General features: G+C 45.2%; 1 long non-coding RNA gene across 4 annotated transcripts; it reads right to left on the reverse strand.

Annotated features, from left to right (window-relative positions):
* Positions 1–5,233: 5,233 nt before the first annotated feature.
* On the reverse strand, positions 5,234–55,457 carry LOC144754891 (uncharacterized). 4 transcript variants are annotated; one of them, XR_013594780.1, is made up of 6 exons: positions 55,373–55,444; positions 54,870–55,005; positions 54,456–54,602; positions 30,999–31,265; positions 23,014–23,114; positions 5,234–7,386 (listed from the first exon to the last, which is right to left on the reverse strand). It is a non-coding gene; the product is annotated as an uncharacterized LOC144754891 (long non-coding RNA). The 4 variants fall into 4 exon arrangements; XR_013594781.1 differs by having other exon boundaries at positions 54,870–54,936; positions 55,373–55,427; XR_013594783.1 differs by lacking the exon at positions 54,456–54,602.
* Positions 55,458–72,089: the final 16,632 nt, after the last annotated feature.

Below are 72,089 nucleotides of genomic sequence, written 5' to 3' on the forward strand. Positions count from 1 at the left end.
GAACATATATCAATGAAAGTAGTGTCAAACTCATATCAAATTGAATAAATGCACATTAAGGAGTGGATAGGCATAGAGACAAATGTTTCAGAGACAAAATACATTTGCAAAATATTATGCAAAGTACTGTTCATTTAGCTAATAATAACCGAAGGAAATGGAGGAATACCACCCCCTGGCCACAGAGGTCGTAAGGGGTCCCCTGAGTCAGATTCAGGGAACAAAGATTAGCTCAGGATACTGGATACAGGAGCAGGAACAGGAAACAGGTAGGCCTCTAACAGCAAACCGATGGACAGCGACAATCTACCTCTAATCTCGAGCAAACCCTACTCCCCACCCCTCTGGAGCACCCCAGTTCTACCCTAAAACATTCATGTCCAACCCACATTAGTTGAAACATTTATGAAAACTCAGTCTCTCATTGGCTGATTCGGGGGGTGTTCTATCACACCACCAGAGTCATGATCATGTTTTCTTAGTGTTCTTTGTTTAATACACTCTCCCATTACACTATCCACACATTTCCTCGAGAAGGGAACATGTTACAGTTTTCTACATTTTTATTATTCAGCATTGCCGCTTTCGTTGGAAGAAGTTTGTACACTTCCTTTCATTCCCATGGCTGTCTGTCCGTTACTTGGCAGACAGGCGAAGATTAACCACATTAGCCTCCACCACTTCTCTCCTCTCTCTGTCAGAGCTCGATTTACAGCATTTTATTTCATATTTCTTTGTTTAACTCTTAACATTCTTGCAGAAATATAGGCCCATACTTTTTTCTAAAATGAATGACAACACAGACTTTATTTTTCATGAAATGTACTTCTCACTGTTTACCTCCCACCATTGCACTAACCAAATGTTATGTTTTCCTAATGAGCATTAATGTGTAAAAGCAGCATTATTGTATTAATTTTAGAAGTAGAATGAAAATTCGGCCTTGTCTTTCATGCTTTAGTCTTAGCATTAGTGCACGCATTCGCAAAGCATTTTCCCAATCTGTTCATGTTGGTGCATATTATTTTCACAGCACACTATTAGTAAGTGTTTCTGGGGAGTTAATCTGAGCAGGTTTTATTTTATCAAAGCCCTGCTCCATCAACCCTGTGCGGCAAAACATAAAATCTTTAGTGCTCTTTAGGGAACGTAGGACAGTTTTACCTTGGTAAAACTGTCCTATTTGCATATACGCATTGTGTGTTGTAATTTAGCAGCGATTAGGTTAAGCATTAGCAGAAGACATCTTGTATTTAGAGACTATCTTGTCCGTTGTGTGGAATCCATTTTGTATTCCTGGCAGCCATTTTGTTTGCCATGTGCTCTGTCCTACCTTCCTGTCAACTGCTCTTGAAATCTGCCTAGAGACTAGATATATTCAGCCTCTTCTGCTTCACACATGCTCAGTTGAGCTTACAGCTGTCCCCAACTTGTAACTGTCAGGATGTGTCCACTAGAATTAGCTAACTGTCAGCCCCTCCCACTTGTTGCCAGCACACTCTCTGTATGACCTTATATGTATTTAAAACCAGCATTCTGTCATTTGAGCCCCTGTGTGGGTATAAAAGGTCCACGCTCCTTCCAGTCAGTGTGCTACTTCATACATTGCCGAATGGTGTTGTGTGAATGTAGTTCCACCTCATGAGGTTTAATAAACTCTGTCTTTTCTATTCCAGCTTCTGTGCCAACTTCTTTCTATTGGTCTGAGGACTCTGTGCAGAGAAGGGAGAACCCCTAACACTGGTAGCCCTTACTGAGGCTCACCACCACATGTGCATTAGGTGCATTGTGACAATGGAACCTAAGTTTCAACCACCGGTATGTACAGTGCAATGACTGTAATGCACTTGTCATATGGTGAACCGAACATCTACCACTTTCTAACAGTTAATGAAGGTGCCAAGCAGGTGAAAGGCCAATATGATTTTCTCAACTAGAAGAAACAATTCAAAGGGATGCTTGCCTGGTGATAGCCATGGGAAGAATTTAGCCATGCAAGGTATTCAATGGTAGGTACTAGGGCAGTTCCACTTCAGTCAGTTTCCCAATACTTCATTTTTGTGTGGAACAACAGAAAGCACGTTTCAAAACATAGGCAGGCAGGGATGGCCACTGTGGACAGTAACACAGTCTCCTGCCTCTTTCTTTGCTCAGGGTGGTCTCTACAATGATTACATGGTTAAGAATAAATAGCTGTTGCAGGAATGTGCCCAGCAAAGCACTGATCCTGCAGTCTTGCAACATCCTCCACAGAAGATGAAGTAGAGTATACTGCTTCTGCAGCAGTAAGACTTTCAATGATGGTCAACTGAATGTCAAGGATAGATATCAGTTTTCCTGTGGTGGTCTTATGGTAAACAACATACACATTATTTAATGCCAGTTGGATCAGGTGGGGAAACAATTTCTTATATCTTGTATGAGTTTTTACAACTTGATTTATAGGGCTGAAGTACATGGTTATAGTAGGAAAGTGGCATCCTTCTGGCATAGATACCCTCACTTTTTGCCTGGTGTCAGTGTGTTTTGACTGTAATACGCTGGGATCCTGCTAATCAGGACCCCTGTGCCTGTGCTCTCATTTATCTATTTACTGGTAAGTATTTTGTACACCCTGAAATTGGCATACTGGTGTATCCCTGTAAGTCCCTAGTATATGGTACTAAAGTACCGAGGGCATTGGTACACCAGGGGTCTCCAATGGGCTGCAGCATGTATTGTGCAACTTGAGCCCATGCAAATTGTGTCTGCCATTGCAGCCAGCGTGAAACAGTGCATGCACACTTCTCTTAAGATATAAGGCTTACGTTATATCCCGGTCACTGAACTTAAAATATATAAGCCACCCGTAAGGTAGGCCTTACAGCCCATAAGCAGGGTGCATGGTTCTAAGTGTGAGGGTGTCCCTGCATGCGCAGAGACACCCCACCAAGTCTGAAGTCCATTCTCTGGCTTTGTAAGTGCAGAGAAGCAATTTTAAGGTACATATTGGCTTCACCGAACCCGGTCATGTTTGGTATCAAACATGTTTGAATTGTGCAACTACACCGAAGCAATTTTAAGGTACATAATGGCTTCACTGAACCTGGGCATGTTTGGTATCAAACATGTTTGAATCATGTAACTACACCGATTCCAGTGTTAGTTGCATGAAACCATGTACTGGGGGACTCCTTAAACGACCCTCCCATATCTTCCTGTGTAGCCTTGAAGGGTCTTTGTGCAAGCTAGTGCTGCTGCCAACCTGCTGCAGATCTTAACACGGGCAGAGGAAGGTAGAAAAAAGATGTCCTGCAGAGGAGAGGTGTAGTAACCTATCCTTTAGAATTAGGTGTATTAGGCTAGGGTGGGGGTGCTCCTGAGCATATCCAGACTGCTTTGAATGGCACATTTGGTGCCCTCCATGCAATAATCAGATTTCAGGAGTCCTTGGCTCTTGCTCAGGCACAAAACTACACAAAGGACAGGGGTGAGCACCCCCTCCTGTCCAGCTCCTCCCCTGAAAGGTCCCCAGAGCTCCACCAGGTGGCCATCTTGAAACTTATATGGGCAGGGGCCCCTGGGAGCAGCTGACTGGTCAATTCACCAGAGTAGTGTCCCTGACCCCTCCTGATAGGCTGGTCACCGCAGAAGTAGTACTACTCCCTTGTTGGGTTACTTAAGGGCTCCCCTGAGAGTGAACCCTTTGCTGCGTCCGGACTCCGTCTTCAAGAACCGAATGGCTTCTTCAAGGTTTCGGGAGTAGCGGGAACGGCTGGTTGATCATGGCTCAAGGTTTGCAGGGGATGATCTGTGCTGAGTGAAACCATATTGGCATACACATGGGGCTCAGGGAAAGCTTGTGGTGGCTCACAGAGTGGGCCAGGCGGAGACGTCAAAGACAGACGCCGTTCCGCCAAGTCAATTTACCTACTGATTACCCCATGCACATGTTGCAGGAAGCCATCTAGGGTGGTACCTGGTGTGGTGTTCATAGGAGCAGCCTTCCGTTTTCCCATTAGGGGTCAAGAAAGTTGTGCTAGAAAAGCTTGATAGGCCAATAAAAGTGCAATAACTCATGGAGCCAGTAGCTCAATAGACTAGAAGTGGCAGCATAAAGTTTGGTACCTTTAATTAGCAGAATTAAGGGGATATGGCCCCACTCCGGCTCCTCCTAGCACTGACAGGCGCAGGAATGGCCTGTCCTTGGTCCTGGCTTTTCCCGGGCGCGACCCATGCGCGTCCTGCAATGCGGGAGCAATGTGCGCTCTTGAAGTGTCAGGCTGTGTTGGTAGCCCGTCCTCCTAGAGATCACAGCAGGTCATGACAGGCTGGGATGTTAAGTCCCATGGCAGCCGAATCCCTTGGATGTCCAGCATCAGTGGAGCAGTCCTGTGCTCTTGAAGCACAATGCAGCGTTGGTGGCCCCTCCTCCCAGAGGTCATGGAAGTCTGGAACAACAAGTCCCACAGCGGCTGAATCCCCTGGGCACCCCTCAAATACTCACATGTGGCGATTGGAAAGACCATGACCTACTCTGCGCCTGGCCTGACGGTCTGGGACTATCTCCTAAAGTATCCAAGGAAGTAAGAAGCCTTAGAATTACCATTGACTCAAAGCTATCAATGAATGCCCAAGTGGATAAGTTAGCAAGGTCAAGCTTCATTACTATGAAAACTCTGCAACGCATCTTCCCCCACCTAGGATTTTCACACAAGGTCCAAGCTATTATCTCTCTAGTACGGTCTAAACTTTATTATGCCAAGGGCCTCTACCCCGGATCATCTTTACTAACTATGAAAAAACTCCAACAAATTCAGAACTCTGCTGCCAGAGCAGTGGTGGCCGCTAGCTGTGGAAATCGTTGGGTCAGGGGATCTCAAAGAGCTTCCTCACAGGGGGCCTTACTGGAAAGTTAACTATATGAGCTGGGGTTAGCCAATGTTACCATGTTTTAATTATTAGAGCACATACACTAGGGATTAAAGAATAGTGACCCACAGTGAAGCATTGTAAAACAACAATACCAATCAGTACAAAATGGGGGTTTCCACATAAAAAGAGGCACTTTCTCACATAAAATGATATACAAATCATTGCTATACTTTCATCTGATGTGTGCTGGTTGAAATGGTATAACACTATGATAAAGAAAGTGGTCGCATGTTTAGAAGTCTAGTTGAAGAAATGTGTTTACAATTCCATGATACAGCAGAATAAAATTCACTTAAATGAATAAATATGGACCTAAAAAAATTTGTGAAACATATTTATTGCGGTAAAAAGATCATGGTACTAAATCTAGATTTGACATATTTCTAAAGTACACTACAAAAATATCTTCTATTACTACAATTAAGAGATTATCTATGTACGTAGATCTATATAAACCGGTAAGAACAATGATCAACAATTCTTCAACTACAGGAGTCTTTTCAGAAGGTTCTATGGCTTTGTAAGTGCAGGGAAGCCATTTTAAGGTACATAATGGCTTCACTGAACCCGGTCATATTTGGTATCAAACATGTTTGAATCATGCAACTACACTGATTCCAGTGTTAGTTGCATGAAATTATGTACTGGGGGGCTCCTTCGACGACCCTCCCATATCTTCCTGTGTAGCCTTGAATGGTCTTTGTGCAAAATAGGCATACATACGCCCTTTATTAAAGAAAACAAACCTGGACCCACATGATCTAAACAACTACAGACAGATTACAAATGGACCTTTCCTGGACAAACTGATAGAAAAAGCAGCATTCACCCAGATGTCACAATTAATTGAAGACAACTCCATATTTTCCAACTTTCAAACAGGATTCCATCCAGGAAAAGGCACTGAATCTGCCCTGATCACCATCTGGGATGACCCTAAAAACACAGCTGACCGGAACGGGGTCACTGCACTACTTTTCTTGGCTCTTTCAGCTGTCTTCAACACAGTTGATAATGACAGTCTAATCCAAAGTCTCTACGAAGTGGGCATAGAGGTAACTGCTCTTGACTGGATCCCTTCCTACCTTCAAAATAGAACACATGTCATCCATGCTCCCCCTTTCTCATCCAAACAGTACTTCACAAAAGCAGGGGCCCCTCAAGGTTCTATTGTCACCCATGCTTTTTAACATTAAGACATTGCCTGCAATGAATAATTAATTTCAGCTCACATGCTATAACTATTCAGATGACCCACAAATTCTTCTTAAACTGGAAAGCTCCAAAGACATGAGATACTCAAAAATCTTTAGTTGCCTCAGAGCCGTTTATCAGTGGATGACATGGAGCCATCTCAAATTGAACGTGTAATGCATATGTGTACATATTTATCAGTAAGCAAGGTGAAACAAACACACCTGTAGTAAAATATCCCCAAATAATGACTCAACATCTGTTTGTTGGTGTAAGTGTCTACTACTATGCTGAATGGCTGCACCTAAATTCAAATGGCCGTAACATACCATGTGACCAGTGTATGCATTTGACATAGAAGACTGTGAGAGGGACGGGCGGAAAAAGAAGCTAGGAGGTATTATGCGTGGATCTATTTTGGCGTATTTTTTCAAGACTTAGTGTACAACACAAAAGGCAAACATAAGTGAGGCTTCGTGGATGTGGATTCCAGGTGTTGCTTGAGAGTTCTGTCGGTGTTGTCCTCTCCAGGTGGGCGGTGATGACGTTCCCCGGGTACCGTAGGAGGAAAAAGAGACAAAGGCTGGTAAGTAAGGATGTCACGGGGTCTTATTGTTGGAAAAGAGCACCATCACCAAGTTGAAGAGAACACCAGGTGTACTCTGATGGAGGTAATACATGAAGTGGAGGGTGGGAGTAGGATGTGCTCAAATTAAGGGGAAAAACTGAGAGAAAGAAGCAAAACTTGTCCCTTACTTCAGGCTACGAGTTTAAGTATTGAGGTGAGCTCTCTACCCCAGGGTCACTATGGCGAGGAAGAGCAATGGTAAGTCAAGGCCGGTAGTGTTCGGGGGTGTGCCCGCTTCCCTCCCCGAAACACACAAAATAGACAAGTTAAATCCCCGTGCCCCGTGTCCCCAGCAATTATTCCTCCTCCCCCAACCCCCCTGCCCGTCCACATACCGCGGAAGCCATAACTCTCCCGAGTTACGGCGGTATACAGGCGTCCTCCGGGGGAGTCCACCAGTCTTCTGACCAAGCCTCCACCTCCGCGGGGACCTCCTCCTCGTCCTCTTCGGGCTTGGCGCTGTTCTCGTTTCGGTCCTCCTCAGGGCCAGCCGTCGTCCTTTGCAGAGTCTCCGGGCTCCTTCCGTCCGGTCTCTGTGCTCCGTCCTCCGTGCTGCTGGCGTCTTCCGGATACTCCCCCTCAACCGCCTGCTTCGTCTTTCTACTGTCCTGGGCATCCTCCAATTGGTTGTGGCACTTCTCGGGGCGTTCCTGCGGGGAAGAGCAGGTCGTGTTAATTAACCCTTGCCTATCGAGTGTATTTGGTGTGTCAGCCGGTAACACGTCCCAAGAGCCTCGGTGAGGATCGGCTACGGGGTGAAAGCGGGCTCCTCCTCACAAAGACATTTAAAAAGTATGTAGTAGTTCTTGCCATCATGCCAAAGAAAAATATTGCCTACACATTTTCCACTGAAACATTTCTAGGAATCAAACAAAGGCCAAGGAAAAATAAGGACATGACAAACTTGTTGAAAAGAAAAATTGTGATTTAGTCACAATGAGAAAACTCTCTCATCTTGTTTGAAACAAGGCAAATTCCAGTCCAAATGGTGTCCTGTGCACAGCTGTGCCTCAGCTTGCCTCCAGGTGCACTGCCAGGGGAACCTCCCTGGGGTGGGTGCATCTAGTAGGCAGAGCTAGCACCACAAAGATGTTACTTGAGACTGAGGGTCTGCGTTCGGGTTTGGGAGGGGTGGTCCTTGATTTGAGAGGGGTGATCCTGGGTTTGGGAGGGGTGGTCTTGGGTTTGGGAGGGGCGGTCTTGGGTTTGGGAGGGGCGTACTTGGGTTGATGAGAAGTGGACTTGGTTATGGGATGGGGCCTTTGCTTTTTTTAGGAGTAGCTTGGGGGTAGTAGGGGTGGTTTTAGTCTTTTGAGGGGTGTTTGTGTTGTGGAAGGGGCGGGTTGGGGTAGAAGGGGTACTTTTGTGAGAGGTGGGTGTGTCAGGTTTCAAGGCAATGGCAAACAGAAAAGTCTTACAGGGAAAATGGGTAGGATTGTCGTTAGGGAGTTGGGAGGTATAGGGAGTGGGCGTGTCTGTTGTGCATGTGTCTGTTGAGGGTGTAGGTGTCTGTGGGTCTGGTATATGTCGTGAACCTTTGGGTGTCCCTTGCTTTGTTGGTGTATGTTGTATGGGTGAGTGTGGGTGTTTCTGTTTTGTGGTTGGGTGTGCTGTGGAAGTGCTGGGTGTGTTCATGGTGTCTGCATATGTGGGGGGTGTGCTCTCAAGGTGCTAGGTGTGGTGGTAGAGTATGTGTATGGTGGCAGGTGTGTGTGCTGTATGTAGGAGAGTAGGGTCTGCTTCTTATGGTCACCCCCACTTTTTGCTCTGATTCACTGGTTTTTCGACTTTAGTGTGGCTGTGGGCCTGCTAATCAGACCCACAGCCCAGCTGTTCTCTCTCTAAATTCCAACCATGTACTTTAGGTACCTATCCAATTGGGTATTGGGTCACCTTTGTGAGCCCCTGTATAGTGTACCATAGGTACCCAGGGCATAGGTACATCCAAGGCCTACCATGGGCTGCAGCATGTATTATGCCACCCCTGGCTGGCCATCCAAACTGACACCACAGGCTGATCACTCAGCTTGGGCAAGGTCGTGTAATCACCCCTTGCTTAGATATAGTATACCTATATCTACCCTTATATATAGACACATATATACCTGTAAGTCACTCCTATGGCAGGCTTTAACAATCCTGGAGGCAGAGTGCTTGGTTTCATGTGAGATGGTGCTCTAGCATGAGCTGAGCCTGTCTGCAGCTTTCAGAACCATGTCCTTATAGCTGTTCTATGATATAGCCATACCATATACTCTTAAGTGCATTATAATCCTCGTGGTTAATGCTAACTTTGGTTTGGCTTTATCAAAACATGTCGTGTAAGGTGTCATATGCTTTGGAATACTACCCCCCCCCCCTCCTAGTTCTGGCAGCGGGGGTAGCATTCCACCCTTCTAGAGGGAGAAGACATGTTGTTCCTACTAATCCCGGTTAAAGTTAACCAGAGCCTCAGCATCACAAAATGGATGCTGCTGCCACAGACACGAGTCTGACCTCCTGCTGCTGGACGAAACTCCGGCAGGGGAGGCCTGGACAATAGGTGTCCTGCTTTGGGAGGTGCTAGCACCTCCCCAGACAAGCTTTAGTGTATTGGGGCAGGGTGAGTTGAAAGAAATGAGACACTGCCTGGGGCACACAAGGTGCTCCACACATAGCCCGGTTCAAACCAGTTGCTGGGGCACTCCAGACCCAGCTCTGGCACAAAACTGGACAAAGGGAAAGGGGTGTAACCACTCCCTTCCTAGGTTCCACCCACAGGAGGGACCTAGCAGGGAATCCAGCCCCTTAGTTTAGTATAAAGATAGGAGCTGAGTCTAGAGAATTTAGATTTATCCTGGAAAGAAACTCTGACACGAACTCTTGGACCTTCGACGTTCCATATCGACTGGAAGACTGAAGACATCTCCCTTGTGGTCAAGGAGTGACCACCCTGTGCAAACAGGCACCAACAGTAACTTGCCAGTTTGCTTTGTCGATGCTTCAGCCGGAGCCCGAAGACTTAGCGACCCAGGAACTGGATTCCCAGACGTCTCTGACTCTGACCCACAGCAAAGCGGAGACCCATGGCGGACACGAGCGACGTGGGACCGGACATCCTGAACTACCTGCTTTTTGCTACCTGTGCAGCTTCTGAGGTACCCTCGAAGTTGTGCATTGGGGTGTGAGAAGCCCCAGACCCAAGCAGCATTTGCACTGAAGCACAGCCCTCCACACTCCACGAGTGCCGTGTGGGGCCTGCGCCTGCATTTCAGCCCACCGCGTCTTCCCGGTTGCTAGCCCGTTGGCTAGTAAGCCCTACGAAGACCATCCTTTCAATTTATTAATGCTTGCCTGGTTGCTCCAGTCTTGCTCCAGCTTCCCTGTGAAAGAGAAGCGCCCCAGACCTTGCTGGTCTGAACAGAAGCCTGTCTTCACTTCCTGCATGGGTTGGGGTTACCAAGGCTTGTTGGGTCCAATCCGGATACCTATACCGCAGTCACTGAGAGCCTCCGTGGGACAGCTCGTGTCCAGCACCTGGTCATTGTCGACGCTTCCTGGTCCACGTGGCTGCAGAGACCAGCTTTACTTCTTTACCTGATTGCATCTCGACATTGCCTGGTTCCTTCCTGGTTCATTCCTGGTCACTGGCTAGTGACCCCGACTCTTTCCCCTCTGCTTTCAGGTTCTTCTCGACTCTGATCCACCCTTGGATCCATCCGGAAATTTTCTTCCTGGTCGCCTGTAGCACTTTCTTGCAGCTCTCCATAGGATTCAGCGACGAAACCCGACACAAAAGAACACCTATGCATCCGGCTTCCCTGTGTTAGGTAACTCGATTACTCCGGTGCTCACGTGGGTAACAACTATCCAAGTGTCCTAGTTTAACAGGGTTTTCCCGTAGTCCACCCAGAAGTGTCCGAAATCAACTACTTTGTAACTTTTACGTTCCCATTGAATCTCTATGGTAACTCGCGTGTGTGTTTAGACACTGCACACGCATCCTGTGGGTCTCCTACTTCCAATCCTCTGGTTGATCAGTGTAGCCCAAGCGATTTCCTAGGCCCTAGGCCTACTCCCCTTTCCTGAAGTGGTTCTTATACCACTTCTTTAGTATATGGTTTGTGAGGCCCCTAGGGCAGGATTGTATTTGTGCAACTTATAGTATGCTTATTGAGTAACTTGTGCTGTATCTCGAACTCTGACCTCATAAAGAGTGCAGAGGGGTTGTGTTAATAATAAATACATATATATTTAATAAATACCTTGTGTGGTGTCCTTTCATTTGGTAATCAAGGGATTATGATTGGTAAAACAATTGGCTTCACATGCTCTCTGAAGTGTTATCCTAATACTGCTTTGTCCATGCTACCACTAGGATAGCTGGTCTATAAGGTTGACTTTACAACCATCACCATAAGGGTTGTTTGGACTGGTGCAAGATGCTCACTAGAATAGTGAACATCATATACCAGGCCAACTTCTCACACTGTATAAGTGCTGGTTGTCACAGTGGGTTATTGTTCTGTTTAGGTGTTGGGTGGGTCATGGTGTGTGTGTGGTGGTGGGTGCAGTGATTGTAGTGGTGGACATGTGTTGGTGGTGGGTGCAGTGTCTGGGGTGTGATTGTGGTGATGGACGTGTCTGTGATGGTGGTTGCAGTACCTGTTGTAGTCCAGATTTCACCTGCTTCAAGGCTCTCAAACTTTGCTTCAACATTAACATAAGCTCATGCATGTACTCAACATTATCAGAAACCCTTTGGTAACAGTTATGTCTTACCCCATGATAGCTCCTACATTATTTATGATCTTATCACTTATCCATCATTATGTATCTCCAGGAACTGTGTCACACCTCTGAATGGTTGGCTGTTTCTAATCATCTGCATGTTATATTCTGCCCATACCAAATAAATGCTGTATGCGAGCACTGTGACTCGAGTGCTTCTTACCTTGGGGCAACTTGGAGCTGGAATCGAAATGCGGCAGCCCGGCCGCGAAGAGTGTACTATCTGCAGGGGGCCACATGGAAAGATAATTGTTGAGCCTGTTTGGGGGGGGGTCACAGTAATGGATTAAGGACGGATTTCCATGCGGAGGCTCATTCAGAGCTTTAAATTTTAACAGTTAAGACAGTGCATCCATTGAGGACAGAAATTGCTGAACACCAGTTCCCATAATGCAGTGGCATAGTTTCATCTGAACCGCCCATTGAAGGGCGTGCCATGAAGCACTATTTGAATCAGGGATGACGATAGGCACAGCACACTTGTTTCCGCAGCCTCTGAGGAAGAAGAATGTCTTTGAAACGCGTCAGGCATATGGAATTTCTGTTTCTAATCATCTGCATGTTATATCCCACCCATACCAAATAAATGCTGTTTGCAAGCACTGTGACTCGAGTGCTTCTTACCTTGGGGCAACTTGGAGCTGGAATATATAAATGTGTGTCAACAAATACTGCAATGTTGTGCCAATATCACCATAAACTGAAAGTAGATTACCCTTGTTTGGGCATTTCACAACGATAACACTTACTACAGGTCACTAAAGTATATGTCAATTGTCAGAACCTATACATGAATTCTGTACTGAAGTAGCTTTGCAATGTTTCGCATACTATCTCGATACCCACGCTGTTGAAGACAGTCCGAATCGAAGATTTGGGTGGATTGGTAAATTATTTATACTGCATAAGTAAATACATAGCCCTTGAAACCTTCATAATACACTTCAGTACAGAGCAAAACATATTAACTTTCCACTCCTAGATACCTATAGTTATTTGAAGTTTGTTGTGTCTTTGTGAAAGTGTTTTCAGTAAATATGCTGGTTTTCATCGAAGTGCAAAACTTTTTGTAGACATCACGGTAGTTCTTACATACACTAATTTCTATATAATACTTACTTCAGATATTCAAATATAAATCACAACATGCAACATTTTTTTTTGTAAACAGATTTTATTGTCATTTGCCAACAATAGAGCATCACAAGCAGTAATACACCATGCCGCTTTATTATCATATTATCCGGCTTTCAGGAATACTCATGTCCCTTGATAACATTCCTATCCCTCCCACCCCCGTACCCCCCCCCCCTGTCAGTGCGCCTGTGATCTATACATAAGGAAAACCTATTATGCATGGTTGACTTCCATATAACGTAAATCTGCCACACCCGGCAATGTAAAGGGGACTCCTCGGTGGGATATGCCCACCACATTAACCACCCATCTGTAGTCCGTCTTCGCCAGCAGAACCTATTGATGACCAGATCCTAATTCAAGTTCTCTTCCCCCTCGCTTGAGCTCTCAGCGGGGCTTTGGAGCGCTGTCACCATTGCCTCCCACTTCTAGGGATTTATCATTATCTAAGCGCCTGGCTTGCTGTAGTCGGGACATGCCATGACTCTAACAATAATGTATGTCTGCTGAGACTATGTACTTGGCATAGGTACCAACATTTGAATTATAAAGGGGTCTCCTGTGGGTTTATTGGAGGTTGTATCAATATGCTGAATAAGACAACACTGAGGTTTACAACTATAATTTATTAGTTGGTTTAATTTTGACAGACCAATGCGAAGCTATTTCCTGATTTGGGGATATCCTAGTGCTGTGTAGCTACCGAACATATGTCGCGTGAAGCCTGTTTCTTTTTAACTTAGAACCATTTCGGGTGGGGATTTAGTAACCTTATGGTATTTATGGCGTACATTTTGTTTTGCGCATGATGATAAAGATGAAATGTTGGATTTTAGCGATATGAACTGATACATGTATATATATCTTTTACTTTTTCCTACAGATATAATTATTTTATTACTCTTCTTGCATAACTCTGACCTGTGGAAACAGATTGAGGTAATCTATGTTCTATATGAATAAGAGTAGTTGGTTTAATTGTTTCGTTGATGAGATAACTCAATGGAAACTCGTATAATGATGATGATTATTATTGGTGAGATTTCTATGCTGTCCATTTTCCTTCTTTAGTAACTGAACTTATTGAAGAAGGATGTAAATCGCTGTATATGAAGAACTCTGAAATTTGAGTAGGTACCATGAGTTGTACGATTAGTTTGATTACAAACACTTACTTTGGACGTGCTCTTAATTTTGTTTTGTCTCTTATACTTTTTAGCTTCATACTGGTACATTTGAAATAGGTGACACTTGGAATGTGGTTGTTGTGTCTTTGAAAGGATAAATCCTTTATGGTGAGTAAATGTAGTGTCCCTTTGGATAGAGGGTGTACTTTAGATATTAGTCCTCTCCCTGCTTTTCATGTGACTCCTTGTCCGCTCTTACTCTTCGGAATGATTTTTGGTGGCCTTCGGTTGATCGTGAGGTGGAAGCTTTAGTTAATCATTGTTCCCAGTGTATATATAGTGACAAGCATTTGTCTACTTCTTCTGCACCTATCAAACCTACAATTGCTCCTGATAGGGTTTGGCAAAAGGTGGCTGTTGATTTTCTAGGGCCTTTTCATGTACTTCCTAACTGCATGAAGTATTTCATTGTTCTAATTGACCACTTATCAAGTTGGGTGGAAGTTAGAGGTGTTTCTGAACCCAATACTAAATCATTGATTCGTTTTCTTCAAGACGTTTTCAGTGGAGAGGGTACTCCGGAAACATTACTCACAGATAATGGAGTACAGTTTACTTCACAAAGTATGCAGGAATTCTTGATGAAAATGGGTATACAACATATACGCACTCCTTTGTATTTTCCACAAGCCAACGGCAAAGTTAAAAGAGTTAATAGGGTTTTGGTAGAATGCATCCAAAGTGCGTTAAAAGCTAAGGTAGACTGTGAATCTGCTATAAAGGATGTAGTATGGGCACACAGAACCACGCTCCACTCTATTTCATGGTGTGTTCCGTTTGAATTGATGAGAGGCAGGAAAGTTGTTTCTACTCTAAATCCGTTTTGGAAAGTGAATTCTTTGAATAATGATTGTAATGTAGCTGAAGAAACTGCCAAAGCAAAGAATCTCAGTGATGCTGCTAGTATTCGTAGATGTGAAAATAGTCTTTCTTCTGCAAAGAAACAAAGAATAGTTCATTTTAATGTTGGTGACAAGGTTTATGTTAAGGATCATTTGCTCTTGCAAAAAGGGAAATCCAAGTTCAGAGACCCTGCTAGTATTGTAAGTGTTAGAGGTAATGCTGTTAAGTTACACAATGGTCAGTGGTGGAACATGGGTCGCATAGCTAAGTTCAAAGTGTGTGATGATTTAAATGTCAATGATTCTAAAAAATGTGGTAATCCCAATGATAATTTACTTGATGTTAGCAAGGTTAGAAAAAGTGTTAGAGCAAGGAAGATTCCTAGTAGATATCTTCAATAATAAGTTTGATTCTTATTTTATTAAAAAGAGGGAGATATGTGGTATCTGTGCTTTAGTAAGTTAGTGCTCTTCTTTTATAGAGCATGGTTAATTTAGAATGTTCTTTTGCTGTGGTTCATGTATTCTATGTATTACTGCTGTTTGAGAATGTTGCTGTATGAATTCTGAATGCTCTGGTGGCAGTTGTTCCTGCTGACCTGAGCCCTTTATACTGCTTTACCTACTTGCTAAGTATTTTAATAAATACTTCATTTTATGAAGACTTCTGGCTTCTGTCATCGATCTACAGATTTACTACAAGGAAGACCACTTCAGGAACTGATTTAATTCCCAACACGGATACTCTAAGCTTATTGCCAGCTACATGTCCTTATGTTTTAATTCTAGCTGGGGACCCTGTTCTTAAAAGAGAACAGAAAGAGTCATGGTCCAACCTTAGAAATAAAACTGTTGATTGGCTAACTAAGTTTAACAAATTTAACCCAATAAACACTAATGATATTTTTATGGTCCGTAGGGTAGGGTGGGTAGGTGAATCCCCAAAGAATAAAAAGGGGGACTATAAGTTATAAACCAGACGGCCACATATGGTCCGAAGTCTATTAAACGCCGAAGAGGAAATGCCCGGCCAGAGCACTCGCATTTGCGCCCTTCCCTTGGGATATTTCTATAGACTACCAATCGGGAGTATTGTAAATGCAACCATTGGCCCCCTAACAACCTTGAACAGATACCAAGGACTATTGACCTTAAAAGCAGTTGATTGACAACAAAAAACAACATACTATGGAGTAAATACACATTTATTTATTTATTTATTTCGACTTATATAGCGCATTATCACCCCGGGGTCTCTAAGCGCTTTGTCGGGTACACACCAGAATTCATACAGCCATCATCAAATTACAACACGCCCCATGCTTGCTGGAAAAGCACTGTTTTTAATTTTTTACGAAAAGGCAACAAGTTGGATTCTTTGCGCAGTTCGATTGGTAAGCTATTCCAGACAGCTAGAAAGATATTAGAGAAAGCACGACCACCCAGGGTGGACAATCTGAAGCGGGGTTGGGTTAAGAGGGTGGCTTCTGAGGAACGCAACACCCTACCAGGCCTGTATGGGGCCAAGCGAGCTTTCATATAGCTTGGCGCCTTTCCAAACAAAGCTTTATGCGTGATGCAAAGCCCTTTAAACATTACCCTCTGTTTGACTGGCAGCCAATGAAGTTCGCGCAAGAGAGGGGAGTCATGCGTTCTCCTCGATTTTTTAAAAATCAATCTTGTTGAAATGAAGCTAAAATTCTATATGAGTAAGGAGTTCACCCAAAATAAAAAGGGATCAGAGGAATTGCAGAGCCTATCACATGATGTAGGGATCCAAGAATGAGGCATACATGAGCACAACAATCATGAGGATGAGGGAGTTACATTTGTCCCTCTACCCATTAGACTAGGGCCCATAGAGTTCGCCGCAAGTGAAAGTAACACCAGTAGAGTTATTTGTAATATGGTGGGTGGCCCGCTTACTGCTAGTGAGAGTGTAGAATCATCAAACGCACGCCTCACCTCGTGGAACATAGCAGGGATTAACAGGAACCTTAGAGATGCAGATTGGGATATGTATATTGAACAGAGCAATATCTGCTTGTTACAAGAGACCTGGGCCTTAGAAACACCACACAGAGTTGGATATAAGACATTCAGTGTGGATGCGATCCCTTCTATAAGGGGTAGGCCATGAGGGGGCCTAGTTATATGAATAAGAGTAACCCTTGAAATAGGAATAATGCAACTGAGTATACCATCCCAAGATATGGTTGGTGTTAAAATCACTAATCAGGATGGAAGGGTACTATACTTATTTAATATCTACAACAGACCGAGCCCAGCTACAAAAGAGTCACCTGTCATAGAACTTTTGGACTCTGTTCTAAACTCTTTAGAGACAGAGGGAATGGTAATAGTGGGTGGGGACCTAAACTGTGATTTCGAACCAGTGATAGTGTGATATCGCCAGGGATCAAGGCCACCCTCTCTAAAAATTGGGCACCCAACTGAGACTTCCAAAGAAACTCTAGGAAAAGACCCACAAGGAGATGTTTAAAGAAGGGAATATTTATTGCTATCACAAAAGAACTGTATATAGGAGTTGATGTGGAGTCCCTCTATTGTCCACGGGTTTGGATTCGTTGGGAAAATGGGAAATCCGGCTGATCGTTTGGGGCAGACAATAAAATAAAAAAATAAAAAATAGTCCACAGTCTCTGTTGCTGTTGTTTTTTGCACCGGGGTTGTCTCCTTCCTTGTGTGACTCTTCAGGCCTCTTCAGGTATCATAGGGGAGGGAGTTTCCTCAGGACTTAGCAGGAATAGAAAACAAGAAAATAAAGAACACAGGTTCAGCCTATCTGGCAGTTATAAAATGAAATAGGGAAAGTGCTCCCGTCACCTTCGTGCTCCTATGGTGGGGTGCCTAGGTGAAAGGGGGTTTCTTTGGTGGTTTCAGGGGATGTGACCCTTAATCCCCGCTCACCTACCCCTTAAAGAAAAGAACTCAGCCCCGGGCACTTGCCTGAACCCACGACCCTCCTGGGCCGTGGGAGTGGAAGTCACAGCCTCTCCTTCCACTGTGGGAGCGCTGGACTCGGTCGCTTTGCTCCCAGAGCGGTCGTCTGAATGCTGCAGTGTTTCTTCCTCCTCGCTCGTTTCCGCCTCTGTGCCTCTCGTCTTCTCCTCTCGATCCGCCTTCCTTGCCTCCACGTCTTCTGCTCCCTTCTCCTGGTTCTCGTTACTCTCCTCCGTGTTTTCTAAGCTCTCCTCCGCGTCTCTCTCCCCGATCCTCTTGGGTTCCGCCTTTTCCTCCCTCCGGGTCTCCCTCGGGCCCTCTCTGATTGGCTCCGGCGCCGTGACGTCACGGGCGCTGTCTTTATTTCCGCCCGACCACATCATGGCCGCCATGTTGGATTGGTCGGGTGGCGCGTCGGTTTGAGGAGGGGAACCCTCACATAACCTCCCCTCTAGGAATGGACTTGTGGGCCATTCAGTCTCCGGAAATCTGGAAAGGAAGTCGACGTTCGTTTGTAGTCTCCCCGGGGCATGCATGGTGTGGAATGAAAAGGGCTGTAAGGCAAGGAACCAAAGGAGGTATTTTAGGGTTGGAATCTTTGTTTTGTGACAGCCAAGTTAGAGGAGCATGATCGGTTAGTAAAATAAACTGACGTCCTAGCAAATAGTATTGGAGGGCTTCAAGGGCCCATTTAATCGCTAGACATTCTCACTCAATAGTAGCATAACGCGTCTCTCTAGGGAACAGCTTACAGCTCAAGTATGCAGGGATGTAGGAAGCAGGAGAGGCTTTTCGACCCCCTTGAAAAAGAGAACCACAAAAGACTCCTCAAAGAGTATAAAACCGCGGTGCTGGCGGCAAAGAAATCCCACTTCGCCAAAATCACCACCTCACTTAGCTCCCCTAGGGACCTTTTCAAAATTGTGGATTCCCTGTGTGCCCTTCAATCTCCTGACCCCATTGTTGCCTCTTAGGACCTTTGTGACCAAATTTCCACCTTTTTCCATGTAAAAATTATGGATATTCACTCAGGTCTAGAAGCCCTCAACCATGATCTAGGGCCCCCCTCTGACATGGTGGCACCCCCTGTAGAATTGATTTCTGTTAGACCTCAGGGTTGCTACCTTACCAATGTTCCCTTACTAACCCTAGAACAACTTAATTTGCACCTGGATGCTCTTAAGTCGGGATCGCCTCTTGACCCCTGCCCTCTTAAAACCCTCAAGGAGTCCAGAGACGTCCTACTCCCTCCCTTCCTGGAGGTTATCAATCGGGCAATCCACGAGGGGATCTACCCGGAGCTATGGAAATTAGCCATTGTCAAACCCCTTCTTAAGAAACCCATGCTAGACCCAGGGACCCTCAAGAATTTTCATCCTATCTCCTTGCTCCCTGCTCCTGCGAAAATGTTGGAAGCCCACTTAAACACCCACCTGAGCGCTTTCTTAGAACACACCAGCGTTCTTGATCCATCTCAACACGGTTTTCGGAAGGCGCACAGCACCGAGTCAGCCCTCACAGTTGTCACTAACAACATACGTGCTAAGGTTGACAGTGGCCAGACTACTCTGCTGGTCCTGCTCGACCTTACAGCCGCCTTTGACACCCTGTCCCCTTCCATCTTGGCCATGCGTCTTGGGGAGATAGGAGTGGAGGGACCCGCGCTTAGCCTGTTAACATCTTTCCTGGCTCAACGCGAACAGAGGGTTAAGCTGGGCAACTTTCTTTCCCCTATCAAGCCTGTGCAGTGTGGGGTCCCTCAGGGCTCGTCCCTGAGCCCCGCGCTCTTTAATATTTATGTAACACCTTTGGCCAAGCAGGTCAGATCCTTTGGTCTGGAGGTCGTATCCTACGCCGACGACACCCAGATCATGGTCTCTATTTCACAAACCACTGAAATCATTGCCCTTAATTTTAGAGCCTGCATGGAAGCAGTCGCGAATTGGATGGTGAGAAACTATCTTAAATTAAACGGGGAGAAAACGGAGGTGCTCGTTTTCGGAGGCAAGCAGGAGACCTGGTCTACTGATTGGTGGCCCTCTGCTCTAGGTGCCTGCCCCACGCCCTTTCAGTCTGCCCGGAATCTGGGAGTCATTTTTGACTCCTCACTTTCCCTTGATAAACAGGTCAGCCGGACTGCCTCAACCTGCTGCGGGGTTCTGCGAATTCTTAAGAAAATCGCTCACTATCTGTCAATGAAGCCCGTAAACAAGTCATGGTGGCCCTCATAACCTCAAGATTAGATTATTGCAACGTACTCTATCTTGGAATTAATAAGCTACTTGTCCAGCGTCTCCAGGTTATACAAAACGCGGCCGTAAGATTCGTTGTTGACGCTCTGAGGCGGTCATCAGGCTACTCCATCAGGAAAAATTTGCACTGGCTCCCCATGCAAGCAAGGATTGAATTTAAGGCCTTGTGCCTTACCCATCGTGCCCTGCATGGATTAGGGGCAGAAGACCTCAGTTCTCTTGTGTCCCATCATATCCCCAGCAGGGACCTTCGCTCAGCGAATAAAAATCTCCTTGCCGTTCCCAGAAGTGCTAAAACAAGGTGGGCCGGGAGGGCCTTTTCCTCCCTCGTTCCAAGGATCTGGAACTCCCTTCCAGTGGAGCTCAAGGCTCAATCCTCCTATCTCCTTTTCCGGAAAGCCCTGAAGACTTGGCTCTTCAGTGAATCCTATTTCTAGTCGGCACGCCTCCTTCCCCCCTCCACACAGATTATTCCATCCTCAGCGCCTTGACGCCTACGGGCTAAGTTGCGCTATATAAGGCTCTTATCATCATCATCATCATCAAGTATAGTATAGGGCAGAGACTGCCGTCCTGATCGGGTTGGGAGAGAACTGCTCCTAGCCACCTACCGGTTGCATCGGTCCGGAGTACAAAAGTCTTTTGTTCGTCAGGACACACTAGTACAGGCGCGTGACTTATAGCTTTCTTGAGTTGTGTAAAACTGTGTTCCTGTGTGGGCGACCAGTGAAGGGGTTTTCCTGACATGGATGCTGTGAGTAGGTCAGTAAGGGGACTTGCCAGAGTCGAAAAGTGAGGGATAAATCGGTGGTAGTACCCTATAAGACCAAGAAAGGAACGGACCTCTTTTTTTGTGGTGGGACGAGGGATGTTGTTGATGGCTTCAAGTTTATCAATCTGTGGTCTGATCTGTCCAGCTGAAATGTCATACCCAAGGTAACTAATATGGTCTGTGCCAAAGGTGGTCTTCTTGGGGTTAATAGTAAGACCGGCCTTCTTTAACGTCTGTAGAATGTTTTGTTAGTGCACAAGATGGGTCTCCCAGTCTGGGCTATAGACGATGATATTGTCAAGATATGCTACCGCATAGGATAGGAGTGATGTTTGCGTAGTAGAACGTCCATTAGTCTTTGAAATGTAGCTGGTGCTCCATATAACCCAAAATGGAGCACTTTGAGATGGAACAGTCCGAAAGGGACAGAGAAGGCTGTTTTTTTTCGGGAGTCTAGAGATAGTGGGATCTGCCAGTAACCTTTGGTAAGGTCATTTGTGGACATGACTCTGGCATTGCCTAAGCGGTCTATCAGTTCGTCAATTCTAGGCATCGGGTATGCGTCAAATTTAGATATTGAGTTTAATTGTCGAAAGTCTATACAAAAGCGGATACTCCCATCAGGTTTGGGAACAAGTACAATTGGGGAGGACCATGCGCTGTGGGAGGGCTCTATTATGTTGGCTGATAACATTGCCTGTATTTCTTGTTCTGCCGCATCTATTCTCGCTGCAGGTATGCGATATGGTCTTAGTCTGATAGGTCTTGTTTCTGCAGTGTTTATGTGATGTTCAACTAAGTTTGTTCGTCCTGGTAAACCTGATAGGACATAAAGTAAAGTAAAGTCCACATTTGTAAAGCGCACAATCACCCGTAAGGGTCTCTAGGCGCTGGGGGCCGTCGGGAAGATTAAGCGAGCTATTGCCCAGAGTCACATGGTGCTGGGCTAACCTGCCGCCAGAGCCGGGGATCGAACCGTGGTCCCCAGATTCCGGAGTCAGTCGCCCTGGCCGCGGCGCCACACCTCTCCCACATCTGAGAAAGAAGAACATAAAGACAACATCTGTTGTTGCTGTTTGTCTGTCAGTTGGGGCCCTGTGTGAATGGGTTCAGATAACTCCGGGTTCGTATTGAGAGTTGGGATGTCAAGGTGTTTGGTTAGGGTGACATGATTTATGGAAGAACAGCCTATTGGGGCCGTGGGTAGTGGTCCTTCCCACGCCTTTAAGAGATTGATATGATATGTCTGCCCATTTTGTGTTTTGTGGGGAACAGCGACCCTGTATGATACAGGAGATACTCGATCTAGGATTTTATACGGTCCTTGCCATGTAGCCAGTAAATTATTTTCAGATGATGGTAACAATATCAAACAAGGTCCCCTTTTTTAAATTCTCTTATTTTCATCTTCCTATCATACGAGTATTTTTGTTGCGTTTGAGCCTTCTCCATGTTTGTATGAACCCTCTCCAACAGGGATGCGAGGGTGTTTCTTAATGTCGTGCTATACTGCAACAATGGTTTAGCCTCGTCTTCTTCCTCAACCCATTGCTCGACCGCCATATCGAGAAGGATGTGAGGTGGTCGTCCGAACAATAGCTCATAGGGGAAGAACCCAGTAGACTTTTGCTTGTGGGTACGGATGGCAAATAACACCAGAGGCAATTGCCGGTCCTAGTCCCTTCCAGTTTTCTCTATGGTTTTCCGTAACATGATTTTGATTGTTCTGTTATATCGGTCGACTAGGCCATCGGTTTGGGGGGTGGTATATGGCAGTTCGGATCTGCTTGATGCCAAAGATTGTGCAGATTTGTTTCATGAGTCGAGGCATGAACGGGGTACCTTGATCTGTTAGGATCTCCTGAGGGAATCCCACCCGAGAGAAAAAAGAAACCATGGCCTGAGCAACTGCTGTCGTGGTGGTGCTGGTCAATGGTATTGCTTCCGGGTACCTGTTGGCGTAATCTACTAAAACCAGAATATACTGGTGACCACGTGCGGAGGGGAGCAAGAGACCCACTAAATCCATGCCTACTCTTTTAAATGGGGTGTCAATAATTGGTAACGGGTAACAGGGTGCTCGGGGAAGGACAGGGTTGTTTACTAACTGACACCGGACACAAGATGCACAGTACCTAGCTACCTCCTGTTATACTCCCGGCCAATATAACCTATGGAGGAGAAACTTCAGGGTGTGCTCCTTCCCGTAATGACCACCTCCTGCCTGCTTATGTGCAAGATTCATTATGTATTCCCGGAAGGCTTGGGGTACTAATATTTGTTCTTTAGTATCCCCTTTTTCCCTCGTCACTCTATACAACAGCCCCCTCTTAACACAAAAAAGAGGGCCTACCTTCTTTGGGTCGTCCTCTTGTGCTTGGTTCCAGGCATGTTGTAGGGTTGCGTCATCCTGCTGGGCAGCACGAAAGTTCTGACTCGGAGTCTGAGGTTCTTCTGAGGAAACAAGAACAGGGACGGACAGTTTGTCATAGGATTGACGGTATCTTTGTTTGTCTGCTCTCTTTTCCTTGCGTGATTTAGTTTTTTTACACGGAGCTCCCTCTATAGGGATGTGGGCAAACGGTACAATACCCAACCATCCTGTAACATCTGAAGGGGAAGAAGAGGACGACAGGTAATCATGGAAACGGGGTAGGTCTGTCCCTAAGAATACGGTTTCAGGGAGGAAAGGCATAACCCCTACCTTTCGCAACAGTGGTTCTCTGTCTATAGTCAACAAAGCCTCTACCAATGGGTATATCTTTTTCACCCCATGTACACATGTGACTTGTATGTGTTCCTTCTCTGATATGTGGGTGTCGGGTAGTAGTCCCCTGCTGATTACTGTGTGGTGGCACCCTGTGTCTAAAAAGGCAGTTACCGGCCTTCCATTTACCAGTATCTTTTTAATGTACCTTTGTGGGGGTTCTCCTGCCATATATTATTATTATTATTAAAGAAAATTTATATGCAAAGAGCGCAACTGCTGGATGAGCGCAGTGTTCTCCCAGGGACATAATGGGCCACAAGGGCACGAATTGCCTCCGGTCCAGATTGATTCAGGGCACGATGAGTAAGGCATAAGGCCTTAAAATTGATCCTTGCCTGCATAGGAAGCCAGTGCAGGTTTTTCTGATGGAAGTGCCCGAAGAGCGTTTAGGGGCACCTACAACAAACCGGGCAGCCGCATTCTGAACGGTCTGGAGGCGCTGGATAAGACCACTGCTAATGCCGAGATAAAGGGCATTGCAGTAGTCAAGTCTGGAGGCAATGACTGCTATTGCTACCTGTTTGCGTGCCCCTGGGGAGAGATAATGAGTGATCTTTCTAAGAATCCTCAGGGCATTGCCACAGGTAGACACAGTCCTACTAACCTGCTTGTCCAGAGAAAGAGAGGTGTCCAAAATGATCCCAAGGTTGCGGGCAGAAAACGTCGGCACAGGGCAAGCCCCAAGAACAGACGGCCACCAATCCAAAGACCAGATCTCACTTTTGCCCCCAAAAACAAGGACCTCCGTTTTCTCGCCATTCAGTTTAAGGAAGTTCTTGACCATCCATCCGGCGACAGACTCCATGCAGTTTTTGAAATTATGCGCAGTGGAGCTCACAGATTGGGAGATGGAGGCCATGATCTGCGTGTCGTCGGCGTAGGAGAGAACTTCCAGCCCAAAGGATCTTATAAGCTTGGCGAGAGGAGCGACATAAATGTTGAAAAGCGTCGGGCTCAGTGAGGAGCCCTGGGGGACCCCACACTTCACGGCCTGAACAGATGACATGTGCTCGCCTAGCTTGACCCTTTGCTTCCATTGGTCGAGGAAGGAGGCAAGAAGATTAAGTGCAGAACCCTTAATTCCCGGCTCACTGAGTCGGCTAACAAGAATGGAGGGTGACAGGGTGTCGAAAGCCGCCGTAAGGTCAAGTAACACCAGTAAGGTGGTTTGACCGGTGTCGACCTTAGAGCGAATACTATCGACCACCACTGTAAGTGCCGACTCAGTGCTGTGGGTCCTCCGGAAGCCATGCTGGGAGGGATCAAGAGAGTTGGTACTGTCAAGGAACGCACTTAGATGGAGGTTGAGATGAGACTCCAGAAGTTTAGCAGGGGCAGGGAGAAGGGAGATGGGACGAAAGTTCTTTAATGTCCCGGGGTCCAGTGTAGGTTTTTTAAGTAAGGGCTTTACAATGGCCAGTTTCCAGGGGAGGGGATAGATCCCCTCTGAAATGGCCATGTTCATCACATCCATCAAAGGGGGAAGGATAGTGTGTCTGCAGTCCTTGAGGACCTTAAGGGGGCATGGATCCAGAGGTGATCCGGACTTTAGCTTGTCCAGCAGAGAATTCAAATGGGTAAGGGTGATAGCGGGGAACTGGGAAAAAGAGTAGGAGGGGGTAGGAACAGAGGCATCCGGAGGGGTCAAAAAGGAGGCAGAAAGAGTACTGGAGTTACATGATTCCAAGTCTGTGTAAATATTCATGATCTTCTCATGAAAGAAAGTGGAGATCTGGTCACATAAAGCCTGTGAGGATGTTAAAGGGTCAGGCATCTGAATGAGGGAGAGATTATCCACAATCTTAAATAGATCACTGGGTGATTTGAGGGAGGACGTGAGTTTGGAATAATGAGCCTGTTTATCTCTAAGTACAGCCGCTTTATAGTCTCTGAGGAGAGCTCTATGTTTTTCCCTCTCTATAGGGTCAAAATGTGTCCTCCAAAGCCTTTCCTGCCTTCTGCAGCCTTGTCTAAGACTCCTAAGGGATTCAGAGTACCAGGGAGCAGAGGGCCATTTTCTAGCAGAATAGTGGAGGCTAGCCGGGGCGAGTGAGTTGACAGCCTCCGTCAGGGAATTGGAAAGGTCAAGAGCCATCGAGTGTACATCACCGGTGGAAGAACGCTTGTGCGTGACCAGGAAAGGGGCAAGGGAGTTATTAGTAATCTCCCCAAAATTCCTTCTCAAGACCCACTTGGTGTGATGGTGCTGGAGGCCATTGAGAGAGGGGGGGGAAACAAAAAGGAACTGCAAAGTGGTCTGACCAAGACAGAGGGAAGGGGATACCAATAGAGAGTCGGGAGTCGTTACTAAAAATTCCATCTAGAGTGTGGCCAGCTAGATGAGTGGGCCCAGTCCCCAGCAGAGGTATGTAATAGGAGGATAGAGCATCCAACAAATGGGAAGTGTCCGGGGAAGTATGTTTTTCCAAATGGAAATTAAAGTCTCCCAGAATGGTTAGGGAGGGCCCGTCAATATAGGGCTCTAGAATATTAAGAAGTTCAGAGCAGAACGCCGACCTAGGGCCAGGGGGTCTATAGACCAATATCCCGGTAAAGGAGATAGTGGGAGAGGGGGTAAGGGTGAAATGCATTGCCTGAAGGTGTTCGGATGGAGAGGACAGATGGACAGTCCTGCATTTTACAGAGCTGAGGTAAAGTATCCCCAGACCACCTCCCACACGGCCTACTCTGTCCATCCTAGCCAGCGAGTATCCTTCAGGAATAGCATTTATCAGATCGGGCTGAGAAGAATGTGAAGCCCAAGTTTCAGTAATGAAGGCCCAGGTGGCCTTTTCCTGTGAAATAAGGTCTCTGAAGGAGATGTTATTTTTGACCAAGGAGCGGGTATTCAGAAGAAGACCCGTGTAGACAGTGAGAGAGGGGGATGGCTTAGCAGGAGGAGGGCGATGGATAACATCATCCGGCAGGGTAGACGTAATGTGTTTGTTCATACAGCCACATACAGGGGTCTTGGCAAGAGTTTCAGGAGTAAGGGAATAATGACAGGGTAGCCTGGAGGGTTTTAAGGCTCGAAGGGCAGAAGGAAGATGGAAAAATTCACCTGCAACATAATGGCTGGCCCCTGGCGCCTCCTTGTCGCTGACGGGCACAGACGGGCTGGACTCAGGCTGGACTCCGGCGCGAATGCGGCGCGACCGCTGATCGCGTCCGCTGCGCGGAGTCATGACCAGTTGCTTAAGTACTGGCGACTAGAGCGCCTCAAGCAGTAGTGTCCAACCAAAGATGGCCGCTGCCAAAATGCGGCGCCCGGGAGCCTCGGCCCGTAAATCGGCCGATAGCCGCCCTGGGTGCTGGACAGAAATATTGCAGTGATGCCACTGAAATAAAGTGCAAAAATCTGCAGAGTCCCTCACCACAGACAAACAAATGTTAAAAAATTTAAAGCGCCACAATAAACTCCGTGGACGCTGAGGAGGAGGGAGGGAACGGACACAAAGGGCAGGGATCCAAATACAATAGAGGAAGGGCAGGTAAAATAGTTAAAAAGCGCTATTTCACAAAGCCTCCTGGCATCCGCCCAGGAAGATAAACGAGCAGCAATCACACGGACGCTCTCGTAGGCTGCTTAGGTACTGGCGACTAGAGCGCCTCAAGCAGTAGTGTCCAACCAAAGATGGCCGCTGCCAAAATGCGGCGCCCGGGAGCCTCGGCCCGTAAATCGGCCGATAGCCGCCCTGGGTGCTGGGCAGAAATATTGCAGTGATGCCACTGAAATAAAGTGCGAAAATCTGCAGAGTCCCTCACCACAGACAAACAAATGTTAAAAAATTAAAAGCGCCACGATAAACTCCGTGGACGCTGAGGAGGAGGGAGGGAACGGACACAAAGGGCAGGGATCCAAATACAATAGAGGAAGGGCAGGTAAAATAGTTAAAAAGCGCTATTTCACAAAGCCTCCTGGCATCCGCCCAGGAAGATAAACGAGCAGCAATCACACGGACGCTCTCGTAGGCTGCTTAAGTACTGGCGACTAGAGCGCCTCAAGCAGTAGTGTCCATATATATATATATATATTTGGTCAGACTTACTCGAGGCTGCTAAGGCAAGGGACCAGCAAGGTTTTTGGAGACTAGTAGCCAAAGGGACCAAAACGGGAAAGGATGTCAAAGACACATATTTAAATGCAAACACTTGGGTGAATCATTTTACTAGTTTGTATGCTGCTAGGGAAAGTAGGCAACCCATACATATAGATGAGTTAGCATCTAATACAAAGGATCTTGTTTTAGTTTTTAGCTTGGACGAAACAAAAATGGCAATTAGTGCAGTTAAACCAGGGAAAGCTCCCGGACCTGATAGAATCTACTGAAGCATGACATCAGTGTCTGGGCACCATACATAAATTCCCTATGTAATGCAATAGCTATGGGAGCCCCAACCCTGATACTTTGAAGGGGGCTGAAATTATTAAAATGTTTAAAAAAGGTGATCGTTATGATCCGGCAAACTACCGCCCAATTAGCCTAATAGACGTTTTACAGAAAATTTATGCTAGGCATATTTTCAACCGACTAAATACTTGGATTGAGGATAACAATGTGCTTACAAAATTCCAGGCTGGTTTTAGAACAAAACTCAGCACAACATATCAGGTTTTTTAGATTTACATGTCTCTGTTGGAAATATGTAAAAATAAGAAAGGGTCACCTTTACGTTGCTTTTGTGGATTTAAAGGCAGCGTTTTACATTATTCCATGGGACTTATTATGGCACTCGTTGAGATGCCAAGGGGTACCTTGTGATCTTTTAAAGCAAATAATAAGATTACATGAAGAGAATTATGCAAAAAAAAGATGGGGCCCGAGGGGCGAATTATCTGAGGCAATCCCTATAAAAAGAGGTGTACGTCGGGGATGTTTGCTGGCACCAACCCTATTCTCATTGTATGTTAATGACATCCCCAACTTTTTGAATGGCTGCCAGAACAACGCACCCACATTGGGAGGGGATTTGGTGCCAGCACTTCTATTTGCTGAGAACACCATTCTAATATTGCAAACACCAAAAGGATTGCAACGCCTAATAGACACCTTCCATACTTATTGTATAAAGAAAGGTCTGGAAATAAATATTGCTAAAACGAAATATTTGGCCATAAACCCCCGTAAAGCTTTTAAAAAAAACATTGTATTAAATAGTTAAAAGTTGGAGTTTGTGCAGAGTTTTAACTATTTTGGCATATCTTTGGATACAAAGCTATCATGGAAGTCGCAAATGGAAAAGAACAGGATAGCTTTACTCCAAAACTCTCTGCCAATAATGAAAAAGCATAGGAGTAGCTTCTCCAAAGCAGTTTCCCCAGCCTTGGAGGTGTTCAAATATAAAGCTCAAGCAGTGGCACTTTATGGGGCAGAAATATGGGGTCCTTACTGCAAAAAGAACTTTGAAATAGGGAAAAAAAATTGTATAGAATGCTTTTAAGCCTTCCTGCGCGAACTCCATTAATTCTGATTAACCTGGATTTGAATGTCAAACGTACTGACCATCACGCATTATTAAGACCTCTACTGTTTTGGGTCAGAATTTGGTCCACTACAGAACTGCTACACTATAAGGTAGGCTTAGAAGAGATCTTGAAGTTGGATCAGCATAGGAGCATTCTGTGGCTCAGTCACGTTTCTTTGTGGTTCAGGAAACAGGGCCTATCCCATTTTTGGGACCACCCAACCGCGCTGCCTGTAGCCTCAAAGAAACTGCTAAAAACAACTTTCTGGGCCTACATTCAAAATAGTGTGTTATATGGTCTACCCAACGGACCCCTAACGACTAGGTTCCTTTTGTTTAAGGACGTAGCAAATTTTGAGCCCTTTCTTGATGAGGTACGTCCACAATTAGAAAAACGTTTATATATGAAGTTTAGATACAGTGTTTTATATATAAATGCAATCACGTCACGTTGGGCTATTAACAACGCTGGAACAGGGAATGATCTGTGTTCTTTATGCCCAAACAAGGCTAAAGAAACCGATTTGCACGTATTATTCTTTTGTCTTCTATATGCCAAGCCAAGAAAGAAATGGATTAAACCAATTGTTATACACATGGGAATTAGGTCTTGTAGAGAAGCAGAAAGAATCTTGAAAACTGATACATCACAACCAATTGTATTCAGTGTCAGTAATGTTTTACTTGCCGTAAGGGCCAAAACAGGGTTGGAGTTGTAATGAATATGACTAAGTATTTCCAGGGCAGTAACAAATGAATTTGGAATGAGTATGTAGACACAATAGGTACAAGGGAGTCTTGCTCGTGGGATATGTTAGTAAGAAATTATTATTATTAATTGTTTGTTTAATGCCCTAGGGATGGAAACATATACAAATAACAAAAATAATGAGTCTTATATTAGCATTACAACTATTTTTATTATGATGCCTATTTTAAAGATAATTATGCTTTTAATGTAATTGTGACAGGTCATATACAACACCCTTCTTTTTATGCTCTTTTTATTTATTAATATTGTAATGGCATTGCTGCACTATTTGGTATGGAATCTGTACGTGTTCAAATGCATCTTTTATGGTTTAAAAAAACCGAAATAAAGATTTTGAATTGAATTGAATTGATTGGCTTAGTGAAACCAATCACAACACTGCATTGCAGCAGTGTGATTGGCTCTGGGGAGCCTAGCTGCTTCCTGTTCGGCCGATGAGGAGGAGAGACAACGAGAGACAGAGCAGCAATGAGGTAAGTGTCTCTTTTTTTACACCCCTTACCCCCTCACCTCCAGCCCTGCCACCACAGATCCGTGCCGGCCGCCACTGATGCATTTCAATAGTTGCCTAATGAGTCCTAGGCTTGGCCTGATTTTGAGTTTCCTGATGGAATACTTATACATATATGTGAAGGAACTTTCCACCTTGCAAAATTTTCTATACGTTTGCCAATTAGCTCCATCATTGATTTATCACCTGGACATGCCAAAGGACATTGAGAAATGCTTTAGGGTATGTGTTTCTCTGTCACCAATGTGTACACATTCCTGTCCTTGTTGCTACAAAAACTGTTTGCCTTATCACAATAATCCCAATTCGGAGATGTTTTAATTCCTAAATGTAGCCATGAATACAGATGTCACTTGTGATTTTAGATCACATGCTCACTCTTGTTTGTGTAGAATCCCAACTTACAATGTTATGTTTGATTCACCCACTGTATCATATGTGCCTAGTATGCTATATTATATCTAATAGGGCTACCATTACATCACCAGCAAGAGAGAATGCGCATAGCATCACACCTGAAATAAATAAACGCTATTGATCTGTTGACACAACTGTCCCTCGTGACATAAAACCACATGATATATATGTGCAGCCATGGGTCTGCTCAGAACAGTTCAGTGATTCTGAACCGGAATCAGATGGTATCATTGCCAACATATCAAGAGACAAAGTACATCATCAGACAAATTGTGCAAAACATACACCTTCAAGAACTCATCTTGTGTGTTGGGCATGGATCACCCTTAATGTTGATAGGAAAAATCCTGGCTGTAACAAAAAATGTGTCATGTAAGATGTGAAACTCTTATAAGAACTTACCCTAGTGTTGCTGCTGTTGGGCCCTTAACTGCCCATTAATCGCAGGTTAGGCCACCGTACGAATGCGGGCCATTAGTGGGGTCAGGGTACGGCGCGCACACCTTCCACGTTGGGAGGACTGGACGAGCTGGACTTTAGATGACTTTTGGGTCCAGCATCGTAGATCCTTCTTTTCTGGCAGCGGACACTGAGCTGCTTGAAGACCCCCAAGGTCCACGCCTTCCTGGTGATGACTTATCATTCGTACCGCTTCTGATGGGCATTTGCCTGCATGGGTACAAGAAATGAAAGAAAAAACAATGGTTTTGTAACTTTTTGTTTGTCAGAATTGATGTCACACATAATTTTACTACAAATAGCACAAGCATGAATCATAAGTTACCATAAAGGGGCCTCCTACAGTTTTCTGTAATGTGAGCTATTTCAGATTAGTGCAAAGCATAAGTTTTTTTAAATTTAAATATTTTTATTGTTTTCCAAAACAGTGAATCCAAAACAAAATTCAGTTACAGTCATACAGTACCATATGCTTTTAGTCACTATCGGGAACAGTACACATTCATTGCCTTTACAGACTAGTGCAAAGCATTGTTAACTACTTAAGGCTAGACAATTTGCGCATTGTTACCCCACACCCTCCTGGCCAGCTTAATTGACTTGAAACCCAAGACCCATAGAGACAGATAAAATGGTTTAAACTACATACTATGACTAAAGCCACTATGAAAGGGCTGTCATGTGTGTCAGTGAGAGATTGTTCCTTTGAGATATATGCACACATGTATGTATGGTTGGGATATTAAACTACGGATGACTAGGTCTATGAGGTATGTACTTGCAGCACAGGACAGACCTTTTGCCATATGTGGTACTGTCACATGGATGAGACAAACATGCCATCATATGTCCATTTATATTGGGAAAATGTAATATTCAACCCAAGACTTCACATCATGTAACATGTTTCAGTACTTTTAAAGTCTCACATGTACAACAAGCATTTGCAATGCAATAGGTCTCGCAATTGCGAGATTTTGAGCTATTGGCATTGTAAATAACAATGCCTTTTATTTATGTGTCTAAAAAACCTGCAATAATAAAAGGCATTGTCATTTGCAATAGGTCAAAGTTTCTAAAATGCAAATCCTATTGCATTGCAAATGCTTGTTTTCTTAGCTCTCAGAAGTGGTCAAAATGATGAGTCGTGCTATTCAAAACTCCAAAATAAAACTAAACAAATAAATGAATAATATGGCGGCTTCTCAGCATAAACTCGTACACATTTCACAATGAAGTAGACGTGTTTGAGAAATAACATGCATAACTGAAGTAGGTGAAATGCAATGTTGATGTTAAAAATGAAACTTCTAATATCACTTTTAAATGAAATACATATGAAAAAGCACACACGGTTACACAAAATTGCCACTTTAATAAGGAAGTGCTCACACAGATCGTAAAGAAAACATTGAAGGCAAAGGACGGCGTCCTGCCCGACACAACTGTGAGTATGGTATTAGTTTTAAAAGAAGTTGGATTCTAGTTGAGAAAGTATAGAACAATTCTAGCGCAGGCATGGTCCTTGTCATTCAGTAGTATAAAAAGTGGAATGTGTAAAGTGTGAGAAGTTGGCCTGGTATATGATGTTCACTATTCTAGTGAGCACCTTGCACCAGTCCAAACAACCCTTATGGTGATGGTTGTAAAGTCAACCTCATAGACCAGCTATCCTAGTGGTAGCATGGTCAAAGCAGTCTTAGGCTAATATCTCAGAGAGCATGTGAAGCCAATTGTTTTACCAATAATAACCCCTCGAATACCAAATGAAAGGACACCACACAAGGTATATATCAAATATATTTGTATTTATTTCTAACACAACCCCTCTGCACTCTTTATGAGGCCAGAGTTGGAGATACAGCACACGTTACTTAATAAGCATACGTTAAGTTGCACAAATACAATTCTGCTCTAGGGGCCTCACGAACCATATACTAAAGAAGTGGTATAAGAACCACTTCAGGACAGGTAAATAGGCCTAGGGCCTTGGAAATCGGTGGGGCTACACAGAGTAACCAAAGGTTAGGAAGCAGGAGCCCCACAGGATGCGTGGGCAGTGTCTAAACACACACGCGGGTTCTCATAGACTTTCAATGGGAACGTAAAGTTTAGAAACTAGTTGATGTCGGACTTTTCGGGTGGACTACGGGAAAACCCAGTTAAAGTAGGACACTTGGATAGTTATTACCCACGGGAGCACCGGTGTACTGGAGTTACCTCACCCAGGGAAGCCGGGTGCCTAGGTGTCAAGTCGTGTCGGGTTTCGTCGTCGAATCCTATGTAGAGCTGCAAGAAGATGCTGCAGGCGACCCGGGGGCAGATGTCCGGGTGGATCCAAGGGTGGATCGAGGAAGTGAAGAACCTGAAAGCAGAGGGGACAGAGTCTGGGTCACTAGCCAGTGACCAGGATGGAACCAGGACGGAACCAGGCGATGTCGAGATGCAATCAGGTGAAGAAGTGAAGCTTTTCTCTGCAGCCACGTGGACCAGTAGGCGTCGACGATGACCAGGAGCTGGATACGGACTGTTCGATGAAGGATCTCGCTGTTGGCGGTGTCGGCTTCCGAATTGGAGTCAACAAGCCTTGGCAAAGGCAACCCACACAGGAAAGGAAGATCGGCTTCTCTTCAGACCAGCAAGGTCTGGAGAGCTTCCCGGTTACAGGAAAGCAGGAGCAAGCCCAGAGCAACCAGGCAAGCAGTGTTGATTCAAAGTGATGTCTTCAGGAGGGCCACTAGCCAACGGGCTAGCAACCGCAAAGATGCGTCGAGGAGAAATGCAGGCGCAGGCTCCACACGGCAATCGTGAAGTGTTGAGGGCTGAGCTTCGGTGCACTTACTGCTCGGGGTTTGAGCTTCTCGGGTCCCAATGCACAACTTCAAGGACGCCTCAGAAGCTGCACAGTTAGCAGAAAGCAGGTACTACAGGTTGTCCAGTCCCACGTCTCTCGTGTCCGCCACGAGTCTCAGCTTTGCTGTGGATGTGGGTCGGGGTCAGAGAAGTCTGGAAGTTTAGAGGCTGCATTGCTAGGTTGTCGGGATCCGGCTGGAGCATCGACGAAGCAAACCAGCAAGTTACTGGTGGTGCCTGTTTGCACAAGGTGGTCACTCCTTGACCACAAAAGAGATTCTTCAGTCTTCTAGTTGCAGTAGAATGTCGAAGGTCCAGAGTTTCGTTTCAGAGTTTCAGTTCAGGATAATCTCAAGTCTCTAGACTCAGCTCCTACCTATATACTGATTTGAGGGGCTGGATTACCTGCTAGGTCCCTCCTATGGGTGGGACCAGTGAAGGGATGGTTACACCCCTTTCCCTTTGTCCAGTTTCATGCCAGAGCTGGGGCTGGAGTGCCCCAGCAACTGGTTTGAACCGGGTTATGCATGGGACACCTTGTGTGCCCCAGGCAGTGTCTCATTTCATTCAACCCACCCTGCCCCAATACACAAGAGCCTGTCTGGGGAGGTGCTCGCACCTCCCAAGGCAGGAAACCTATTGTCCAGGCCTCCCCTGCTGGAGTTTCGTCCAGCAGCAGGAGGTCAGACTCGTGTCTGTGGAAGCAGCATCCATTTTGTGATGCTGAGGCTCTGTTTAACTTTAACCGGGTGAAGGTACAACTACATGCCTTCTCCCACTAGAAGGGTGGAATGCTACCCCCGCCACCAGAACTGGCGGGGAGTAGTATTCCAAAGCGTATGACACCTTACACGACATGTTTTGATAAAGCCAAACCAAAGTTAGCAATAACCGCGAGGATTATAATGCACTTAAGAGTATATGGTATGGACATATCATAGAACAGCTATAAGGACATGGTTCCGAAAGCTGCAGACAGGCTCAGCTCATGCTAGAGCACCATCTCACATAAAACCAAGCACTCTGCCTCCAGGATTGTTAAGGCCTGCCATAGGAGTGACTTATAGGTATATATGTGTCTATATATACGGGTAGGTATGGGAATACTATACCTAAGCAAGGGGTGATTACACAACCTTGCCCAAGCTGAGTGATCAGCCAGTTGTGTCAGTTTGGATGGCCAGCCAGGGGTGGCATAATACATGCTGCAGCCCCTGGTAGGCCTTGGATGCACCTATGCCCTGGGTACCTTTGGTACACTATACAGGGGCTCACAAGGTGATCCAATATCCAATTAGATATGTACCTAAAGTACATGGAGTCCGTTTTACAGAGAGAGCAGATAGCCTGGTTCCCTGAATAGCACGATCCCCGGCCATCTAAGTCAAAAAACAGCTAAACACTAGGCAGAAAGTTGGGGTAACCATATAGTCAGATATCCACCTTCCTACATAAAGTACCACAAATCTCTCTTGCTGTTATGCACATATCTAAATTATTAACCATTCATTTCTGCATCCTTCCACTTAAATGATAATAAATAGTGTTTAAGTAGGGCCTCATACCTTACTATATAATCCCACCAGGCGCTGCAAGCGGTTTATACCGGTAGTTTTTTTTTATTAGTATAGACAACAGTATGTAGCCTGGGTCGCTCCGTCAGAAAATGAACTTCCGATCTATACTTCACGACCGATATTAGTGATGAGCGTTCAACTGGTAAACCACTTTGCTTGTATTTGTAGTGTAATTAACAACTTGGCGTTTCGAGGTACATTTCCCTATATCCGCCTTCGTGCTTTCAGCGCTTTGATGAACTACACCATACAGGTGTATGCAAACTCAGATTAATGCATGTGCCACCGGTGTCAAATCTACACGAGTAAGACAATAAATGTAATACAAAACCCACGCGTCTAACTCGTGATAGGTTATTTTATAAATATTTTAAAATTAAACATTAGAAACAATGCAATCTTTTGATTTATGTATATATTTTCATAATCGATCATGAGTTGATGTTGGTACAACAGCAAATACCGGTTTAGTATGAGAAGGACTGTTATTAACATACACTTAAGCGAATGGGGACAGTAAGTTTAAATTATGGGACGTGACGCCTACCTGATGCCTATTAAAAAAATATATCATACTTGTTTAGAACTACTAAACTGTATTTATTTAACCCTCATGTTTAATTTAGTTTTAAGACCAATACAGAAACAAACTAAATACTGAATCTTAAAATAGCCCAAGAAGGCAACACCACCTATACACTTGTCACACCCGTCTTTAAAACAACCCTATGCCTCGGTGTTCTTAAAGCTGAGAGGCACCCGCCTCACCCCTGTTGAACTCCAAGGCACAGGGTGCAACGTGAGTCATCTCCGGTGTTTCCGACGAGGGGGAGGTACCAGATGATCTTGGCGCATCAAGCGCGGCCTCTCCCCCCATAGTGTGGGTCCCTGCTGTACTTGCCCAGGCTGTTCTCTGGCGATATTCTTCTTGCTCCTGACGCCTACCCAGGGAGGCACTGCTGTTACTGGAAAACCTTCAGCCCCCGGCACTGCCCGCAGTTAACACCCTCTTGAACTCTCAACGCCCAGGGAGCAATGCGAGTTGTCTCAGGTGTTCCCGACGAGGGGGAGGCACCGGATGATCTTGGCACATAAAGCGCCGCTGCCTCTACCCCCGCAGCACAGGACCTGACGGGCGAAGCCCGGGCCCGTCTGAGCCCGAAGGAGACCGGGCTGGGCCATCCCATTTACATCTGTTAAAGCATAAGCTGATTAGCTTTATTTATTTTTGCTTTCTGTGCAATCTTGCATTTGTATTATTCTTGTTATTATCAGTCTGTTGACTTTTTGAAGCTATGAGTAAGATTAAGCACAAGGGGTGGAGGGCCAGGAGTTGTGGGCACTTTGGACGCATTTCTGTCACGGGTTGAGTCCGTGTTAATACACGAGATCCAGATGACTGACAGGAGACTTTCCCTAGAGCCCCAAAAGATCTCCATAGAAGTCACTACAACCCCACCAGTTTCTGTATCGGAATCTGGTGTTGTAGCTGATCGTATCACCCCAGCGAGTTATATTTCCCCTGTGCACCAACAAAATGGGTCAACCCCGGTAGTCAGTTTAGATAGTGCCTCAACAACACCGCCCAGATCACCGGCCAAGGTACTTACTTACCCGCCAGCAAAGGTCCGCAATGGTTCCTGGTGGGGAACCTATTTATTAAAAAAGGAAAGTGCGTGGATTGCCTAAAACCACGCAACAGGCTTCCAAAGTAGCGAAACGTAAGGCGGTACCACCTGGCAGCGAAGGTGGCCCTAAGGATGTACTGATGCCAGCTATTTTGGGCACTGGTGATACATAAACAAAGGTCACAGACCCACAGACTCATAGTAATCCAGAGATTGCCCTCTTAAAAAGGTTTAAAGAAAAGCTCACCGCCATGTTAAATCCGCTAGTGACGAAACTGACTGGTATAGATAAACGATTGGCTAAAATTGAGCAGTATCTATACACTATTCCCCAACCCTCGAGCGAGGCTACGCCAGTGGGACTGACTGAACCTAGACATGGAAGCACGATCGAAACCAGACCAGTTAATAATGTAGACGTTTGCCCCCTGATAGTGGTGAGAGGGCTCCCACGGTCAATCCTTTGGGTATACATCCATCTAATGTTAATACATCGCATAGAGGGGGCTTAGTGGGTCTCCAGGCCCCTGTGCTGTCACAAGGGGGAGCCGTGAGCACTAGTTTGTCTTTACATCTTCCACCCGAAGCTACCCCCTATACAGTTGTACTAACAAATGCACCAGTGCTCCCTTCCCATGCCGAAGAACACTGGTCATCACTTAAGAACAAGGCCGTCCATCTGCTGAGTTCTAGATTTGGGGTGGGTACCCCATTATTTAGTGAATTCAAAATGGTGCGAAGAATTCCGTGGGTTGGCAAATCCCAGAAGGCCTTTAGAGGAGACTGTGTGGTTCTAAGCTTTAGGTCCCCGCGCCTGGTCCAGACTATCCTAGATAGGGCAGGGTCTGGGTATCTAAGCCAGGATGATATTAACATACTCCCGCTAGGTTTTTCTATCGTAACTTCGTAGGTCATGCAAGAGGAAGGGTAGGATTAAGGGACTCAGATCTGGTAACAGGCCCCTATAATTATGAGATTCCCGTAGGAACAGATTCAAAGTCTTTTCTACTCTGGAGGATATAGATTGACTTGGACTAAACACCAGCACTACTATTTCAGTAACACCTCAATGTCAGACGTCGGGTGTGGCTGAATGTGTAACAGGCATCCATAATTTCGGAGTCTCTATATCAACCCCACTAATTGTTCATATCAGGGAGAGTAGTAAAATACTTTATTTGATTTGTTAAAATCATAAAAGGGTGGGACTTACCACCATATAATACAATAACATCTTTGAATCAGAATAAAACAACATAAAATAGCATCTTTAAATCATCATAGAACAACATAAAACAACTACTAGCCCCATGTCCTGAGCAATTTTGGACAAATATGCATAATAAGTGAAAATGGGGAGAGAGTTTTTAAATGTTCAAAAGTAAAAAGAAACAAGGGTAGGACTTTTGTAAGTCAGTCGCCCTCTCGTTGAGATGTAGGAGCCTACAAGTGACTGTTATAACGGGGGGTGCTGCACAAATAGGGGCTTATATTTGATTAGATGTAACTGTACCCTCTTGTCTCAAAAATGCTTGCCATATGTAAAAATAACAAAAAAGTTGGAGGGGAGAAAAGTGACTGTAAGGAGGATAAGGGAGGGTCTTTGTCCAGCTGCGAGGAGTACATAAGTCCCAGTTCCTCTTATGCTGCCATCTTTTCTTCAATCTCTTGAGCAGCAAATGCCAAGAATTTTACGGTTTTACAGGAAAGTTGTATTGAGGTATCGCTAAGGCATTTTATCACAGCCGCCCTGCAGGTCTTGACTTGTAATTCTCTTAAGAGTGACTTCAGGAGGATCTTTCTTGGATTTTGTAAGGCCGGGCAAATACATATTAGATGCAGCAACGACTCTGCTCCCTTGTTACAGAGGCGACAATCCGAAGTTGGCCAGGTCCGTAGCCAAGTAGGGGTAAGGTCTTTGCTCGGGAACCACCCCAACCTCAATAGACTTAGTTTCCTCTTGTAGTGGTCCCTGAAACATTCTTGTAAATAGGATTGTTGTTTCAGTTGGTTGTAAGTTGGCATCACGAACCAGGCATGGCTTTTGCCAGCCACTAATCCTTTATTTATTTGCAGCGATGTTTGTTTGACAACTTTGTTGGTGATTCGTTTAAAAGCAGAATATGTCATTGGTGAATGCCAAGCTTCTTCCAGATTTAGCGATTGTAGTGCTTGCCTAAGAGACTTACACGTGGAATTGGTCTGCCTGGCCTGTTTTTCGACCTCTTCCCAACAGAGGTGGGCAAGCGTGTTCTCTTCAGCATCCCTCATGCGCCAGTAATATTTGGCCAAGACCCCTTGTCTAGCCGGAATCTGATTTGTTAAACCATATTCCAGGAGTATTTGTGCTTGGGAAATATGTCGGGGAATGGAAAAAAGTTTTTTAAACAATCTTGATTGGGCAAGGTTTAACAAAGTAGAGTCCTTGGTGGCCATCATTTCCGAGCCATATGTGATTGAAGGCAAGAATTTTGCTGCTATGACCTTTAGCAAATGACCAGTAGAGCTTCCGCTCAGTTTTTATTGTATAGTTTTGAAGGCGAATTGAAGTTGTTTTGCTTTTGAGTTCCCATGGTCTAAATGGTGTTTGTACTTTAATTGGCGGTCTAATAGGATGCCCAAATATTTGTATTCATCCACCTGGGTTAGAATACAAGAATTTAAGGGACTCAGATCTGGTAACAGGCCCCTATAATTATGAGATTCCCGTAGGAACAGATTCAAAGTATTTTCTACTCTGGAGGATATAGATTGACTTGGACTAAACACCAGCACTAACTAGTTCAGTAACACCTCAATGTCAGACATCGGGTGTGGCTGAACGTGTAACAGGCATCCATAATTTCGGAGTCTCTGTATCAACCCCACTAATTGTTCATAGCAGGGAGAGAACCTCGGTTGATAATATGATGTGCGGGGTTGGGGAATGTAGTCCTCCACTCACAAGTATTTCCCTTATATGTAGGGGTTACCGACCTAAGCGAAGTAAATCCCAACCAGCACTCCCTGTGCAGTGGAAATAATTTCTACCCCACTAAAGGATTTAAACTAGCTTCCTGGAATATAGCAGGGTTAATATAAAAGATTTCTTAATCAAATTGGCCTATTTTTATTGAAAGCCATGATATATTGAGCTTCCATGGAAACCTGTGCTATGGATCATGTACATCGACAGGGCTATATAAATTTTTCCAAGAAAGTGCAAGGGGGTCAGAGGGGAAGACCGAAGGGAGGCCTCACAACATGGGTGAGACAGGTTTGGGGAATTGTATATTGACAGCGGGGATATTTTGATAATCAGATTACAGATGGTAAATGTTCCCGATTTGTTGCTTATTAATGTTTATGCTAGGGTGATGCAAGGGGGACAGCTTCTCCCATTGTTGATCTTCTAGATATGTTTTTAAATGAATATAGAGGTGCACACAATTTGATCATTGCTGGCGATTTTAACTGCTCCTTTGAACCCCTTGATGATAACGATGTTAATCTCAATTTAGAGGATGCCCAGTGGAATATTCCACCATTGGATCTTTCTCCAACTAAAGAATGGACAGGGGCAGTTCTGCAATTAAAAGTGTTTTGCATGGAACAGGAGGGTTAGGGCTGCAAACGGGTGAACCAACTCCGATAAGCAGGGTTCGCACACCAATAACAATGGGTTACGTAGCAGTCGTATTGACTTCATCCTTCTTAACCCCTTCGCTGCTAGGCCTTTTCCCCTCCTGTGCTAAGCCTTTTTTTGGCTATTTGGGGTAGTGCGCGCTTAGGCCCCTGTAACATTTTTACCACTTAAGTTATCCACGCCAATTTTGCGTCCTTTTCTTCCAACATCATGGGGATTCTAAAGGTACCCAGGGTTTGTGGATTCCCTTAGAGGGGTCCCAGAAATTACGCAAAATACATTAGAAGTTTTGGTTTTTTTCAGAAAAATTGGAAAAATGGGCTTCAAATGAAAGCCTCTGGGTGTTTCCCTGCACATTTTATCAAAAAATGGTTTGTGGGGCTGAAACCAAAATTTCCCCAGCTTTTAGGGAATAATAGTCTTTTGTCAGAGAACCAACATTTTTCACACAGTTTTGGCATTTGTCTGGGACATAGCCTATTTTTGCTATTTTTAGTGCTTTCAATCTCCTTCCAGGTAATGGTAAAAATGAGTATAAAAGCAATAATGGATCCTGGAATGCTCTACAATTTTGAAACATAGACAAAATTCTGAATTCAGAAAGGGGTCATTAGTCTAAATCCATGAAGGTTTATTTATAGAAAGTAACGGTTAAATATTGGAAAAATTGAAAATTAGTTGAAAAAAACAGCCTTTTGTCTCAACGTTTCCCCCTGTAACTTCTTGTAATTATGACAGCTCTTTGAAAGCAATATACCGTTACATCCGCTGTTCCTTCCTGGTTGTGAGGATATATAGGATTTGTATGTTTACCAAGAATCCGACGAACCCAGAGCCAAAAACTGAGCAGCAACTTGCAATGGTATTTTTTTATGTACCGGGTATAGAGCAATTATTCTGGAAAAATGTATGCAGGGAAAAATCGGTATGAAAGACACCTATGTATTTCTGAATTGGGTACTAATTATAGAGTTTAGAAACAGTATATATTTGCACATTTTCAAATCAGACTAGCATGGGAATTATTGGTCATTTTTCAAAATGACTTATTTTTTACACAATGTCTTTCATTTGGAAGGGAGAAATGCATGAAAACTCAATAGGTAATAACAGTTGATTTACAAATCTAAATTACCCTAAGTCTCCCGATAAAAACAGTACGTCACTTGTGTGTGTCGGCCTCGTGCCCGCGACAGGAAACGGCGCCAAACGCAACGTGGTCACACCTCAATTTCGAGATGAGAAATGACCCATTTTTGGCAAAGTGACTAACTGTAGTTGTTGAACCCTAGCTCTGCCGGCACCTAGGGAAACCTAGCAAACCTATACATTTACTAGAAACCCAGGGGAATCCAGGATGGGGTGACTTGACTGCCTCCCACCAGGTTCTGTTACCTAGAATCCCTTGCAAACCTAAAAAAGTGTCAAAAAACCAAATTTTCTCCACATTTCTGTGGTGGAAAGTTCTGGAATCTGCGTGGATCCACAAATCTCCTTCAATCCTGCGTTCCCCAAAGTCTTTTGACATAAATGGTACCCCCACTTGTGTGGGTCGGCCTAGTGCCTGCGACAGGAAATGGCACCAAACGCAACGTGGTCACACCTCAATTACGCAGTGAAAAATGACCCTTTTTTGGCAAAGTGCCTAGCTGTAGTTTCTAAACCCTAGCTCTGCCGGCACCTAGGGAAACCTAGCAAACCTATACATTTTTAAAAACTAGACACCCAGGGGAATCCAGGATGGGGTCCCTTGACTGCCCTAGAATCCCTTGCAAACCTAAAAAATTGACAAAAAAACACATTTTCTCCACATTTCTGTGGTGGAAAGTTCTGGAATCTGCGTGGATCCACAAATTTCCTTCCACCCTGCGTTCCCCAAAATCTTGCGACAAAAATGGTACCCCACTTGTGTGGGTCGGCCTAGTGCCTGCGACAGGAAACAGTGCCAAACACAACGTGGTCACACAAGTGAGGCACCATTTTTGTCGGGAGACCTGGGGGAACCCTGGGTGGTAGGAAATTTGTGTGAGCCCAGTGATGCCACGCTTTCCCACACAAAAATGTGTGAATAAACTGATTTCTTTTCAGCTAAAATTGAGGTTTGCAGGGGATTCTGGGTAAGGAAATGTTGGGGGATCCACGCAAGCCATACCTCCTTGGAAGCCCCCGGGTGTCTACTTTTCAGAAATGTGTGGGTTTTGTAGGTTTCCCTAGATGGCCGTCGAGCACGGGGCCAAAAACCCAGGTGACCCCCCTTGCAAAAGCAGGTGATTTTGACATAGGCAATTTTGAAGTCGCCTCACTACGTTTTGGGCCCTTGCCTGTCGCGGGTACTTGGGCCTCCAATACAAGTGAGGCACCATTTTTATCGGGAGACCTGGGGAAATGCTCGGTGGTAGGAAATTTGTGTGAGCCCAGTGATGCCACGCTTTCCCGCACGAAAATGTGTGAAAAACAGATTTTTTATTAGCTACAATTGAGATTTGCAAGGGATTCTGGGTAAGGGAACGTTGGGGGATCCACGCAAACCATACCTCCTTGAAAGGCCCCAGGTGTCTACTTTTCAGAAGTGTGTGGGTTTAGTAGGTTTCCCTAGATGGCCGTCGAGCACGGGACAAAAACCCAGGTGACCTCCCTTGCAAAACCAAATTGTTTTGACATAATTGTGTTCATTTCTGTAGCGTGAGATTTTTGGCACAATATTACATGGAAATTGTGACAGACATTTTTAAGTTTGCAGGACATTGTAGAAAAAGAAATAAGTTGGAATTCACAAAAGAGACATCGTCATGTACTACCATGGGTTAACAATAATATCTACATTTGGTAGGTTATTCATTGATGGAATGCACACCTTGACAGAGAGACTCAAAAGACAAACATTCCAGCACAGCTATCTATTCCTCAAACACACAAACATACTGGTTGGATTTGGCATGAGGGCAAGTGATGGTTCAGTACATAACATTTTATTAACAAGAGATTTCAAAAAATGAAATGCACTGTCAATAATTAAATGCATTAAAACCGAACCAGTGACTCGCAACTCGTGAGCTGTAAAGCCATGACAAGGCATGACCGCTTTACAGGCAATTCATGCATCTTTCATACCTGATACACACAAGACCATTCACACCACCAGGCACAAAACCAACACATTACAACATTCACAGAAAAGGGACAAGGTACACCCTGCTTCAGAAAGAGAAAAAAGACAAATATTACTGCACAGCCATCTAATCCTCAAGCACACACACATACTGGTTGGATTTGGCACAAGGGTGAGTGATGATTCAGTATGTACAATTGTATTAGCAAGTCATTTCACAAAAATGAAATGCACTGTTAATAATTCAAAGGACGAGAAACTGAACCATTGACTCATAGCTCGTGAGCTGTAAAGCCACGTCAAGGCACCAACCTCTTTACAGGCCATTCATACACCTTTCATACGTGTGACACATACAAAACATTCACACCGCCAGTTGCGGGCCCATCACATTACAACACTCACACCAGCAGACAGCGCAATTCAAGGGCCCATCACTTTCACACGCCCACATTCCTGACACAGGAACTACACAAAGTGATGGACTGCGTGGAGTGGCGCTCAGCTAGCAGTGTGTGTAGTGACCAACAGAAAGTAACTACTCACACACCGCCAGCCGAGCGCCAGTCCACCCACACCGCCAGCCGAGCGCCAGTCCACCCACACCGCCATCCAAGCACCAGTCCACACACACTGCCAGGCAAGCACCAATCCATGTACTCCGCCACCCAAGTGCCATTCCACGCACACCGCCAGCCAAGTGTCAGTCCACGCACACCACCAGCCAAGCGCCAGTCCACGCACACCGCCAGCCAAGCGCCTGTCCACGCACACCGCCAGCCAAGCGCCAGTCCACACACACTGCCAGCCAAGCGCCAGTTCACGCACATGGCCAGCCAAGCGCAAGTCCACGCACACTGCCAGCCAAGCCACAATCCACCCACACCGCCAGCCAAGCGCCAGTCCACGCACACCGCAAATTGCGAGTGGCAATTAAGGAATATCTCCCCATTCATTCCTATGGGCCTAGAGGCCCATAGGAATGAATGGGAAGACAATCTCAATTTGCTAATCGCAATTAGCGATTCGCAAATTGAGATTGCGATTTCAAGGGTGCAGGGGTGTCCAAAGGACACCCTGTTGCACCCCTGAAACTTGATGTGTGCACATATGTTGCACACACACATGCCCTTAGGGCATGTGTGTGCACAACATGAAACTTTGAAAATTGCACTTTAGTGTATTTTAAAAAGTTTTTGCAAATTACCACGAAGTTGTACTTCATGGTAATTTGCGTGCCCTAATAGCGATTTCGCTATTTTTTTCACTTTCATGCATTGCATTTAAGGAATCTCAATTTGAGATTCCTTAAATGCAAAGAATCGCAATTTAGCGATGTGAGAAGTTGGCCTGATGTATGATGTCCACAGTTCTGTGGGCACCTTGTATCAGTCCAAACAATCCCTTATGGTGGTGGTTGTAAGTCAACCTTATAGACAGGCTATCCTAATGGTAGCATGGACTAAGCAACCTTCAGGCTAAACTCAAGAGGGCATGTGAAGCCAGCTGTTTTACCATATGCAATCCTGTAATATCAAATTAAAGGACACCACACAAGTTATATATTATAAAAATACATGTATTTATTACTATAATAATCCCCTGTACTCTTTATGAGTATAGAAGCACAAGCGTTTAAACAAAAGCACAGTTTAACATATGAAAGTTGCACGTTTATGGATGAGGCCGGTGGCCACTCAAACCATATATCAAAAAAGTGGTATAAGTATCACTTTACGAACAGTGGTAAGGCCTGGGGCCTTGGGAATCGCTGTGACTACACTAGACTAACAGCAGTTAGGACGGGAGTAGCCCGCAGGACTTGGGTGCAGCGCTAAAAGCACACGCATGCACCAATGCAAAGTCAATGGTGCGTAAAAGTTACAACGTTACTGTTTTAGAAGCCTTCCGACTGGACTAGAACTTAGCCACTTTTAAACTAGGACACTAGAGGTGTAAACCACTACAGGAGCACCGGCGTTCAATCGTTACCTCACCCACAGGAAGCGGGTGCATAGGTGCCAAAGTGTGTCGGGTTTCGTCGTGGAGTTCTATGGAGCCTGGAGATGAAGATGCTGCAGGCGGCCAGGAGGGAAGAGTCCGGTTGGATCCAAGAGTGGATCGAAGATGTAGAGTACCTGAAAGCAGAGCGGACAGAGTCTGGGTCACTAGCCAGTGACCAGGAAGGAACCAGGAAGGAACCAGGCGATGTCGGGCGCAATCAGGTGGTTGACAGGAAGCTTGTCTCCGCTGCCACGTGGACTCGGGGGCATCGAGGATGACCAGGATCGAATCACGAGCTGTCCCACAAAGGCTCTCGCTGTCGGCGATGTCTGTTTCCGGATTGGAGTCAACAGGGCTTGGCAAAGGCAACCCACGCAGGATTGGAAGATGGCTTCTTTCTCGGACCAGCAAGGTCAGAGAGGTTGCTCCTTTTCAGGGGAGCGAGGGCCAGTCTGGAGCAACCAGACTAGCAGAGCAAATTCAAAGGTTTGTCGGTACTGGGGCCGCTAGCCAACGGGCAAGCGACCGGACCAACGCGTGGAGCAGGAAAATGCAAAAGGGTCCCACGCAGCACTCGGTGAGTGTGGAGGGGAGATCTTCGGTGCACAAGCTGCTCGGGGCTGGGGCTTCTCAAACCCCAATCCTCAGCTTCGAGGGTGCCTCGGGAGCTGCACGGTCAGCACTTCATAGTTTTTCCAAGATGGCCGGCCCCACGCTTCAGGTCGCCTCCACGGGTCTCAGATTCGCCGGGACTGTGGATCGGGCTGGTGGAAGGCAGGAACGCTGGGTCTTGTTGATCTTTGTTGCTCGAGTTCCGGCGGGAACTGCCACAAAGCAAACCGTTGGGCGCTGGATGGTGCCTGTTTGCACAGGGTGGTCACTCCTTGACCACAAGGGAGATTCTTCAGTCTTCTACGTCGAGTAGGATGTCGAAGGGTCCAGAGTTTCGTTTCATAAGTTTCAGTCAGGATAATCTGATGTGCGTTGGCACAGCTCCTACCTTTATTCCAAATCAAGGGGCTGGATTACCTGCTAGGTCCCTCCTATGGGTGGGATCAGGAAGGGGGTGGTTACACCCCTTTCCTTTGTCCAGTTTCGCGCCAGAGCTGGGGCTGGAGTGCTCCAGAACCAGTTTGACTGGATTTTGCATGGGACACCTTGTGTGCCCCAGGCAGTGTCTAGTTTCTTTCAACCCTCCCTGCTCCAATCCACTATCTCCTGTCTGGGGTGGTGTAGCACCTCCCTGTGACAGGAAACTCTATGTCCAGGCCTCCCCTGCTAGGTTTCGGTCAGCAGCAGGAGGTCAGACTTGTGTTGGGGCAGCAGCATCCATTTTGTGATGCTGAGGCTCTGGTTAGGATTAACCGCGTTTTAAGTAAAGTAACATGTCTTCTCCCTCTAGAAGGGTGGAATGCTACCCCCGTTGCCAGAACTGGCGAGGGGGTAGTATTCCAAAGTGTATGACACCTTACACGACATGTTTTGATAAAGCCAAACCAAAGTTAGCAATAACCGCCAGGATTATAATGCACTTAAGAGTATATGGTATGGCAATATCCTGGAACAGCAGTAAGGAAATGGTCCTGAACGCTGCAGACAGGCTCAGCTCATGCTAGAGAACCATCTCACATAAAACCAAGTACTCTGCCTCCAGGATTGTTAAGGCCTGCCATAGGAGTGACTTATAGGTATATATGTGTCCAGATATAGGTTTAGATATAGGTATACTATATCTAAGCAAGGGGTGATTACACCACCTTGCCCCAGCTGAGTGATCAGCCAGTTGTGTCGATTTGAATGGCCAGCCAGGGGTGGCAAAAGATATGCTGCAGCCCCTGGTAGGCCTTGGATGCACCAATGCCCATGGCACCTATAGTGCACTGTACAGGGGCTGATAAGGTGTCCAGTACCAAATTGGTGATGTACCTATTAATTAATTAATTAATTAATTAAATAATTGTGGGTTTCTAACGCGCTAGAATCGACTCCCGAAGGAGTATCTCTGCGCTATAGACCACTGGGGAACCCGTCCTGGCTTTCCCTGTGAGATGGTCCCTACTGGGTATCTCCAAGGTGAAACCAGGCATCCCCGGCGTATGTGGGGGGCCGTTGTGGAGATGAGGCAAGCTAATGCCCAGAGTTGCCGAGTGTGATCCCTAGTTAGAGTAGGCACTGAGGCGAGAATTATCGAGTCCGCTGACCCTGGTCCAAGACCCTGCCGCGTCGGGAATTGAACCCTGGTCCCGGGCCGTCCTCTGCTCCCGGGTCTGCCGCCTCTAACCAGTGAGCCACACCACTCCACTCCTATAGTACATGGATATTAATTTAGAGAGAGAACAGCAGGCTGTGGGTCTGATTAGCAGGCCCACAGCCACATTAAGTCGAAAACCAGTGAAGCAAAAAGCAAAAATTGGGGTGACCATAGGAAAGCAGACCCTACTCTCCTACATAACCCCCCCCCCCCCAAACGCAGGGACATTTAACTTAACCTTGACCAGATAAGCCTTCATGTTCTAAGTGGAAATACCTGGAGAGACCATCTGCATTGCCATGGTCAGTCCCTGGTCTCTGCTCCACTGTAAAGTCCATCCCTTGTAGGGAAATGGACCACCTGAGCAGTTTGGGATCTTCACCCTTCATCTGATTAAGCCACAAGAGGGGCTTATGGTCTGTCTGAATTAGGAAGTGAGTGCCAAACAAGTATGGTCTCAACTTCTTCAGGGCCCGAACCACAGCAAAGGCCTCCCTCTCAATAGCTGACCAACGTTTCTCTCTAGGGGTCAGCCTTCTGCTAATAAAAGCAATGGGCTGGTCTTGACCATCTACATTAAGTTGTGACAGCACAGCTCCCACCCCCAACTCAGAAGCATCTGTTTGGACAATGAACTGTTTGGAGTAGTCAGGACTCTTCAGGATAGGTGCAGAGCACATGGACTTCTTCAGGTCATCAAATGCCTTCTGACAGCTAACTGTCCACTGAACCTTTTTAGGCATCTTCTTGGATGTCAGATCATTCAATGGTGTCACCATGGACCCATAGTTCTTCACAAATTTCCTGTAATACCCAGTCAGGCCCAAGAAGGCTCTGACTTGTGTCTGGGTAGTTGGAGGAGCCCAGTCCTGCATGGCCTGTATCTCGCTCTTCAATGGTTGAACCTGACCCCCACCTACTAGGTGGCCCAGGTACACAACTTGCTCTGCCCTATCTGGCACTTGGTAGCCTTGATAGTCAGGCCTGTCTTTTGCAGGACCTCCAGAACTTTCTTCAGGTGGATCAGGTGATCCTCCCAGGTGGAGCTGAAGACAGCAATATCATCTAGATATGCTGCACAAAAGTCATCCAACCCAGCAAGGACTTGATTCACCAACCTTTGGAAAGTGGCAGGTGCATTCTTCAAGCCAAAGGGCATTACCACAAACTGATAATGTCCACTGGGGGTTGAGAATGCTGTTTTGGCCTTGGACTCCCCAGCTAACCTGATTTGCCAATAGCCAGCTGTAAGATCAAATGTGCTCAGAAATTTGGCAGAAGCCAACTTATCTATGAGCTCATCTGCCCTTGGAATAGGATGAGCATCTGTCCTAGTGACAGCATTGAGACCTCTATAGTCCACACAAAATCTCATTTCTCTCTTTCCAGCTTTGGTATGAGGTTTTGGCACAAGGACTACTGGGCTGTCCCAGGGGCTCTCTGATGGCTCAATAACTCCAAGTTCAAGCATTTTCTGCACCTCAGCCTTTATACAATCCCTGACATGGTCAGGTTGCCTGTAGATTTTATTCTTCACAGGCAGACTGTCACCAGTGTCCACCTCGTGGGTGTACCAGTTAGTTTGACTGGGTGTAAGAGAAAACATATGTCTATGGACCTGCAACGCCTGTCTGCAGTCCATCTGTTGCTGGTCAGAGAGGCTGCCTGCCAAGGCTACACCATCCACTGAACCATCATCAGGGTTTTGGGATAACAAGTCTGGGAGAGGGTCACTCTCTTCCTCCTGTTCCCCATCTGTTGCCATGAGCAAGCCCATGTCTGCCCTGTCCACATATGCCTTCAATCTGTTTACATGGAGCACCCTGTGGGGGCTCCTAGGGGTGCCAAGGTCCACCAAGTAGGTGACCTCTCCCTTTTTTATCAAGTATGGTGTGGGGTCCAGACCATTTGTCTTGGAGAGCTGCTGGGGCCACTGGCTCCAACACCCACACCTTCTGCCCTGGCTGGTACTCAGTCAGAAAAGCCTTTTGGTCATGCCAAGCTTTCTGTAGTTCTTGGCTGGCCTCCAGGTTTTTGGTTGCTCTCTCCATATACTCTGCCATCCTGGAGCGGAGACCAAGTACATAGTCCACAATATCAAGAGTAGGCTTTTTGAGAGGTAACCCCATCCTTCCTTCACAAGACACAATGGACCCCTCACAGGGTGGCCAAACAAAAGTTCAAAAGGGCTGTAGCCAACCCCCTTCTGTGGGACCTCTCTGTAAGCAAAGAGCAGGCAGGGTAAAAGGATGTCCCATCTTCGCCTAAGCTTTTCAGGTAACCCTTTTATCATTCCCTTTAGGGTCGTGTTGAACCTTTCAACAAGCCCATTGTACTGTGGATGGTAGGGTGTGGTAAACTTATAGTTTACTCCACACTCTTTCCACATTGCTTTTAAGTATCCAGACATAAAGTTGGTACCACTGTCTGAAAGGACCTCCTTTGGAAAGCCCACTCTGGAGAATACTCCACGTAGGGCTCTTGCCACAACAGGAGCTGTTGTGGTCCTCAGGGGAATTGCCTCTGGGTACCTGGTGGCATGATCCACTACCACCAGGATACATCTGTGCCCAGATGCTGTTGGGGGATCCATTGGTCCAACAATGTCTATCCCAACTCTCTCAAAGGGCACCCCCACCACAGGTAGTGGTATAAGGGGGGCCTTTGTGGTACCACCTGACTTGCCACTGGCTTGACAGGTGTCACAGGAGCGACAAAACTCCTTGGTATCCTCTGACATGTGAAGCCAGTAAAAGCGAGGGTACAAGTCTGTCCCAAGTCTCTTTCTGGCCTAAGTGTCCTGTAAGGGGAATATCATGGGCCAAGGTGAGAAGGAAGCCCCTAAATTGCAGAGGTATAACCAACCTCCTGGTAGCACCAGGCTTGGGGTCTCTAGCCTCTGAATAAAGGAGCCCATCATCCCAATACACTCTATGGGTACCTTGAGCATTCCCAGCCGCCTCAGCAGCAGCTTGCTGTCTGAGGGGTTCAAGAGAAGGGCAAGTTAACTGAGCCTGCCCCAGATCTGCCCTTGAGGGTCCCCCTGTCCCCAGAAACTCAACCTGATCAGGTTCAAGCTCTTCCAGGACAGTCTCCTCTGGGTTCACAGAACCATCCTCCTGAGAGGGCTGATCCTCAACCTGGGGCAAGTGGGAAGGCCCTGCCTTAACCCTCTTGCTCTTTTTCTTGGATTGTGGTTGGTCTATTGTTTCAAGATCCACCACAGGTTCAGGTAGGCAATTCTTGGCCTGGGACCTGGTTACAGCAAGGACATGTGCTGAAATCCCTAGCATTTCTGCATGAGTCCTATACTCCACTTCTGACCATAAGGATTCCTCTAGATCATTGCCCAAAAGACAGTCAACTGGGAGGTCTGCACTCACAACAACTTTCCTGAGGCCCGTTACCCCTCCCCAGGAGAATTTAACAACAGCCAAACTATGTGTAGTAGTGGCATTGCTAGCATTGGTCACTAGGTAGTTCTCACCTAGTATGATTTGTCCAGGGTCCACAACGTTAGGTGTCACCATAGTGACACTGGCACATGTGTCCCTGTAGGCCTGAGCCAGTTTCTCATTGATTAAAGGCGCCTGCCTATATTTGCCCAAAGTATTGGGACTCATAGGAGTGGACACAGACATGTCCACATCATATAGCAGAACTGCCTGAGTAGGGATTCTGACTAGGCCAGACTCCATCTCAGTACCCAGGGTCAACCCCACTATACCCTTGAGGTTTGTACCTCCACTGCTGACTGTACTAGGGGGTGCAGATGCCTTAGGGGCTGCAGTGGTAGGGACTGGTTTTTCTTGGTGCATTCACTACCCCAATGAGAGGTTGATTTACAGTTATTGCACCAAGGTTTCTTTGGGCCATCATTCTTCTTCTTCTTGTTTCCACCCTGGGTAGTCTGAGACTTTACTTCCCTGCAACCAACCCTCTAGAGCCTTAGTGGCACAATCAACAACATCAGTCCAGTCCTGAGTCTGAGCTTTTTGGGTATCTCTGAACAACAACCTGTATTGCTCAGTGGTTAGGCCAAACCCATCAATAAGAGCACTCTTCAGGACAGAGTAGTTTTTAGCATCCTGAGGTCTAACAGTGAGGAGCTTGTCCCTCCCGTTATCAGAAAAGGAGTACCATAAGATTGCTGCCCACTGTTCTTGAGGAACCTGCTGTACCATGCAGGCTCTCTCCAGAGCAGTCATCCATTTGTGGATGTCATCCCCTTCCTTGTAGGGGGGCACAATCTTTGTCAGGTTTCTATTATCATAGGACCTGTCTTTCTCTTTAGGAATAATGCTGCCACCAGTGGGTATCTCCCCACACAGTCTTTGTTCCCTTGCTAAATCACGTTTAGCTTGGGCCAGGGCTATCTCTTCCCTCTCTATCTGGAATTTGACAGCTCTCATTCTGGCCTTATGCTCTTTTCTCTGGGGGGAATTCATTCCCCTTTGAGATTCCCTTGAGGCACTAGAAAGGTGAGATTCCCTGGAAGGAGATCTCTCTCTTCTATTGCCTGGGAGTATTATGCTATGGAATCTGGGGAGGTGCTGGCCCTCTCCATTTCCATGTAGGTCCAAGTTGGTTTGGTTAAGCCTCCCAATTGGTACCTGGATATCCCCTTGATCCTGATCTGAGTTATCTGAATCATTTGGTTCTGGGTTCACCTCCTCATCTTTTGCCTCTGGGGTGGTGTTCTTAGTATCTGGGGGGTTCACTCCTTCTCCTAAATTACCAGAGGGAACTGCACTAGCTTTCTCAAGATCATCCTTCTCTAGGATGGCTATCAGGGCTGGAATGGTAGGGTTGTGACCCTTTTTCAGCTTCCTTGTAGTGCACAAGGCACTCAAGTCCTTGTGGCTGAGTTTGTCATAGCTGGAAGGTGCCTTGGTAAGGCCACCTGTCACAGGCAGAGAGCTGGAAGCTTCACCTGTGCCAGACATGTCTCTAGTGAGGTGTAAGTGATGCACTTACCTACACTAAGTGTTTTCCTACTGGAACCTTGCTAGTGAGTTGTAGGCAGGGTGTGCTAAGCCCTTTGATCTACAACTACTAAGTTCAGTAGAACTTAAATATGTAAGCTTTGTTTATATGTACCTATGGTACTTAATGTGATCTTTCAATTTGATAAAAAGATTGCAATGGTAAAACAACAGCAAGCTCAAATCCCAACCGCTGCACACCAATGTGAGAAGTTGGCCTGATGTATGATGTCCACAGTTCTGTGGGCACCTTGTATCAGTCCAAACAATCCCTTATGGTGGTGGTTGTAAGTCAACCTTATGGACAAGCTATCCTAATGGTAGCATGGACAAAGCAGCCTTCAGGCTAAACTCAAGAGGGCATGTGAAGCCAGCTGTTTTCCCATATGCAATCCTGTAATATCAAATGAAAGGACACCACACAAGTTATATATTATAAAAAGATATGTATTTATTACTAGAATAATCCCCTGTACTCTTTATGAGTATAGAAGCACAAGCGTTTAAACAAAAGCACAGTTTAACATATGAAAGTTGCACAGTTATGGATGAGGCTGGTGGCCACTCAAACCATATATCAAAAAAGTGGTATAAGTATCACTTTACGAACAGTGGTAAGGCCTGGGGCCTTGGGAATCGCTGGGACTACACTGGACTAACAGCAGTTAGGACGGGTAAACACAAAATACCTGAGCACACCAATATCATTGTTTCCAAAATTAATAATGTAAATATCGCTCCAAATAGTCTCTACGATTTCAGCACCCTGTATACTTGTAATCCAAAAAGGAATTTAAGAGAAACAAGTGAATAGTCCAAGCAAATCTTCATAGGTTGACGTCTGTTTTTAATTTCATAATTTCACAAGAAGAAGACAGCAGCCGACGCGCGTTTCGCCCACAGGGCTTTTTCAAGGCTGCAAGTGAAATGATCATACATCACCATCGGGAAATCATTCGTGCCAATCATGTTGTCACATTGGTGTACTTCAAGTGAGCATGCATCGTTTTTGGTGACTCAAACTTGTCAAACCAATCATTGTGCATAAAACAAACCAAATAATAATCTCATCCGAAAGCATGAAAACAAAAAAACGAAAAAACAAATATACCCTTGTGAGATAGGTCTCCCAGGGACCATCTATCTATGTTGGTGGAAAGAGAATAGACCAAAATTATCTGTGGTTAAGTGAGAGGATTAGAAAAGGCGATCAAATAAAGAGAATTAAGGCGAAGTGTGAACCGAACAGTTTCGGGCATTTCATTCCACTTTATGTGACTCATTTCCAATTAATAGGAATGTTAAAAAACATGTTCCATAAGACCCATTAACAGGTGCAAAATAGCGTGCACCCGAGATGATTCTTACCTCTATAATCGTTTGTCCAAAGGTCTCTAATTAGGAGGGTACTTTTGACGATGTGTCTCATGAGCAAATGTAAGATGTTCCAAATAAAAAAGTTCCAATTTCCTTTCCGCAGGATAATGTCGCATGCATAGGTTGTTATTTCTAATTCTGTGAAAGTGATACCATCCTTCATTAAAAATGTACACCAATCGGAATTGATTCAGGTTATATCTATGTAATCTGATCCACTATCAGATATTGTGAAATTTATTCACCTTATGATTGGGATTATATTATATCATCAAGTGCTATTATGAAAGAAAAGTGAATCCAGGTTTACCGCCTTAATCATGTTTCTAGGGAATCCTTATTCCGCATTATAAAAGTTATCTAAAAATTATCATTCTTGTAATTATTTAAGAGACTCCGCCTTACCTACAATACGATAGTTGTGGTTCCAATATTAGAAATAGTTGTCCTCTTTCGAGTCCTACATTCCATTCTGTGAATCAATTCCATCCATAAGTCACAATTTTAAAGTTCCATTGAGACTTGATAATTCAATGGTATGCTTAAGTCAATATTCCAGGATTGCAAGAGGCAAGAAGAGAAAGAATACAACAATGAGCAATCATTGTGTTGATACAACGGAGCTCCATTATGTAACTTAAACTTCCTGTTGATGCCACATTATTTTCTTTAATAAAAAACAAAAAAACGGTCGTACCGACCATTTCATTCTTTGTTCATTTCTCAAAAAGTTACAGGCTTACTTTAAAATTACATGGTTCGTTCGTCAGCCATTATATATATTGGACCGAACTGAATAAAAAATCGAGAAAAGGTCCATTTCACATTGAAACGTGAAGTTCTGCATTAAGTGCCTATCGTGCGATTAAGCACAGTTGCTCTACTTAAAAGTCGCCGCGCAACCTTACCTCTGCTGTTTAAGAAACCGCTGCGTATCGCGCCTGCTCGTGATCCCTGCTGGAATGCCGTGCCGGCTGAGGAGTCCCGCTTTTAGTACGTAATGTTCGAACGCCGAGCAGGCCATTAACATAAACAAAGGACTGGCCTTTGTGGTTTGTATTTTATTAACTAGTACTGCGGCCGCCATTGTAAAGCATGGTTGCTCTATGTTATTTTTATTAAATGTAACCTTCAACTAACAGTGTGTTTTGGATGAAGAGTTCGAATATACCGGAAAACGCTAAAAATGTGGCAAGTTTATTCCGCTTTTCAGCTCTGACTCCATGGAGATGGCTGTGTATATTTCACGATTTGGAATTATTTGAGCAGCAAAAAGAAAGGAAGAAGAAAAGAGAAAGGAAAGAAAAAAAGAGTATCCAAGCCGTGATATGAGCTATCAAGACATAAGTTGATCTATAAACGATTTTGTCATTGTGATTGCTTCATTGCAAAAAGCGGCAGTAGTCATGAATGGAGCATTCCACCAACATAAACGACGTGCGCCAAGAGTTCCATATCCACCATTACATTCTATGTGTAAAAGACACACAAAGCTTATGTTAAAATATGTGGATGAGGGGGAAAATCACGAAGAAACAGTATTCACATTTAAAAAACTTACTGTTCAAACATTGACTTACGAAAACAGGTAAAGCAAGGAATAAGACAAATTTTGAGAATTAATTATTCCAGTTATTGGACATATATGATTAATACCATAGGACATAGGTCCTCCCTGTTCAACAGAGACATCAAAAGTATAATAGGTTACACCCCAACTATTGATCTATACATATATTATGATCCACATTTGTATACATTTAGTCAATATTTTTCTTTGCATTGGCCTCTATCGTATTTAGTATTGAAAGGATTTATATATAGATATATGGCCCTGTTTGATACAGGGCAGAAGCTTGTGGGTGTCTGTCATTTAAAGAAATTCATGAAGATCCTTAACAATGTTTATACCACACTCCACTGCCCGTAACTTTATGATCCATAGGATTTCTTTTTTCCGTAGGTGGGACAATTTATCCCCACCTCTGGGGCCCAAGTCAACATTCTCAATGCCATGAAAAACCAACTTGTGTAGGTCATTTGTTCCATGAGTTTTGTTATAATGTACTGCTAGAGGATATTGGATGTTATTATTCTTAATTGCGCGTACATTTTCCTGAATTCTCTCCTTTAGAGGTCTGATGGTACTCCCTATGTATATTTTGCCACAGACACATACTATGCAATACACTACAAACTTTGTGTTGCAATTTATGAAGCTGTTGATACTGTATGTTCGTTCTGTGTTGTATTTAAATTCAGTCTTTTTGTGTGACCCAAAGCAGCAGATGTTACAGTTGCCGCAGCAAAAAAAGCCTTTTTGTGTACACCGCAGCCAATCCTAATTTTTGATGGGTGGTATGTAGCTGGGGCACAGGTGCTGCCTCAATGTTTTTCCTCTTGCATATGTAATGCCAGGATTATTTCCTATCAAAGGTTTGATATCCGTATCATGTGTGAGAAGGTGCCAATGCTTCTTCAGAATTTTAAATACATCGGTGATGGCACTAGAATAGGGTGTAATAAAATTCAATTTCTTGTGTTTCTTTTTTTCTTTTTTGCCATACCTGTTTGTCAGCAGGGAAGATCTTTTAACTCGGTTAACCTTATTCCTAGCCTGTTTTAAAATAGCAGAGGAATATCCTCTCTGAGCAAATCTTTGTTCCACATTATCCAATTCTCCATTTAGGGCAGATTCCACACTACAATTTCGTTTAATGCGAAGCATTTCACCAAATGGTATTGCGTTTATCAGTTAGGACGGGAGTTGCTGCGGGACTTGGGTGCAGCGCTAAAAGCACACGCATGCACCAATGCGAAGTCAATGGTGCGTAAAAGTTACAAAGTTACTGTTTTAGAAGTCTTCCGACTGGACTAGAACTTAGCCACTTAAAGCTAGGACACTAGAGGTGTAAACCACTACAGGAGCACCGGCGTTCAATCGTTACCTCACCCACAGGAAGCAGGTGCATAGGTGCCAAAGTGTGTCGGGTTTCGTCGTGGAGTTCTATGGAGCCTGGAGATGAAGATGCTGCAGGCGGCCAGGAGAGAAGAGTCTGGTTGGATCCAAGAGTGGATCGAAGATGTAGAGTACCTGAAAGCAGAGGGGACAGAGTCTGGGTCCCTGTAAAAATTAGATTGTATACCCCATGTGATCGGTTTTTTAAAAAGTGCAATGAATTACAGAAAATGTCTGGATGTATAGAACTGAATGTTGCTTTTTATAATGTGAAACAGATGGATTTTCCTTTTTAACGTCAGGCTATACCTGTGTTAATTATATAGATTTTAACTTGTCGTTCTTTTTAACCAACCATAAACATATAATGTATTGTGCACTTTTATGGTTTTGTGAAAAAAACCGAATAAAGTACTTTTGAAATGAAAAAAAAATGGGTCACTAGCCAGTGACCAGGAAGGAACCAGGCGATGTCGGGCGCAATCAGGTGGTTGACGGGAAGCTTGTCTCCGCTGCCACGTGGACTCGGGGGCATCGAGGATGACCAGGATCGAATCACGAGCTGTCCCACAAAGGCTCTCGCTGTCGGCGATGTCGGTTTCCAGATTGGAGTCAACAGGCCTTGGCAAAGGCAACCCATGCAGGATTAGAAGATTGCTTCTTTCTCGGACCAGCAAGGTCAGAGAGGTTGCTCCTTTTCAGGGGAGCGAGGGCCAGTCTGGAGCAACCAGACTAGCAGAGCAAATTCAAAGGTTCATCGGTACTGGGACCGCTAGCCAACGGGCAAGCGACCGGACCAACGCGTCAAGCAGGAAAATGCAAAAGGGCCCCACGCAGCACTCGGTGAGTGTGGAGGGGAGATCTTCGGTGCACAAGCTGCTCGGGGCTGGGGCTTCTTAAACCCCAATGCACAGCTTCGAGATTTGCCTCGGGAGCTGCACGGTCAGCACTTTGTAATTTTTCCAAGATGGCCGGCCCCACACTTCAGGTCGCCTCCATGGGTCTCAGATTCACTGGGACTGTGGATCGGGCTGGTGGAAGGCAGGAACGCTGGGTCTTGTTGATCTCTGTCGCTCGAGTTCCGGCAGGAACTGCAACAAAGCAAACCGTTGGGCGCTGGATGGTGCCTGTTTGCACAGGGTGGTCACTCTTTGGCCACAAGGGAGATTCTACTGTCTTCTACGTCGAGTCGGATGTCGAAGGGTCCAGAGTTTTGTTTCATAGGTTTCAGTCAGGATAATCTGATGTGCGTTGGCACAGCTCCTACCTTTATTCCAAATCAAGGGGCTGGATTACTTGCTAGGTCCCTCCTATGGGTGGGACCCAGGAAGGGGGTGGTTACACCCCTTTCCCTTTGTCCAGTTTCGCACCAGAGCTGGGGCTGGAGTGCCCCAGAACCGGTTTGACTGGATTTTGCATGGGACACCTTGTGTGCCCCAGGAAGTGTCTAGTTTCTTTCAACCCTCCCTGCTCCAATCCACTATCTCCTGTCTGGGGTGGTGTAGCACCTCCCTGTGACAGGAAACTCTTTGTCCAGGCCTCCCCTGCCAGGTTTCAGTCAGCAGCAGGAGGTCAGACTTGTGTCGGGGCAGCAGCATCCATTTTGTGATGGTGAGGCTCTGGTTAGGATTAACCGCGTTTTAAGTAAAGTAACATGTCCTCTCCCTCTAGAAGGGTGGAATGCTACCACCGTCGCCAGAACTGGCGAGGGGGTAGTATTCCAAAGTGTATGACACCAAACACGACATGTTTTGATAAAGCCAAACCAAAGTTAGCAATAACCATGAGGATTATAATGCACTTAAGAGTATATGGTTTGGCAGTATCACTGGAACAGCAGTAAGGAAATGGCTCCGAACGCTGCAGATAGGCTCAGCTCATGCTAGAGCACCATCTCACATAAAACCAAGCACTCTGCCTCCAGGATTGTTAAGGCCTGCCATAGGAGTGACTTATAGGTATATATGTGTCCAGATATAGGTTTAGATATAGGTATACTATATCTAAGCAAGGGGTGATTACACCACCTTGCCCCAGCTGAGTGTTCAGCCAGTTGTATCGATTTGAATGGCCAGCCAGGGGTGGCAAAATATATTCTGCAGCCCCTGGTAGGCTTTGGATGCACAAATGCCGTGGGAGTGCACTGTACAGGGGCTGATAAGGTGTCCAGTACCAAATTGGTAATGTACCTATAGTACATGGATATTAATTTAGAGAGAGAACAGCAGGCTGTGGGTCTGATTAGCAGGCCACAGCCACATTAAGTCGAAAACCAGTGAAGCAAAAAGCAAAAATGGGGGTGACCATAGGAAAGCAGACCCTACTCTCCTACAAGCGAATTCTTAATTAGCGATTTTTGCATTTGGGATGATGCATCCCAAATGCAAAAATACCGGTCGCAAAGGGGCAGATTCTGAGAATCTGCCCCTTTGCGAGCGGATTTAAGCTTGATGAATCTAGCTGTAAATACATTGCACTAATGGCAACCTTGAAACAGAATAAAAAATATTAACCAATACAGACCAGGCAGTTCACTTTACCACTCATGGATACTCCCAAAAATTCTTATGCGTGTGGTATGATTTAAAACAAGCTGACACACACAATCCAGGCAGTACATACGAGTCTCCCTCCGCATGCCTCTTCGCCAAAGGACTCTACATCTCCTAGTGGCAAAGTCTTTTGAGGTTGTGGGAGGAATGTATTTAGGAAAGTGGCGATCTTTCAGTCTAGCCACATCCTCCACCACTCCAACTCTAGGAACACTTGCCTGTTCCACTAGAACAAGGCTGCCTATTATAGACTCCTGAAACTTAACAAAAGGCATCTTTGACTCAGGAAACCAAAAACAATTTAGAGCCTTACCGGACTACAGGCGCTGCCTTTCTTTTCCTTCTAAGGGGACACAGCATCCTGCATTGGCACAGCCCGCCCGCCCGCCGACGCCCGACCCCTTCAGACACCTCGGGGGTCCGGCTGCTGTGCGGAGTGTGTGTGGAACAAGGACCACAAATCCCAGCAGCGCTAGCGGCGCATACCGCTACCTTTCCGCGCCAGGAGGCGCATAAATCAGGCGTCATCCCCGTCTCGCGGGACGCGAGCGGGACGCCGGGCGAAGCCCGGGCTAAGGGCGGGCCCTCTGAGGCCCTCCGAGGTCGACGAGGTCGGGTCGGGTACACCCCACTAACATCTTTGCCCGTTGGCACATCAGGTAAACTTGTGAAATCTGTTATATGTGTTTAGGATTCTTCCCTGCTACTCAGGCTATAAAGAGTAATACCCTTTACGACATAGAGCTCCGCATGATCAATACCGGGAGACCTCTAATTTTCCCATTCAGTGCTTGCCATCGCACCCTGGCTACAACTACATCGCAATGTCTACCAGGGGTAGCAGAAGTAAAACCGCTGCAGCAAACAGCACATCCATTATTGGCCCTATTGACAATTTTATCACGAGAACTCATGACGCTATTGACTTAAGCATTTCCCTCCTTGAAAGAAGAGTCTCACAAGACCTAGAAGCTGCCAGGCGCAGGGCCTCATATGAACTATTAACAACCAAACGTTCCTCCCTTGGTGAAATTATGCTGGCAAAAACTCCTATTAAACAACAAGAATTACAACTAGGCTGCTTGCAAGAAACACGGCCTGATACTCATACCATTCCCAATGAAATCAACTTATCGGCTACGGATCCATTAATTGATTGTGATTCTGACACGAGCAATGATCTCGAAAAGACACCAGATCTAAATATAAATCTTACTGCGGAAAAAATGGAAGTGAATAGTTATACAGCATTAAGACCTACTGAGGAGGGCGCTATTCGTAAACAGACTCAGCAATCAATAATAACTATCCCTCCTCCTGCAAAAAAACGTGAAAAATCTAAAGCTCCATCTAGAAACGCCACAATCAAGCCTCCCACAGTTAGTGGAACAACAAACCAACCCCAGCCCCCAACGGAAGTAATGCAGAAAAAGGCCCAGGAGTATCCAAATAATCTTGACGCATCAGCAAAACAAATAAATAAAGACGACCAATTAATAGAACGAATTGGCAATCTTTTGGCGATCTTTATGTCACCAATCGAATCCAGATTGACCCGAATTGAAAAGAAACTTGAGGAACTTATCGCTGTTAATAAAAAGACCTCTACTAGAGACACTGTACCTATTAATACAGCAGGAAACATAAACACCAGTATAACCACCATTACAAAACCAATAGAAAAAGTTACATCATTTGTAGCGAAAACAATAAACCCACAACCAAAACCACCTGTAGTAAGTAGAGATAAGCCTACAAACAATCCTACTACAGGAAGTGTTCCAACTCGAAGTACAACCACCAGCATTCAGGTGGAATCTACTACTCCAGGAAAGATAACGGAATCATCTCAGGAACAAAAAAAGAGATATAACCATTCAACTTCTACTACTACAAACTCTCAGAAACCCCGACCAACACAAGACTCTCCATATAATTCAAGGCAGATCCCTTCAAGAATTAATCTTCCTCCGGAATGCGGTGCTTATGTATTGATTTTGGTTAATGTGCCTAGGCTTAGGCATGATCAAGAGGAAACTTCTTCATCTTTGAAAAATAAGATCTTGCACTGGCTGGTAACAAATTGTAACTATCCGATAGAATGTGCAGGAGAAATAAACCATGTACAGAGAGTAGGATGGATAGGCCCTTTAAAGAAAAAATTCGAAGGTGACTGTGTATCCATAAGTTTTAAAAATCCACAATGGGCTGAGAAAACTCTGGCGAGAGCCCCCCAACCCTCGGTCTGGGAATTTAACACTACTCTACTCCCGCTGGGGTATTTCTATAGACATCTGAATACCGATGCATCAACAGTGGAATCCAACCCACCCATCCCTTTTTTTAATCACCATCCAATGTTTGCAAACAACTCCCCCTTCATACAGCAGTATTCTAAATTCACATATCCGAACATCCACATGCAAAGGCATCAACCGCAGGCTCATTCTCATTTCACACCTCACCCCTATCTGTCTACAATGTCAACTAAGGAATATAGGGACCCCCGTTGGCAACAAGTTGCTGCCGCCCCTGGCAATCTCTATAGTATCCCAACACAAAATAGATTTGCTGCACTTTCCACTCTTGACTTCAATGATTGACAAGAAAACATCTTCCCTGTAGGACTAGAGACCGACACATTAAATCCAGAAGGTCAGATGTCAGGAAGTGCCCTCAATACCCAGGGAATAAACATTCATAATCCCATAGCAGACAATACTCCAATTATTCAAAATCAAGTAGGACCAAATGACGAAATCAATTTAGTACAAACAAAAATAAGTCTTGATTTTCAGGGAAATTCTGTAATTAAGATAATTTCTCCTAGACACAATAGAAGTACTCCCCTAATACATATAACCTATTGGAATATAGCAGGCTTGCTGGCTAAGATAACAAACCCTAACTTCATAAACCAAGTGACAGCGAGCAGTATTATCTGTATTCAGGAAACCTGGGCTATTGAACCATTACATATAATGGGATACAAGACTTTCCTCTCTTCAGCCAAAAAATCTTCATCTGGAAGAAACAGTGGCGGTTTAACTATCTATATAGCCAATACTTTACATCATGAAGAGATAGTTTTAGTTAAACTACATGAGAATTACCAAATAATTATTCTAAAGATAACTAAACAGACGTTGTACATTATCGTAAATTTCTATAATAACAAAAAACTAGACGATCTGACTAATCTTCTTCAAGAGATTTCTCTTATTTTACAAGACTTAAAAGAGAAATTCATTAATAAAACATGCACTATACTCTGGGGTGGTGACTTTAATATCCACTTATGCGAGTATAATAACACAGATAAATGCGGGATAGTGGAAGATGATGGTAACACGATCACCCACTTTACTCACTCATATGAAGGCGAAAAAATGAATGAGGTTGTAGCCGAATTAGAACTAGGTTTTGCAAACGAACTAAAAACCCCCCAAGTACCTTTTACACCAACCTTTAATGGCAGGGGACTAATGAGTCTGATAGACTATGTGATGATCTCAGCACATAAAGGCCCAAGCATAGAATCATTTGAAGTAGCCAAAAACCCTTTAAGTGATCACTTCCCGATTGTAATCACTTTAAGAGAACAGAAAAAACAAAAAGATCATGACACATTCTCTCTATTACACCAACAAAATCTAGAGTTGGGGTCTCTTAACGGTTACACCCTAAAATGGGGAAACGTTGATAAAAAAGCGATCACCTCAGGCATAGTTGCAGCATGTAAAAACGAGATATCACTTTGCCTAGACCACGAGGCAGAAAGCTCCAATATATTAGCCAGTTTTAATACCATTACAGAAAAGATAAAAAAGGCATTAACTAGATCCTGTAAACAGAAAAACCGTGAAAATAAAGGCTGGTTTAATTCAGCTTGTACCAAAGCACACATAAAACTAAAAAAAGCATTAGGTAAGAAACATAGAGATAGGGCGATAATTACTGCTTTAAGGAGAGAATATGCCTCGGCAATTAAAAACAGAAAACAAGAGATAAAAAATGAGCTATGGGAGCGTCTAAAGAGAAGCTCAGAACTCAAAGATAGTGCTGAGTTCTGGAAAATAGTACGGTCACCATATCTCACAGGTAAGGAGGATATACCCTCCATTGATGTTGCAATTACCAACACTGATTGGGTAAATCACTACTCAAATGTTTTTGGTTTAGGATCCTTACATAATATGGAAACAACAGACCTGCTGAATCAGGTTGTCTATCCGCTAAACCTGCAGTTTACGCACGACGAGGTGCAGAAAGCATTAAGGTCCTCAAAAATAGGCAAGGCCCCGGGGCCTGACGGGGTTCCCGTCGATATATACAAACACGAAGAAGAACTCTGGTCCCCGCTCCTGACAAATGTATTAAACGCATCTCTAGAAGAAGGCCTAATAAAATCATGGAAGTCTTCTGTACTCGTCCCAATTTTTAAAAAGGGAGACCGAAATTCACCAACTTGTTATAGGCCTATCTCCCTCCTGGATTCTCTTGGGAAGGTCGCTGGCCGGATCATTCTCGAGAGACTCCAGGAGTGGGCTGTTACTAATAACGTTATATCAGATATACAATACGGTTTCCGCGAGGGCCTAGGTACTGTGGACCAAGCGCTAAACCTGTCTCTACTGGCAGGAAAGTATTTGGAGGCCAAGGGGAGTGTTTTCCACATGGTGTATGTAGATCTATCCGCAGCCTTTGATTGTGTCATACACTCAAGGCTGTGGATGATCATGTTGAAAATGGGAGTAGATCCTCCCATCGTTGACTTCCTAAGAGAACTTTATACAGGAACAACAGGCAGAGTCCGATTCGGGACAAAGGGACAACTGACAGACAGCTTCGGTGTGGAAAAGGGGGTCAGACAGGGATGCGTTCTGGCCCCCTTTTTATTCACCCTTTATACAAATGGCCTCGAGATAGCAATGCTTGAGGGAAGCAAAGATCTTCCCTCGGCCGGTCGTCGGCATATACCTGCCTTACTATATGCCGACGACGCGGTCATTTTGGCTAGAACATCAGTGGAACTGCAGCGAGAGCTGGATAGATACTGTGAATTTATGTTAAGTCTGAACTTGTTTTTAAACGCCAAGAAAACTTTTACTATGCATGCGGGGAGGAAAACCATTAAACCTAAAAAACTATTCGTGAAGGGAGAACCGTTAGAAAGAACATCTACCTACCAATACCTGGGAATCGTCATTGACGACAAATTTAAATGGAAAGCAGCAATTTCTGCTAGGAAACTCTCCTTTCTAAAAGCAACAATGGCTTTGAGATCATTTGTTCAAAAATTGGGTCACAAGCCACCTTTAGAAACGTTAAAAATCTATAAGGCAAAATGTGTCAGCACCGCTATTTATGGGGCAGGGATATGGGGCTATGTAAACGTGACTGACTTACTAAAAATAGAAAATGCCTTTTTAAGATCCCTACTGGGGCTTCCGAAAAACTCTTCCACATACGCCTGTCACGAAGAGCTGGGTATTGACCATCTAGAGGACATTATAAGAATTCAACCTATAATGCTCTGGCGAAGAATTTGGGTCACCGAACAATGCCATCTAACCAGACTCATTATCCAAGATATACAGACGCTCGAGCACTATGGGCGGATGAAATGGACAGCCTATGTAAGAGCCTTTTTTAAAGACATGGGATGCAGTCATTATTTTACAGATCCAACTTCTCTAAACAGGATTTCCAAAACAGAACTGAGGAAAGCATGTCTATCACATTTGCATCAAATCCGTTTGCTAAAAGAAGTCCATAAACCCTCTGTACAGCAAAGCTTATTAGTTCAAACAGTATCATCTGTAGAACCCTATTTGATGTTTAATATGAGCCAATTTGACAAACTACTCTTGACACGCTTCAGGTTCAATATGTTTCACCTAATGGTCTGTTTTCCCACACAGAATGACTGGTCATCAAAATTGTTGTTGTGCCCTTGCGACTCCCAATCACAGCAGTCAACGATACATACAGTCTTATTTTGTAAATTCTTTGAGGCACCCCGCAGACAATGGCTGTTGCCCATACTTAAATACTGGGGTCTGCGGCAATGCCGCCCAGCTTACCTGGCATTACAATATTTGGAAAATGAATTGATAGCAAAAGCAACTGTACGATTCCTGAAATTTTGCATACGCCATAGGTCTAATCTCTGACAATTAAATGAGTGAAGAGTCCATAAGGGATGGCAGTAAAAGTTTACCCTCTTTTATGATTTTATAAATTGTATTTTAAACCTATGATTTTTTAATCCTCTGCTTTTAAATTGAATTGAATCAATGTATAAAAATGTATTTCTATGAACTTTTATGGTTTTTCTTTAAAAAAACCGAATAAAGTTATTTTTGATTTGATTTGATTTGATTTGACTCAGGACAAAAATTCTGGAACACAACAAAAGCATTAAAGGTTGCCAAGTGGAAAAGATGAATAGCCAACTTCTTATACCAAATGTAAGCCTTATGAAGAGCAGCATAAGGTTCCAACCTCTGATCTACTCTGTCAACACTAACCTTGTGCCTATTATAGTCTAAAATGCACACAGGTTTGCGCACTTCAGCAGCCTGACCCCAAACAGTCACAGGTGCAGTGCTTTCATCATGGATGGTAGTCAGCATGTACACATCTCTCCTGTCTGAAAACTTCACAGCTAGAAGCTCCTCACATCGCAACGCACTACACTGTCCCCGCACAAGCCTTTGGCAAACAAGTTCTTTTGGGAAACCTTTACGGTTACAGCGCATTGTGCCACAAGCAACAGTGCCCACTTTGGCCAATTCCTTGAACAACCCCACACCAGTGTAGAAGTTATCTACATATAAATGGTGGCCCTTGTTAAATAATCCTCTACCTAGTTCCCACACAATGTTCTCAGTCATTACAAAAGTGGAAGGACCATCAGGGGGGTTAATGCTGGACTCCTTAAAGGTGTAGACCCTGAAATTAGAGACATATCCAGTCCTACTGTCACACAGCATATACAGTTTAATTCCATAGCGTGCCCTCTTACTAGGAATGTATTGCCTAAAAACCAAGCGGCCCTTGAACAACACCAAAGACTCATCCACTGCTATTTCTTTACCAGGAGCATTGATCTCAGAAAAACAATCAACAAAGTGCTCAAGGACAGGCCGAATCTGAAACAGACGCTCACAATCAGGGTGATCTCGTGGCAACGCTAAACCATTATCGACAAAATGCATCATCCGAAGCAGAAGCAAATACCGATCACGACTCATGACTGCTGGAAATATATCCATTGACATCAAGGGACTAGTGGACCAATATGAAGACATTGATGGCTTCCTTAGCAAGCCCATCAAACAAGTTAATCCCAAAAACTTCTTCATCTCTTCAAGATTTGTGGGAGTCCACCGGGTAGCTCTAGAATGGGGCTAAAGGCTAGCACTGTTGTCCCTCAAAAACTGTTCTGCATACAAATTAGTCTGCTCTACAATCTCTGCCAAAAACACATCGTCCATAAACAACTGAAAAAAATGTATCGGCGAAAAAATTCTCAGTATTCACTCTTCACTCTGGAACACCAGTAAAGTCTGGCAATGCCGGCTGCACCATGCCAGGGGCAACCCAGGGGCCAACGCTAAGAACTGGCGAGGGGGTAGTATTCCAAAGTGTATGACACCAAACACGACATGTTTTGATAAAGCCAAACCAAAGTTAGCAATAACCGTGAGGATTATAATGCATTTAAGAGTATATGGTTTGGCAGTATCACTGGAACAGCAGTAAGGAAATGGCTCCGAACGCTGCAGACAGGCTCAGCTCATGCTAGAGCACCATCTCACATAAAACCAAGCACTCTGCCTCCAGGATTGTTAAGGCCTGCCATAGGAGTGACTTATAGGTATATATGTGTCCAGATATAGGTTTAGATATAGGTATACTATATCTAAGCAAGAGGTGATTACACCACCTTGCCCCAGCTGAGTGATCAGCCAGTTGTGTCGATTTAAATGGCCAGCCAGGGGTGGCAAAAGATATGCTGCAGCCCCTGGTAGGCTTTGGATGCACAAATGCCCTGGGAGTGCACTGTACAGGGGCTGATAAGGTGTCCAGTACCAAATTGGTGATGTACCTATAGTACATGGAGCCCCCCAACCCCCGTCACTCACAAACCAGACATGCAATACACAAGCTAGCAGAGGCAAGCTGGATGGTTAGGTAAGAAAATAATCACTTTCTAAAAGTGGTATTTTCAAACACAGAAAGTTAAAACCAACTTCACTAAAAGATATATTTTATCATCCTGAGTCCAGGCATACTAAATTCGAATTTCTATCATGTTCCGTGGGTCAGTTAGGATTATAAGATGTTATAATCAAACTGCCCATTCTGGCCTATGGGGACAGGTAGCCTTGCAATAGTGAAAAACGAAATAGGCTGTAATTTACTATCAGGTCATGCCACACACATCAGGGCATGACCTACCTTTTACATACAATGCAACCTGCCCTAGGGCCTACCTTAGGGGTGTCTGATATGTAAAAAAGGGAAGGTATAGGGACTGGCAAGTGGGTGCACTTGCCAAGTCGACATGGCAGTCACAGACTGCACACAGGCTCTGCAATGGCAGGCCTGAGACACACTTTACAAGCTGCTTCCATGGGTGGCACAACCAGTGCTGCAAGCCCACCAGCAATATTTGATTTACAGGCTCTGGGTACACATGGTGCACTGTACTAGGGTCTGACAAGTAAATCAAATAAGCCAACCATGGAGTTACCAATCCATTACATTAATTTAACATAGGGAGCACTTGCAATGTGGCACTGAATTGAGGTTCCGTGACGATTTTACTCGTGTTTGTAACATTGTCGTAAATACATAATTTTGGTATCAGTAGACCGCAAATGATCCATTTAGTATATCCTGGTGTTTTCGCTATGCTACGAGCAAGAGCACTCCAGTTACAAACACATTTCTGTCCTACCCATGGCATCCATCTTAGGACACGGAAGCCATTTTGTATTCCTTGCCCTCACATAGTCAATGGACACACAATGACCTCTTTTCATTTAAGGACACGTAGGCCTTAACCGGCGATTCACCTTGCGAGTGACACGTGCACCTTAGGCCAGCAACGCTGTAGCAGCATGACTCGGCAAGAACTGCCTCCCCAGCCTGAGGCCAGTCCTGCTATACTGGTTCTTGTGTTCGTTGGCCTGATCATGATTAGGCGGCCGAAGCTGGTAACCGTGCCCATTTACGACCCACAAACATTTCTTATCCTGTCTTTCTATCTTCCACACCTGGCTCTGCTCTTTTCCTTCTGGGCCTTTATTAGGGGGAGGTAACGAAATTTACGATGAGGCGGTCCGGGTCTTGAATGAAGAATTGACATGGGATTATGATGGACTAGTGGGAACCCCTCATTCGTAATGTTTTGACATCAGATACTGTTGACGATTCCTGTGCAACGCCAAATATTTATTGTTTAAGACACGAATGTTTAGAACTGTGGTAACATGTAAAGAATTTGCCCCGAGCAGAATATTTAGTATATAAGGAACAACCCTCTTTGTACAAATTGAACAGGCTCCTAGATACTGCCCATGTGTAGTTTCTGTGACTTCTGTGTCCCTGCAGTAATAAACCTTTGGTCTTTGACGCCACCATCGAGAAGCCCGTGTTTCTGTTTGTTTGTGCACCGAGACAGGTGGAACTCCGGGGTCTTCGGGTGTTATCCCTGACACCTCTGGACGGAACCAAAAAGTCCAGAACTCCAGAATAGCAGTGGCACAGTGCCCAAAGCATCTAACCAGCAAAAACATATAAAAAACGGAGGAGGCTGCCGAATCTGCACCTTGCCCGTGAGAAATGTTATCCCACCATCTATTTGAGATTGGAATTTTAGAAGGTCTTGCCTTCTGTACTTACTGGACTGCCAATGTTGATGTAAATGTATGTTTTTTCTTGATTAATCCTCAGCAATATTCAGTGTCCATTACTGTAACTTCATGCACATTATTGATCATATCTTTTGTGTTGATGATTTCTTTTCCCATCTCTATATTTTGTTTCTTATTGATACAGGAAAATAAAAATAAAGTTATAAAAAAAAAAACAGAGGAGGAAATCAGTGGAAAATGGAAGGGAGACTCACACCAATGGTACCAGGTCTAAAACGTGTCCCCTCCAGCAGAAATGTGGGGAGAACAACCTTCCCCTTGGGAATTCTCTTCACTAAGGCGGAAAAATCTAGACAGACCATCAGCATTGGTGTGTTCTGTACCAGGGCTGTGTTCCACCGTGAAGTCCATTCCCTGTGATGAAATGGACCACCTCAACAACTTTGGGTTCTCACCCCTCATCTGCATTAACCAGCTGAGGGGCCTGTGGTCTGTCTGAACCCTGAAGTGAGTCCCAAAGAGGTATGGTCTCAACTTCTTCAGTGCCCAGACCACAGCAAATGGCTCACGCTCAATTGCACTCCACCTCTGTTACCGTGGAAGTAACCTCCTACTAATGAAGGCTACAGGTTGGTCTAGGCCCTCCTCATTAATCTGTGAAATAACAGCCCCCACACCATGCTCTGAAGCGTTAGTTTGGACAACAAATTCCTTTGAGAAGTTGGGCGCCTGAAGCACAGGTGCTGTGCACATGGCAGTCTTCAGGGCGTCAAAAGCCTTCTGACAGGTGTCAGTCCAGTTTACTTTCTTGGGCTGCTTCTTGGAAGTCAGCTCAGTCAAGGGTGCAACAATATTGCCATACCCCTTAACAAACCTCCTGTAGTACCCCGTGAGTCCTAAAAAGGCTCTCACCTGTGTCTGAGTCTTGGGGGTTTCAACGCCAGGATGGTATAAATCTTGGGTTGCTAGGGCGCCACCTGGCCGGTCCCTACCTGGTGCCCCAAGTACACCACTGAACCCTGCCCGATCTGGCCCTTACTCGCCTTGATCGTGAGGCCTGCCTTTCGCAGTGCCATCAACATTTCCCAGAGGTGGAGCAGTTGTTCTTTCCAACTGGCGCTGAACACTACAATGTCATCCAGGTAGGTGGCACTGAAATCCTCCAGTCCAGCCAACACCTGGTTGGCCAACCTCTGAAAGGTGGCAGGGGCATTCTTCATCCCAAAGGGCATAACCCTGAATTGGTAGTGCCCATCCAGTGTGGAGAATGCTGACCTCTCTTTGGCCCCATCAGTTAAGGCGATCTGCCAGTACCCTGACATCAAATCAAACGTGCTGAGGTACCGTGCAGTCCCTAACCGATCAATGAGCTCATCAGCTCTGGGGATGGGGTGCACGTCTGTCCTGGTGACTGAATTGAGTCCTCGATAGTCCACACAGAACCGGAGTTCGGGTGTGGCACCAAGCGCGGCAGCCTTTGAGACCCAGACCACTGGGCTGGCCCAAGGGCTGTTAGAGGACTCAATCACCACTAAGGCAAACATCTTAGAGACCTCCTCCTTGATATAAGTTCTGACCCTGTCAGTCACTCTCTTAGCCTTGTGCTTGACAGGAGGACTGTCTCCAGTGTCCACATCATGGACGCACCACTCAGTGACACCAGGCACCAGGGAGAACAAATCAGGGAATTGTCACAACAGTTGTTGACAATCTTGCTGCTGTTCAGGGGTCAGTGTGGCAGAGAGGCTGACACAATCCACTGACCCATCTTGCTCTGTTGCAGACAGGAGGTCAGGAAGAGGTTTGATCTCCTCCTCCATTCCATCATCTGTTGCTTGGAGCATGCCCACTTCGGACCTTTCTAAGTGGGTCTTCAGGCAGTTAACATACAGGATCCGCAAAGGGTTCCTAGGAGACTGCAAGTTCACCAGGTAGGTGACATCACTCTTGCACTCCACACCCTCAAATGGTCCGGTCTACCTGTCCTGGAGGCCCAAACCTTCTGACCAGGCTGAAGCTCAATCAGAGTGGCATTCTGATCGTACCACTGCTTCATCTCTTCCTGGGTGGCTTCCAGATTCACCTGAGCGACCTGTCTGAATTGCCGAGTCTGGTTCCTGAAGGCCAGCATGTAACTGTATACATCCTGGAGAGGTTTCCTGGGAGATTGCTCCCAGTTCCTTGACCAGTAATAAAGGTCCTCTTACCGGGTGACCATACAGCA

This window comes from Lissotriton helveticus, chromosome 5_1 (assembly GCF_964261635.1).
Source record: "Lissotriton helveticus chromosome 5_1, aLisHel1.1, whole genome shotgun sequence".
Lineage (NCBI taxonomy): Eukaryota > Metazoa > Chordata > Amphibia > Caudata > Salamandridae > Lissotriton > Lissotriton helveticus.